The sequence below is a fragment of the Salvelinus namaycush genome, chromosome 3, assembly GCF_016432855.1.
Source record: "Salvelinus namaycush isolate Seneca chromosome 3, SaNama_1.0, whole genome shotgun sequence".
Classification (NCBI taxonomy): domain Eukaryota; kingdom Metazoa; phylum Chordata; class Actinopteri; order Salmoniformes; family Salmonidae; genus Salvelinus; species Salvelinus namaycush.
This window is the reverse complement of record NC_052309.1, coordinates 78,801,973-78,858,849: the sequence shown is the minus strand read 5'-3', so window position 1 is coordinate 78,858,849 and position 56,877 is coordinate 78,801,973. Positions and strand designations below refer to the sequence as shown.

Sequence of the window (56,877 nt, the reverse complement as noted above, 5' to 3'; positions counted from 1 at the left end):
AAGCCAATCATTTTCACTGGTGCCCACTTGGGGTAGTGTCATTTTCAACCATATTATGTAAAAAATGTATTCAAAACAATATATAGTATGCCAACAATGCTAGCACTGTAAATGATCTTAATCTGGATAGTTTGTGCTTCTCACGGCTAATCTGCCGGAAGCCGCTGGTAATCAGCGTTCCACTCATACCTACCTTTCCAATATGAACTTTCCCAGACTCTTGAGAACAATGTGACTGAGGCCTGGAAGCAGAGGCTACTTTATTACAGGTGTTCATTTCCTATGATAAAATACCATGATTTGTTCATGTGTTCGGACCAAACAGCTAGCACGACAGCTAAAATAACTTCGGAAAATACGATTTCAGCTAACAAGAGAAGTATCAAACAAAAGAACTGCATTATGGCATTTACTCATCAACTATTTACATAGAATTTTGTCCACAAATGTACCCAATTTTCTAACTTACTTTACCTTTAATTTAACACTGAAAGTGTGGACCCATATTATAGACAATGGAACAGTGTTATAAACCGGGTAGTTTGGGTCCTTGATGCTGATTTGTCTGAAAGCCATGCTATATCAGACAATATACCATGGATATGACACAAAGTTACTTGTTTACTGTTCTAATCGTGTTGGTACCTAGTTTATAATCGCAATTTAAAAATAAAAAATAACATTTTATTTCACCTTTATTTAACCAGGTAGGCTACTTGAGAACAAGTTCTCATTTACAACTGCGACCTGGCCAAGATAAAGCAAAGTAGTGTGACACAGACAACAACACAGAGTTACACAAGGAATAAACAATAAACAAGCCAATAACACAATAAACAAGTCAATGACATAGTAGAAAAAGAAGAAAGTCTATATACAGTGTGTGCATGAAGAGGTAGGCAATAAATAGGCCATAGGAGCGAATAATTACAATTTAGCAGATTAACACTGGAGTGATAAATGAGCAGATGATGATGTGCAAGTAGAGATACTGGTGTGCAAAAGAGCAGAAAAGTAAATAAAAACAGTATGAGGATGAGGTAGGTAGATTTGGGTGGGCTATTTACAGATGGACTATGTACAGCTGCAGCGGTCGGTTAGCTGCTCAGATAGCTGATGTTTAAAGTTGGTGAGGGAAATAAAAGTCTCCAACTTCAGCGATTTTTGCAATTCGTTCCAGTCACTGGCAGCAGAGAACTGGATGGTAAGGCGGCCAAATGAGGTGTTGGCTTTGGGGATGATCAGTGAGATATACCTGGTGGAACGTGTGCTACTGGTGGGTGTTGTTATCGTGACCAGGGAAATGAGAAAAGGCGGAGCTTTACCTAGCATAGACTTATAGATGACCTGGAGCCAGTGGGTCTGGCGACGAATATGTAGCGAGGGCCAGCCGACTAGAGCATACAGGTCGTAGTGGTGGGTGGTATAAGGTGATTTGGTAAGAAACGGATGGCACTGTGATAGACTGCATCCAGTTTGCTGAGTAGAGTATTGGAAGCTATTTTGTAGATGACATCGCCGAAGTCGAGGATCGGTAGGATAGTCAGTTTTACTAGGGTAAGTTTCGCGGCGTGAGTGAAGGAGGCTTTGTTGCGAAATAGAAAGCCGATTCTAGATTTGATTTTGGATTGGAGATGTTTAATATGAGTCTGGAAGGAGAGTTTACAGTCTAACCAGACACCTAGGTATTTATAGTTGTCCACATATTCTAGGTCGGAACCGTCCAGGGTGGTGATACTAGTCAGGCGGGTGGGTGCGGGCAGCGAACGGTTGAAGAGCATGCATTTGGTTTTACTAGCGTTTAAGAGCAGTTGGAGGCCACGGAAGGAGTGTTGTATGGCATTGAAGCTCGTTTGGAGGTTAGTTAGCACAGTGTCCAAAGAAGGGCCAGAAGTATACAGAATGGTGTCGTCTGCGTAGAGGTGGATCAGGGAATCGCCCGCAGCAAGAGCGACATCATTGATATATACAGAGAAAGAGTCGGCCCGAGAATTGAACCCTGTGGTACCCCCATAGAGACTGCCAGAGATCCGGACAACATGCCCTCCGATTTGACACACTGAACTCTATCAGAGAAGTAGTTGGTGAACCAGGCGAGGCAGTCATTTGAGAAACCAAGGCTGTTGAGTCTGCCGATAAGAATACGGTTGAGTTTGAGTTTATTTTTACAGGGCCAGTGCACATTAATCAACGTTTCAGTAAAAGTGCCGGTTTTAGCCAGCCGGCTAATTTTCAACCGCAGTCCCTGGGCAGGTTATTAAAAACAATTACAATATAGACAATAGCAACATAGAACAAGACATAGCATACAGACATAGCAACATAGGACAAGCAAGACGTAGCATACAGACAGAGCAACATAGAACAAAAAGCAGTAAGACAAAATTCATAAAAGCAACGAAGTGTTTCCACACCTCACAAGTTACAGACAACAGACACGGAAAGCGGCAACACACAGCTAGGGACCATGTTCACAAATCTGATTGACCTTTAGCCATGTCTTCAAGCATTTTGTGAAAGTGTGATATGTGATGCAGTTATGTGTGTCTGATGGCAGTGTATTCCAGACATGGGAAGCTCTCACAGAGAAAGCGGATTTACTAAAGGTGCTTTTCCTTAGGGGAACTATAGTCACCTCTCATGGCAGACCTTGTAGATCTGCTGCCATATGTTTGGGTTTTCTGTTTAACAAAAGTACTGAGTGGAGGGGGAGCCAAGCCATTTAGGATCTTGAATACAAGACATGCGTCGGTGTATTGCACAAGATTTTCCCAACTCAGGAGCTCATGCTTTCTGAGGATGTGACAGTGATGATGGCTATTGGGCTTCCTATCAAGCACTTTGAGAGCCTGTTTGTAGACAGACTGAATAGGTCTTACTGTTGTACAGCAAGCTTGGGCCCAACTAGTCAAGCAGTATGTTAAGTGGGGGAGTATCATAGATTTGAAGTACAGTTTTGCTACCTCTGTAGTCAAACAATTTCGTATAAATCGGAAATTAGCTAGGTTGAATTTGGTTATTTGAATTACCTTTTTCACATGCTTTTTAAAAGAGAGGTTGGAATCAAGTATGATGCCAAGGTACTTAAAATCAGATACCACCTGGAGCTTCTCCCCTGACACATAGACATCTGGCTCAGTAGCATCTGTTGCCCTCTTTGTGAAGAACATGCAAACAGTTTTTTTCACATTGAGATGCAAACACGAGTCACTGAGCCACTTTGTAACCTGGACCATTACAGTAGTGAGTTCTTGTGCAGCTTGTTGTTTGCTCTTTGCATGCACATATATCACTGTATCATCTGCATACATTTGAACTTCAGACCCAGTACAGACAGAAGGCAGATCATTAATGTACAGGCTGAACAGGAGGGGCCCCAGTATTGACCCTTGGGGCACACCCACATCATAGCTAAGAGTGGGCGACAGCTCATTGCTCACTCTGACACACTGAGTTCTGCCTTCAAGGTATGATTTCATCCATCTCAAGGCATCGGGGGAAAAGTTGAACTTGGACAATTTTGTGATGAGAATCTCATGGTTAACAGTATCAAAAGCCTTCCTTAGGTCCAGAAACACAGCCCCAACAACGCCCCCTTTGTCCATCTTGGACTTCACATTTTCCAGAAGAAAGCAGTTGGTGATTGACAGAGTCGAAAGCCTTGGCCAGGTCGATGAAGACGGCTGCACAGTACTGTCTTTTATCGATGGTGGTTATGATATCGTTTAGTACCTTGAGCGTGCCTGGGTTATACCCTTGACCGGCTCGGAAACCGGATTGCACAGCGGAGAAGGTATGGTGGGATTCGAAATGGTCAGTGATCTGTTTATTAACTTGGCTTTCGAAGACTTTAGATAGCCTAGACCCAAACTGTTACAGATCTATATCCATCCTGCCCTGCCTGTCACCCCCTTTGAAGAGGGGGATGACCGCGGCAGCTTTCCAATCTTTAGGGATCTCGGACGATACGAAAGAGAGGTTGAACAGGCTGGTAATAGGGGTTGCAACAATGGCGGCGGATAGTTTTAGAAAGAGAAGGTCCAGATTGTCTAGCCCAGCTGATTTGTACGGGTCCAGGTTTTGCAGCTCTTTCAGAACATCTGCTATCTGGATTTGGGTGAAGGAGAAGCTGGGGAGGCTTGGGCGAGTAGCTGCGGGGGGGGGGGGGGGGGGGGGGGGGGGGGGCTGTTGGCCGGGGTTGGAGTAGCCAGGAGGAAGGCATGGCCAGCCGTTGAGAAATGCTTATTGAAATTTTTGATTATCATGGATTTATCGGTGGTGACCGTGTTACCTAGCCTCAGTGCAGTGGGCAGCTGGGAGGAGGTGCTCTTGTTCTCCATGGACTTTACAGTGTCCCAAAACCTTTTGGAGTTAGAGCTACAGGATGCAAATTTCTGCTTGAAAAAGCTAGCCTTTGCTTTCCTGACTGACTGCGTGTATTGGTTCCTGACTTCCCTGAACAGTTGCATATCGCGGGGACTATTCGATGCTATTGCAGTCCGCCACAGGATGTTTTTGTGCTGGTCAAGGGCAGTCAGGTCTGGAGTGAACCAAGGGCTATAGCTGTTCTTAGTTCTGCATTTTTTTGAACGGGGCATGCTTATCTAAGATGGTGAGGAAGTTACTTTTAAAGAATGACCAGGCATCCTCAACTGACGGGATGAGGTCAACATCCTTCCAGGATACCCGGGCCAGGTCGATTAGAAAGGCCTGCTCGCAGAAGTGTTTTAGGGAGCGTTTGACAGTGATGAGGGGTGGTCGTTTGACCGCGGACCCATAGCGGATACAGGCAATGAGGCAGTGATGGCTGAGATCCTGATTGAAAACAGCGGAGGTGTATTTGGAGGGCAAGTTGGTCAGGATAATGTCTATGAGGGTGCCCATGTTTACGGATTTAGGGTTGTACCTGGTGGGTTCCTTGATGATTTGTGTGAGATTGAGGGCATCTAGCTTGTAGGACTGCCGGGGTGTTAAGCATATCCCAGTTTAGGTCACCTAACAGAACGAACTCTGAAGCTAGATGGGGGGCAATCAGGCGGCAACAGTGACAGACTTATTTCTGGAGAGATTCATTTTTAAAATTAGAAGTTCAAACTGTTTGGGTATAGACCTGGAAAGTATGACAGAACTTTGCAGGCTATCTCTGCAGTAGATTGCAACCCCTCCCCCTTTGGCAGTTCTATCTTGACGGAAAATGTTGTAATTGGGTATGGAAATCTCAGAATTTTTGGTGGCCTTCTTAAGCCAGGATTCAGATATGGCAAGGACATCAGGGTTGGCGGAGTGTGCTAAAGCATTGAGTAAACAAACTTAGGGAGGAGGCTTCTGATGTTAACATGCATGAAACCAAGGCTTTTTCGATCACAGAAGTCAACAAATGAGGGTGCCTGGGGTTGGGGCCTGGGTTTACCTGAACATCACCCGAGGAACAGAAGAGGAGTAGGAGAAGGATGAGGGTACGTGCAATAAGGCACCTTGGGGGTTTGTGATGAATTGCCAATATACCACGGCTAAGGGCTGTATCCAGGCACTCCTTGTTGCGTCGTGCTAAGAGCAGTCCTTAGTTGTCGTATATTGGACATATATACCACACCTCCTCGGGCATTATTGCTGAAATATAACACTGTTGATTCAGCACTGGAGAATATGCTGTGTACAATGATGAATCCACCTGTGCTATCTTAGTGACATTATTTAAATATTGTAATGCAGGGCCTTGTTATATTGGAGTCGTGGCTTAGTGGGGGCGTGGCTTTTAGTTATTTTTTTATCGAGTTGGGAATTTTTATTCACCCGCAACCTGCATTCTGAATGACAGTCCGTGTTAGGAACCTTGGAAAAAACATATCTATTTTTGTCCTTACTGATATTAGCCCATGCAAATGCATTGAATAACAGATTTACTACATGGAACAACAGATATTCCCCCCAAAAAATCTAAAGGAAGTTTGTTCTGAAGTGTCTGTCTTATCTGATAGATATACATTTATAAGAACGATCAGGATTTTTTTTTAACATGTATTTAACCCCTTATTTTTGGCACTAAACAGTCCCAATATATATACAGTACTTCCATTCATTTTTTTCAACTGCTACTGGGGGACATTCAGATGAGTCTCACCTTTCCACATATTAATGTGTATCCCAAACCGTTCAGACGCTACAGACAGAAGTTGGCCGATCGGCTGTACCGACTTCAGACGAGTCCCAAGACGCTTGTGGGTCGTAGAACAGAGCACATCGTGTTCATGAGAGTCTCATCTTTCCATAGAGGGGTTGCTACAGACGATTTTGTGAGAAGACAGATTTTCAGGAAGTCTCATGAGCAGACAAACACCGTAATAGCACTGTCACTTTTCACCGCAGATGCGGAGGTGAGACAGCTTAAACCGACAGATTTTTATGGGATTTTTGTATTATGCTAATTAGATTTCCACGGGGGCACGGACATCAACCTTAGGGGGTGAAAGGCCTCAGGCGGCCCCTAAAATCCTTAGCAGCCCTTGAACAGTAACATGTCCATGCAGTCCACACACAAACACACACACTTTCGTACAATGTGTATGATGACTTGGCTTTTTGCTAATTGCTACTATACATCCAGTTTCACCTAAAATTCAACATCTGTAGCTGAGATAGTTACTCTTAATCAACTCTTTCTCTCCCAGAGCTGGATCCCCAACATCATCAGGAAGAGAGTATGCACCACATTCGTAGAGGACTCTTTAAGGTACAGCCTCTCTCTTGGTCACTGAGTTGTCCCTTTATCTGACACAATATAGTTACAGTTACAATGCAAAATGTGTCTGGTCTATGCAAAGCAAATGTTGTGTGTGTGTGTGTCTCTCTCCCTGTCAGCAATGGGGCATTGTGTCAGTGTGGGGGCATGCGGGAGACTCACGGCTCCAACGCTACGGGAGACTATTTCGGAGCCGCCATCGTCAGCCAGTGGGACAGCTCCCAGCACTCTTCAGAGTACCCCACCGACGCCTTCGGAGAGCTGGAATTCGCAGGGGCTGGCAGGAGACACAGCCATGTGAGTAACACACACATGTAAGAGCATGCACATACCAACATATGCACACACGTGCGTGCATACACTTGCACATATGCAAGCACACACACACTCATGCAAGGGCAAACTAACACACACACCCACACAACACTGGTGTCTTGGGTTTGGCCTCTGGCCCTTGTTGATGACCTCATGGAGGACGGTGTGTTTATTCAGCCGTCTCACACACTCAATCAATCAGCCCAGGGTATTACTAAGGTATAAATAACATTAGGACACACACACACATATCTGTCAGTATTGTGACTGGCTGATTCATGAATTAGGTAGCTGGCTTAGTGCCTGTCAACTCATAACTATCAATTGACTCAGCTATGTTATCACATGATCCTACTGAGAGATTGAGTTCATGCTAATCTCATGATGCTAATGAATACGTCACATAGCCATTCATTGACACTAAATGACAAATATGTGAATGTAGTTAATTTCAGTCTTTTGCTCATCTACATCAAGTCTGGTTGGGCTGTATGTTGCAGAACGTCTGTCTGGCATTCTATGGAACCGTGGCATGCGGAATGTTCTCACCTGTACTGATATCTCTTCACTATCGATTAGCTACACCATATAGGCAAAACAAGCAACTAGCAAGCAGCACTTTATGTAGCCTCTTGAGCATCATAACTTTGTGTGGCGATACTCATTGACCCTTCCCCACCCTCTTCTCCTTTTCTCTTCCTATTGGTCAGTTCTTGCGTCTGTCATGTGACACCCCACCTCAGATCGTGTACAGTCTGATGACGGCCCATTGGGGGGTGCCCTCCCCCAACCTGGTGGTTTCTGTTGTGGGGGGTGGGGGGTGCGAGAAGGTCAAGACCTGGGTCAGGGAGGTGCTGAGACAGGGGCTGGTCAAGGCGGCACAGAGAACCGGTGAGACACACACACACACATACACACAAACAGACATACCATGGTGTGCTGTGATTGAGGCTGGTCAGAGCACAGCTGAGGACAACGCCCACTCTGTTTCATCTATTTGTTTAAAAGATAATTAATTCATACACTCTTAGAAGTAAAGGAGCCTGGAAGAACCTTTTGGGATTCCAGAAATTGCCACAGAGGGAACCTTTCCAGTTCAAAAAGGTTTCTTGAGGAACCCTGTGTAAAGGTTCAAACTGGAACCTTTTTGTAATGTGGCTTTCAGATAGTTATTTTTGGTCACCTGTTTGAATACATGTCATTATTGTTCATCATGTTAAGTTTGTACACTGAAAATTGACATTTTCCTTAAATGCTTCCTGATGACCCCCATTGGGAGGAGGACCTCCCGTCCTATGATGATGGGATAAGACCCCACTACGCAGGAGAGGAAGAGGAGATGGAAGATGGGGCGCAAGCCGACAGATCATCTTCCGTCCTTAGCGGGCATCGATAGCGGACGACAAATATTCGCTGCTCGATGTCTGCAAATGGGCAGCGGCTAGACTCAACATTGAGTGGCCCGAACCCGTGGGAGACTGAGACACAGAGGGGGACTTTTATGATGAGAGGCATCTCCCCTCTCGTGCTGTCCCAGGCAAGCAGCTCTGGTAGCACTTTATTTGGATAGTCCATCTGTAGAGGCTCTACAGGCTATCAATAACATTTCAACTAATTATCTACTAATCCTAGCTCTAATCCTAACTTTAGCCCTTATCCTAACCTTAAACTTAACCCTTACCCTAATCCGTATTCTATACCTAACCCTAACCTTAGCAAGCAGTTGCTTATCAACAGTTTGTTGATAGTATGACCATCTGTAGAAAATCCGGACTATGCAAATAAAGTGTGACCGCAGCTCCTCTCGGCTGTCCCAGCCTACTTGCCGGAACCAGCGCTACTGGGTCAATCCCCTTACCTCCAGGGTCCAAACCAGGCATTTTTCCAACATGGAGGTCAAGGACATGGAGGACCTGGGTATTTGAGCTTTCACTAGCCAGCCACCTCAACCCCAATGCCATCACAGATCTCAACCTCCGTGCCTCTAGAGGCGCCATCCAATGCTGTGGCCGCGTCATGAATCTTGCGGTGGTAGGAAAGAGAGCCTTGTGCCTCAACCGGTCCGTTCTATCCGACAAGGACAAAGAAGACTTCCTTGAAACTCTAGTAGTGCCTAAGGTACTGTTTGGGCCTTCTGTTGCCACCATGCAGCAGAAGTGCAAACTCTGCAAGAAGGAAAGTCAAGCCTTCAACTTCTGTCTGCCCTGTCGACCCGGGAACTGTGGCAATCCGGGCTAGCCCTCCACCAACCTAGGTGGGGAATGGGGAAGCCCCCAGAGACACAGCATGTGACACTGGGGCAAACGGCCATCCCCTGCAGCCACGTCCAAGTCTGGTTCTCCTACCAGGAAGAAGGGGTGTCAGACTTATGGGTACGCCCCCTGCGGAAGAGAGGGGCAGTCAACGAGGCATTCGGTTCCCTGCACTGTTCCTTCTTGGGTGGAGCACAGACTGTGCTCCACCCAAGGGAGATCACTCTACCCCCGGGTGCCCTCCGTGCCACAGCTCTCCCCTCCACTCGTTCGTTTTCAGCCGAGGCAGGAAGACAAATTGCCAGTTGCTTCAAAGCACCGTCACCAGTTCCCAGTGTCACTACACTCTCTTTCAATAAAACACCTGTCACAACCAGGCATCTTGCCAAGGAAACAGAGCAGAAATACAATGCACCACTGGTGAGCGAGAGTCAGCCTCCCCGTTGGCTACTCGCCGAGAGAGTAGACAACTGGCGCGCATGTGCAGTCAAGCCTTGAATCCTATCCACAGTTACCAAGGGCTACAGACTGCAGTTTGCAATGAGACCTCCTGCCTTCAACGGCATTCTGGAAAGGTATACCGAAACTTCTGTACTTTTTTTATACTAGAACATGGTACTAGAATTTTTCTAAACCTTTGGTACTTCTGTCAAATGTCTCATGTCATCTACTGATTGAGAGAGGATCAAGTCTCTCTAGCAGCGCTGCCAATGTCCCCTTATAGGGTGAGCGCATCGTGCCTGCTCCACCTAGTCATTGTTAGCTCAAGCCTGTCCCAAGGAACCACTGTACTCACTGGGAGTCTGGGCTGCGTCATGTTAGCTCCCCACTCATGCTGCACAGACGTTAACACACTTCAATAATGCTACACGGCATGTAGAAATGTTTCAACTGTTAATTACTGTTCACAAAACAATGTCCATTACAGGCTACAACACTTTACAATGCAAGAAGATACCAGTAGCTTCCAGCTTTGTAGGTTAACTTTCCTTGCTAACTTACAACTGAAGCTAACGTTAATTCACTACCCTAGAACTTTTTAAAGTTCACTACAAATCGTGATATTAATTAAATAGTGATCCGTTCTGACTACTACATTTGTCTTCACACAGGACCACGTGCTGACACAGACCAATCACAGGCCGGCAGGCTACGAGGAGGCTTATGCCCGGTTGGGTTGACTCTCTCAGGCAGGATGAAATCGACTACATCGACCATGATCCTTTGCTAGTTACGGCCACTTTCACCATGATCGTTAGCGATTTTGTTTTTGGTTGCCATTCAGCCCCATTCAGCAATATGGCGCGCATCGAATTCAAATACTTTCGGCTTCATGCGCCATCGGGAGTTATCTATAGGGATACGTGGATGACATCAACGCTATCACTATCTACTGGTTTTAATGTCTATGCCCTCACCTCCCGTCTCTCTCACTGTGTGTGTGAATGATGTCATTAGGTCTTAGAGACAGCGCACACTTTTATAAAAGAAGAGATTGCTTCTTCTATGCAAATGTTGTTGATCAGTACAATAACATAAGTCCCAAATGGAAAGGAAATAGATACTTTTTCGTCTGTAACCCCATGAAATCAGCCAAAACAAGCTGAATAACTCAATACATGAACACACTCCTATTGAAAATGCATTCACCTGTATTGGGCTCCCGAGTGGCACAGCGGTCTAAGGCACTGCATCTCAGTGCTTGAGGTGTCACTACAGTCACCCTGGTTTGATTCCAGGCCCGGCCGTGATTGGGAGTCCCGTAGGGCGGCGCACAATTGGCCCAGCGTTGTCTGGGTTTGGCCGGTGTAGGCTGTCATTGTAAATAAGCATTTGTTCTTAACTGACTTGCCTAGTTAAATAAAGGTTCAATCTGGATTAACCCAGTTTATCAATAGCAGTTTACAATTAAATTCAATTGCCATTATGTTATGTAGTTAGCTTGTAAACAAAGTCAAATTGATTATATGATGGTATAATTGATTAATTAATGCATACATGGCTATCTTTGAAAAATGTACGTAATGTAATATTGACCTCAAAAGATCTATCTGGATCAAGTGCCATTCTGTCACTTTGTCTACCTAATTTTCCTTTTTTGCCGTGCTATCGTTTTGGTGTACTAAACCTGATATCAAAGTCAAATTATGTCGAATTCTGGTTTTGTGACAACACTACTTGGCACGCAGTAGTGTCAATCGGCAGGTTTGCACTTGTTCACAGCCTAGCAAAGGAAATTATTCTGTGGAGCAAAACTCATCAACTTTCCTTATGCATGACTCATGTCCTTGGTGCACTAAATGTAGGAGTGGACTTATTGTCCAGAGGGAATCGAGAAGAAATGCAGACAAGTATCCATAGATCTCTTTGCATCGCATGAAAAGGCACATTACCCGTATTTCTTTGCGATATCAGGTTATGCACCTCTAGGACTGGACTCTCTCATTCTGCTCTACGCGTCTCCCCCTACAGGACTCATACTCCCCAATAGGACTGGACTCTCTCATTCTGCTCTATGCTTTTCCCCCTACAGGACTCATACTCCCCAATAGGGCTGTGGCGGTCAAGACATTTTGTCCGCCTGTGATTGTCAATCAAATAACTGTCGGTCTCACGGTAATTGATCATTAATTAACATAAACACATTTAGCATCTCCTGGCTTCCTACAAGCCACTGATGGAGATCTTTGGAACATCTACATTTTAAAAAGTCTAATAAATCCATGTAATATAGCCTACACCATCACAATAAATCCATGATTTATTTTAGACAGGTCTAAAGAAACATGATATGAAGAAAATGTAGTGTATTTCAGAACAGAATAGCATACTCTGAGTTTTTCTGATCTGGCTATGCCATATGGCTGTGGGCTACACTAGTTCATTTAGCAGACAAGATTAGCTTAGAATTCCATGGCATTATTTTATAGTATGAAGAATACAATTGAACAAAGCTGAATAAAATAGAAAGGATATTTTCTCCAAACAATTTGAGGGAGTGCACACATGCAGCTATTCTGTGTAGAGAGGTTAACAAAGAAATAGTCCTATATGATCCTATATACTCCTATATGATTAATTTAGAGCAGTGGTTCCCAACCAGGGGTACTAGGACCCCTGGGGGTACTTGGCCTATCCACGGGGGGTACTTGAGAAGACTCATGAGACCATAGACCTACTGTTAAAATGCACATGAGGGGGTACTTCAGGGGTACCCCGAGCAGAGCAAAATTCAGTTGGTGGTACATTATCCGAAAAAGGTTGGGAACCACTTATTTAGAGTTATTAATGTAACTTTAGTTGTTCTACAAATGTTGGGCTATATGTTTAGATTTTTAATACATTGCAAGGCTGCATGATGCGACTCTAATGATGATTTGAAGGCTTTACACACTTCATCATTCTCTCATTCACAATTTGAGAAGCACTTGATAATGCCTCGAATATCCCGGCGACAGCCCCTTTGTGTGGCCATAATGCACCCTAAAAAAATCAATGCCTTTTTCAGACCTTCTCCCTGAGGCTCTCCATCACGTGATCGGGTCTTTCTCACAGGCTACAAGTGAAGACAGACACATCAGGGACATAACTGGGCATGTCCTTATCCAATTCCGAGGTGCATATTGAAGATATTGGAAGAACTGTCCACATTTTAATTTTCGTCAGCCAACAAGATGAGTAGGCCTAACGAACAGCAAAAGCACGAGCTTATGTCAATCTACTATACCGCATATTACAAAAGTTGACCTATTCTGTGTGAGAAATAAATATTTCAAACATAGTCTGGGACAGTTGTGGGATGCGATAGATCCCAAATCAATACAACCATTAGCATCAATAAAAACTTTTTTATGCAATGAGGCTGACGCAACAGATCAGGACGTTTAGCGTAAAATGTTGATAAACTATTAGGCTATTTCTTCACATACCCCCACACAAAGGGGATCAAAATCAAAATTAACAGTCAGTATGGCCACCAGCTGCATTAAGTACTGCATCTCCTCCTCATGGATTGCACCAGATTTTCCAGTTCTTGCTGTGAGATGTTACCCCACTCTTCCACCAAGGCACCTGCAACTTCCCGGACATTTCTGGGGGGAATGGCCCTAGCCCTCACCCTCCGATCCAACAGGTCCCAGATGTGCTCAATGGGATTGAGATCTGGGCTCTTCGCTGGCCATGGCAGAACACTGACATTCCTGTCTTGCAGGAAATCACGCACAGGATGAGCAGTATGGCTGGTGGCATTGTCATGCTGGAGTGTCATGTCAGGATGAGCCTGCAGGAAGGGTACCACATGAGGGAGGAGGATGTCTTCCCTGTAACACATAGATTTGAGATCGCCTGCAATGACAACAAGCTCAGTCCGATGATGCTGTGACACACCGCCCCAGACCATGACGGACCCTCTACCTCCAAATCGATCCCGCTCCAGAGTACAGGCCTCAGTGTAACGCTCATTCTTTCGACGATAAACGCGAATCTGACCATCACCCCCGGTGAGACAAAACTGTGACTCGTCAGTGAAGAGCACTTTTTGCCATTCCTGTCTGGTCCAGCAACGGTGGGTTTGTGCCCATAGGCGACGTTGTTCCCAGTGATGTCTGGTGAGGACCTGCTTTACAAAAGGCCTACACGCCCTCAGTCCAGCCTCTCTCAGCCTATTGCGGCCAGTCTGAGCACTGATGGAGGGATTGTGCGTTCCTGGTGTAACTCGGGCAGTTGTTGTTGCCATCCTGTACCTGTCCCGCAGGTGTGATGTTCGGATGTACCGATCCTGTGCAGATGTTGTTACACGTGGTCTGCCACTGCGAGGACGATCAGCTATCCGTCCTGTCTCCCTGTAGCGCTGTCTTAGGCGTCTCACAGTACGAACATTGCAATTTATTGCCCTGACCACATCTGCAGTCCTCATGCCTCCTTGCAGCATACCTAAGGCACATTCACGCAGATGAGCAGGGACCCTGGACATCTTTATTTGGTGTTTTTCAGAGTCAGTAGAAAGGCCTTTTTAGTGTCCTAACTGTGACCTTAATCGCCTACCGTCTGTAACCGTTCCACAGGTGCATGTTCATTAATTGTTTATGGTTCATTGAACAAGCATGGGAAACAGTGTTTAAACCCTTTACAATGAAGATCTGTGAAGTTATTTGGATTTTTACACATTATCTTTGAAAGTCAGGGTCCTGAAAAAGGGACGTTTCTTTTTTTGCTGAGTTTATATGTGTGTAATTCGTTTTGATTTAGAATGGACCATTATCATGCACCTGTATTGAAGCAGGGGGAAAAATACATGTCATCTCTGCACTTAAATAGCGAATGGAGGACGCTTTTCCTGTGGTTCATTTTCATGCCAGCTAGGTAAGCTATACTCCTGTTGTAAAGATAAGCAGGAAAGTTGATAAATAAATATAGAAGGCCTAGCTTATAGAAAGCTGATGGGATTCTCCTCTTTTTAATGGAGGCCGTTTTGGGCTCATGGGCTCTCATGTAGTGTTTGATTAGAATTTCGATTACATTTGCATTGATGTCAGAGTGATTAGAGGGACAGAGGAGCATCACAGCTTGGAGAAGCCTAATTACCGTGACTGTGACGGCCGGTGTGGCGGTAATACAGTCACCGCAACAGCCCTACTCCCCACTCCAGCCAGAGTGAGGGAAGGAGGCTTCTCCCTTATCTCGGTAGCCCCTCCATGGCCAGGCAAGCTCTGGCTAGCAGAGATCATTCTTATGCTTTGCAACGAGCCCTGGAAACTCCCGTTATGCATGGATCTCCTGACCCAGGGAAACAGAGAAATGTATCAACCTTACCCATAGACCATGGCCCTCTGGGTCTGGCCCATGAGAGGTTAAATCTGGTCACGACAGGCCTGCCTCTCAGAGTAATTGAGACCAGAGCCCCTTCTACAGGCTCACTGTATGAACATTAGTGGTGCGTTTTTGAGAAGTAATGTGACCAAAAACAGATAATTCCTTACAAACCCACATGAAAAATGGCAGTACATCCAACCGGCCTCCCAACTACAGACCACGTGTAAACACGCCAGCCCAGGACCTCCACATCCAGATTCTGCAGGATTGTCTGAGACCAGCCACCAGGACAGCTGATGAAACTGTGGGTTTCTCCAACTGAAAACTTTCTGCACAAACTGTCAGAAACTGTCTCGGAGAAGCTCATCGGCATGCTCGTCTTCCTCACCAAGGTCTTGACCTGACTGAAGTTTGGCATCGTAACCGACTTCAGTTGGAAAATGCCCACCTTCGATGGCCACTGGCATGCTGGAGAAGTGTGCTCTTCACGGATGAATCCCGGTTTTAACTGTACTGGGCAGATGGCAGACAGCGTGTATAGCATCGTGTGGGCGAGCGGTTTGTTGCTGTCAACATTGTGAACAGAGTGCCCCATGGTGGCGGTGGGGTTATGGTATGGGCAGGCATAAGCTACAGACAATGAACATGATTGCATTTTATCAATGTCAATCGTAATGCACAGAGATACCGTGACAAGATCCTGAGGCCCATTGTCGTCTCATTCATCCGCCGGCATCACCTCATGTTTCAGCATGATTAATGTACAATACCATGTCGCAAGGATCTGTACACAATTCTTGGAAGCTGAAAATGTCCCAGTTCTTCCATGGACTGCATACTCACCAGACATGTCACCCATTGAGCACATTTGAAATGCTCTGGATCGACGTGTACGTCAGCGTGTTCCCTCCAATATCCAGCAACTTCTCACAGCCAATGAAGAGGAGTAGGACAACATTCCACAGGCCACAATCAACAGCCTGATCAACTGTATACGAAGGAGATGTGTCGTGCTGCATGAGGAAAATGGTGGTCACACCAGATACTGACTGGTTTTCTGATCCACGCCTGATCTGTGACCAAGACATGCATATCTGTATTCCAGGTCATGTGAAATCCATAGATTAAGGCCTAATGAATTTATTTCAATCAACTGTTTTCCAAATGAGCTGTAACTCAGTAAATTCTTTGAAATTGTTGTATGTTGCATTTATATTTTTGTTCAGAGTAGTATTTGTCCAGTAGGTTTCCTGAAGGAGAAAGGCCCCTACTTCTATGTCAAAGATAATAAAACAAAACATGTTAGTAAATACTACAGTTATGTCCCCAAAAACACTACAGTACATACTACAGTATATTACAGTCTGCAAAAACTCTACAGTAAAAACTATAGTATACCGTACTAGTCTGTAAAAACAGTACAGTAAATACTATAGTACAGAGGTTCCCAAACTTTTTTGGCCCAATGCCCCATTTTTATATCTGAATCTTGTCGTGACACCAACCATGTGAAAAAAAATATGTTATTAACAGCCAATGTTTACTTCTTTATTTGGGCCAATGGCAGTCAATTGAAAAACATTCTAACAGTATTTCTGATTCCTTTTAAAGATGCACTCCAGTTATTTTTTTTACTTTTAAAAACAACATCCCACTTATAAATACAGTAACCTAAAAATAAATATATGTTTTGAGCAAAATTGTTTTTTAGACAAAAGTACAAACTTTTGGAGGAGTTGGCCTGATGGTGCCCTCTGATGTCATTGGCATTCCTCCTTGCTTGAGGAACAATAGGGGAGCAATAGAGAACAAAAGAGGACCCCCCCACTTGTGCCATGTCAGATTACACCTGGACCACTTTTGGAGATGTGCCTTTTGTTAAGTAAATCAGGTAATAAATTAGCTGGAGACTAGAGTAGGAACTGGAGAGACTAGTTTCTGGAGGACAATGCCATGCTGACTCACATGCATGGTTGGGGCTAAGTGCGGTTTGAACAATGCAGGTGTGAACAACGCTGAAGGGACGTAAACAAAGAAGAGACTTTGAAAGGCTTTTTCTCCTACATGTCTCCTAAGTGGATTTACAGGTTTATTATCTTTCAAAGTAGCATAACCTTCCCATGCTTCCTCCAACTACAGTGTATGATATAGTGTAGCATTTTGAAGCTCTGCGTTTCCTCTTCTAGCTGTACTGGTTAGATATTCACAGGACACATGACCACCTAGGCCAGGTTCATTAAATCAAGGCAGGGAAATAAGCAAGTTCAGCCATGAAGCAGAATAAAGTTTGCAGACACAGCAATGGTAAGAGGCAAACCAGTAGGTCAGATGACAGCTGATCCAGAGAAGGAACAGGATATACTGAACAGTAGTTTCATATAGGGGCATAAGTGAGCATTCAAATTCAGTATTTGAAAGAGAACCCATTCTAGGCCTGATTCCAATACATAAACACTGATTTGACGTCGTCTTTCACTGCCGTTAAATGGACAAATTGACTTTTAAAGGATGGATGCATCTCACATATTTTCAGTGCCCTTCTTTAATTACTTGTCACTTTTATTTCTTATCCATATTTTTTTAAACTGCATTGTTGGTTAGGGGCTCGTAAGTAAGCATTTCACTGTAAGGACTACACCTGTTGTATTCGGCGCATGTGACTAATAAAATTTGATTTGATTTTAACCAACAGGTTCCTGCTCCTTATCTGTATATTGTTTATTGTCTGATTCTTTGTTGTTTAGTTGGTAAGCATGTGGTGCTTGCTATTCCAAGGTTGTGGGTTCAATTCCTGCAGGGATTACATACTCATTCTAAAAATGTACCTATTGTGTCATTAACATTTCTCTCACTTCCCTCTCTTCCCCTCCCCCTTCTCTCCCTGCATTTCTCCCTCTTCTCTTTCTCACTCCCTCTCTCTCCCAGGGGCGTGGATAGTGACGGGGGGGCTGAGGGAGGGGGTGGGTCGTTGTGTTGGGGAGGCAGTGCGAGATCATGCTGCTGCGGCTTCCTCCCTCTCCCAGAAGAAAGTCATTGCTGTGGGCGTGGCTCCCTGGGGGCTGGTGCATAACAGAGAGCAGCTAGTTAACACACAGGTACACGCTCAGAAACACAAATACACTTACACACACATGAATAGACGCACACATGTCATGACCACACACACACACACAATGTTCAATGTATACAGAATTAAACATGCACAGACGCACACACATAAGGCGGCACAGGAGCACACTACTGTACACTGACACTGTATACAAATAAATGAATGTCCTTCACTTTCCTTAATCTCTCCCCTTTTTTCTTCTCACCCTCTCTCACTCAGCCAAGCAACAGGAAATGTAATTAGTAACAACAAGGCCATTGTAATACACAATGGATGGTAATCACAATGACCTCTCTTTTTCTCTCCCCCCTCCTTTATTTTCTCTACCTTGATCTCTCTCCCCCCCCCCTCTCGCTTTACCTTCGCTGATCCCCTTCTCTACCCTTGCTCCCACCCCCCTCTCTTTCTCTCTATCTTCTCCCCCCTCCTCCTCCTCTCTCAGGGTAGTTTCCCAGCGCGGTATTATGTCCAGAACGCATCCCGTGACTCGTGCTGCCTGGATAATAACTACCAGGCCTTCCTGCTGGTGGATGATGGGAGTGTAGGCCGGCGGGGAGGGGATACGGCCTTCAGGTCCAAGATGGAAGACTACATCTCACACCAGTGCACTGGCATCTGGGGTGAGACACAGTACACACCACACACACCACACACACGGCAGGTAGCCTAGTGGTTAGAGTGTTGGACTTGTAACCGAATGCAAGATCAAATCCCTGAGTTCTGCCCCTGAACAAGGCCGTTAACCCACTGTTCCTATGCCGTCATTGAAAATAAGAATTTGTTCTTAACTGACTTGCCTAGTTAAATAAATACATACATACTGGTAAGACTAGCCCCCATCTCCTAAACGTTTATCAAATATATTACAGGTGTACAGGTGAAGTGCAGCATGTTCAAGCCGCCCATTGAAGGTGTACTAAGTTCAGATCACAGTGTGACTTTAAATCAAATCTGCAATCATGTTTCTAGTGCACAGATTTCAGCATGCAAGTGTGAGGTTACGGTTAAGGCAAGTGTGAGGTTACGGTTACGGCAAGTGTGAGGTTACGGTTACGGCAAGTGTGAGGTTACGGTTACGGCAAGTGTGAGGTTACGGTTACGGCAAGTGTGAGGTTACGGTTACGGCAAGTGTGAGGTTACGGTAAGCCAAAGTTATGCTGTCTATGGAGTGGTCATTATCTGCCATCTAAAGCCCCTATCCTATTCCCACCTATTTACAAGTATAAAACATGATTTAATTCTCGTAACGTTCAAGTACGAGTTTTCACCTACATTTTACACCCAACGTCCTTTGCGATATGATATAGCCTATAAAACTCAGTGATGCTCATGTAATGCTTTTGTGTTGATTATATTTGTTGGGTTATTTATATATTTCAGTAAGAAAGACTAACAATGTTTGACAGTTCATCCAAAGTTGAACTCATCTGGTGAACAACCAATGGGAGTTTCTGTTGTTGACATCATGGCTACACTGTAAAAAATAAACTATGCTGATTCAACATACAATTGTAAGGCAACCAGCTGCAATAGGATTGTGTTTGCTCAACATTTGGGCATATAGCTGAACCAACATACATTCTCAAGTTTTATTTGTATATTCACTCAACTTGGAATTTTAGGTTGAGTGAATATACAATTCAACTTGAGAATTTAGTCTACCTTATTTGCATATTTCCCATTGTAATCACAAGGTTTTTCTTTGAAGGCCCAGTTACACCCTAACGCAGTGGTCTGAAACTCCTGGTTTACATGCCACATCAAGCCTGCAAGTCACATTAAGCAAAGTGATGTGTAATTCCTTTTTTGGGGGACAGGGGATTGTTTTTATTGAGATCGGATAGTGAAGAGGAGACAGGAACGGTAGGAGAGATTAGTGATGGGTCGTTCGCGAATGAAAGGCTCTTTTTGGTGAACGTTGGGAATTGAATCTCATTGGTGAAAAAGACGTTCAATTGGCTCTCTGATTTGCATACTGCTACTACTGCTTTTTGATCTTCAAACAAAGATTATCTACAAATAAGTTACACAATCATTGTCTGAAGATGGTGAATCATCACTGCAGAAACAATAAATAGTGGGGAGAGCACATCATTCTGGTGCATGCGCAGGAAGACCATGCTAATCTTCTCTGTATCAATCCAATTTTAATATGTGCCCCGATGGATCGGTCACAAAAGAGAAGAGGAGATTTGCTTGCATTTATACACTGTAAAAAAGCCAACATAACCAACAGCGTTATTCTGTGAGTTGAGTGGACTTCAAATGGACAAGAATTTGAGCTAATAAAGTTTGTTTACTCAACAAACCCTGTTCAAAGTGAGCTGAATTTGAAAAAGTAAAATTACGTTCATATTTGCCTTTGGTAGGCAACACTGTATGTTGGTTCAGCTATACTGTATGCCCAAATGTTGAGCAAACTCCCAATCCTATTGCAGCTGTTTCACTACACTCGCAATAACATCTACTAAACACGTGTATGTGACCAATAACATCTCATTTGTTTGCCTTACAATTGTACATTCAATCAACAAATTCGAAGTGAGACGAATTTGAACAAGCTTGTTGAGTAAAATTACAAATGTATGTTCGCTCAAAACCATGCCTATCATTATCATACAGTGTCTCCCAGCATGCTCTATTGGAGGTTGATTTTCAGATGTTTTTTCTTTCAATACCTGTGTTTTTGCATGTACATTGATTGGTTGATTACACAAACATAAAAAAAATATCTAAACTAACCCAATCTGTTAGTAATTGGACTTTTTGCACCTGTTTCTGAGATGGCTGTTCCAGTTTTATGATTTAGGTAGTCTCGATACATTTTCCTAGCCCTGGCAGTCATTCTCAATGCGGGTGATTCAAAGTGCCAATTGTTGTATAGTCTCACTCTGGCCGGAATTACACATCACATGGCCTGTCTGGTCCAACGGTTAAAGCCGCGGACCCCGACACACATGCACAGCCTAGGCTAACAGAGTTGGCATGGGTTCAAGTCCACTGCTCTTCTGACTTGCAATCTCTCCTAGTCATGGGCATTCTGAGTATTTTATGTGGGCCACATTATATTGCTCCGTTTTTGTATAAGAGCCCCGTCATTTAGCTCCAAATGGCTCCTCATTCAAAATGCTTGAAATTCTGAAAATATGTTAGCACATCTCAAAAGTAAAGCCCAAAAATGAGGCTACCATTATGTCAGATCATGATATGCACGTTCAAATAGCTACATTTTCACCTGGCCAAATTATTAGATCCCCTGAAGAAAATAATGATGATAATAATAATACTCACTGCAAATTTTTGCTCTGCGCAAGCATAACATGCACTATCATGAAGCGCCACAATTTAAAACATATTTTTTAATAAGGAAATACGTTTAACTAACTGTTCTAAACCTACAATGCTTGTGGATATTCATATGAGTAGTAAATCATGAAACATTCACACATTGACATTAATATGATGGACATTCACAATGACATCTGATCAATCACTCATGACTAAAAACTTGATAATAATTTGATGGATTTCTCCCCACACCCCTTCCCTGTACCTGTTATCTTCCAGGTAGTGGCAGTATAGAGATTCCTGTGCTGTGTATGCTCATCTCAGGGGAAGCTGCCATGCTGAAGGTAAGTTAATACAACATCACTATCATCACTTAACTTTACTGTCCATGTCCAGAACATTCCCTTCTCCCCCCAACACTCTCTCCCTCCCCCCAGAGGGTGGATCTCTCTCTGAGGAAGGCTACTCCCTGGCTGGTGTTGAATGGTTCTGGTCCAGCGGCAGACCTTATCTGTGAGCTGCTGGATGCCTTGTCAGCTGTGCCCATGAGCCGCACCTCTCCCCCGCCAGAGGTTGAGGGGAGCGAGAGCCCCAGCGCAGAGCTGCGCGAATGGACCCGTGAGAGGGTCAAGAGGCACTTCCCTGCCGAGGCAGACCGGGAGAAGCTTGTGGACAGGGTGCGTGTGGGATGGGTGGGGTGTGTGTGAGTGAGCACTTCATCATGCTGCTTATTTCTCTCCTCTCTCCCCTCTCTGTCTCTCTCTCCCCCCTCTCTGTCTCCCTCTCCCTTCTCTGTCTCTCTCTCCCCTCTCTGTCTCTCTCCCCCCTCTCTGTCTCTCTCCCCTCTCTGTCTCTCTCCCCTCTTTCTCTCTCCTTTGTTTTCTTTCTTTCCCCAGGCTCTGAGTATCTATCAGAACAGAGATCTGATCACAGTGTTCCACGGGGAGCAGGACAGTCCTGATGATTTTGACACTGTGCTACTGAAGGCTCTGGTCAGAGGTAGGTGTGCATGAGTTGTGCGTTTGCTGTCTGTTGACAAATATGTTGAACGTGATCCTGGTCAAACTATTAATTTGTTCAATGTAATTTCTGTCAGCCAGTAAACGTGTGTCCAGCGCCGCCAGTGAGTACACAGAGGAGCTGAAGCTTGCAGTAGCCTGGAACAGGGTGGACATCGCTAACAGTGAACTCTTCAACGGAGACATCCAATGGAGAGTGAGCTGCTCCTCACTTCTGATGCCACTGTTTAACTCCATTTATTTTCTTTTATGTTATTTAGTTGACAGGGCATTTATTCTATTCAAAACGACAGACAGACTTTACCTTTCCAACTTCTCTGTATCTGATAACATGAGGAACATAAGGAACGGCTTCACAAATTGGAATTTGGAACAATACAGAGAAGGTAGGCTGGTGTTGAAGGGAATTTGGAACAATACAGAGAAGTAGGCTGGTGGTGAAGGGAAGTTAGAAATCAAAACAATTTCCATTTTGTGAAGCGTTCCTTTATTTTCTCACTCGGCAGGATGTTATTGCTTCACTTTTGACAGACAGACAGACAGAGATATGTTTATAAAAACGTCCTCCCATCCTCCCGCAGTACGAGGACCTGGAGGACTCCATGACGGACGCACTGATCAACAACAAGCCCCAGTTTGTACGTCTCTTCACCGAGAATGGTCTCAACATCCTGGACTACCTGACCTACCAGCGTCTGGAGGGCCTGTACCGCTCGCTGTCCAACAGCTCTCTGGCCTACACGCTTCTCCAGCGACACCTCACAGAGAGGCAGAGCCTGGCCAGATCCCTTCCCACTGTCCCCTGCTCTCTGGACGAGCCTATACCCCTCAAGAGGCCCCAGAGCCATATGAGCCCCATATCAGGACCCTCCTCTGCCAAAGAGCTCAGCTTGTATGAGGTTAGGAGGGGTTGCACTTTATTTTATGGTACAGAAATGACTAGGTATTTATTGAGAAATGACATGGTGAATTGGTCAAATAGGAGGGGTGAGAGGGGAGGTATGGGGTCATTTGCTCTGTGTGGAGTTGAGGCGCATTTCCTCTAATTTAGGTGTTTTGTTCTCAGTTATATGTGACTCGCCTCTCCCTCCAGGTGTCGCGGCTACTATGGGACATCCTGGGAGATGTATGTCAGCCCTTCTACTACAGTCCTCTGGGTTTGGACCAGAGCACCAGCACCTGGAGAACACTGAAGGTAGTGGCTGCCATAGCTGCATTCCAAATAGCACTCTATCCCCTATACACTCTCAGAAAAAAAGTTGCTAAGTAGAACCATATAGGGTTCTTCGGCTTGTCTCCATATGGAAACCCTTTTTGGTTATATCTAGAACCGTTAAATAAATGGTTGTACCAGGAACCCCTTTTATCGTCTAAACCCATTGGGCACAGACGTCAGTTCCATATCTATTTTTGATTTACATTTGGTTGAGTTGTCAACTAACTTGAATTCAACGTAAAATCAAGAACAAATGTCACCATGACATTGTATTTAGGTTAGAAGTAAGGTGAAAAAAATACTAAATTCCCTTACCTTGATGACTTTTTGCAAATCCAATCAGTTTTTCCCATTTGATTCAACTTCATCACATAGAATTGTTTTCTTGAAATGATGTGGAAACAACATTGATTCAACCACTTTTTACCCAGTGGGAAGGTTCTTCCTAGAACCCTCTATGAAAAGTTCTAACAAGAACCCTTTTATCTTTGAACGGTTCTACCAGCCTTATTAGCCTTTAAAATGAACCACCTCTTTTTGACAATACATTACATGCTGTATATCATAATGCCTTACTTTGAGGGCCTATATACCCTAACACAGTGGTCTGAAGCTCCTGGTTTACAGGCCACATTAGGCCTGCAAATCACATTATGCTGGCTTGTAAAGTGATGTGTAATTCCTATTGGAATTCATAGTGATCTCGCTCTCTGTTTGCCGATATGAGTACAACTTTTAAACCGCCGTCGGGCCTGATGGAATACCAGGACGGGTTCTCAGGGCATGCGCAGACTAGCTGGCAAGTGTCTCACTGACATTTTCAATCTCGCTTTGTCCCAGTCTGTAATCCCAACATGTTTCAAGCTGACCACCATTGTCCCTGTTCCCAAGAACTCTAAGGTAACCTGCCTAAATGCCTATTGTCCCGTAGCACTCACAACTGTAATTATGAAGTGCTTTGAAAGGCTGGTCATGACACACCTCAACACCATCATCCCAGAAACCCTGGACCCACTCTAATTTGCATACCTCCCCAACAGATCCACAGATAACGATATCTCAATTGCACTTCACACTGCTTTCTCCCACCTGGACAAGAGGGTAAATAACTATGTGAGAATGCTGTTCCTAGACAACAGTTCGGCGTTCAACACCATAGTCCCCTCCAAGCTCATCAGCTCATCACTGAACGCCTCCCTCTGCAACTGGACTTCCTGACAGGCTAGCCCCAGGTGGTGAGGGTAGGCAACAAAACCTCCGGCACACTGACCCTCAACATGGGGGCCCCTCAGGGGTGTGTGCTCAGCCCCTTCCTGTACTTCCTGTTACCCCATGACTGTGTGGCCACGCACAATTCCAACACCATCATCAGAGAATTGGCAGTGTGGTGCCAGGACAACAGCATCTCCCTCAACGTTCCAAGACCAAAGAGCTGATCGCAGACTACAGGAAAAAGACTGCTGGCAGGGCTGTAGTGGAGCGGGTTGAGAGTTTAAAGTTCCCTGGTGTCCACATCACTAAAGACTTAACATGGTCCACACACACCCGCACAGTCGTGAAGAGGACAGAGCCTCTTCCCCCTCAGGAGGCTGAAAAGATTTGGCATGGGCCAAAAAGTTTTTCAGCTGAAGCATCGAGAGCATCTTGACTGGCTGCAACATCGCTTGGTATGGCAAATGCTCGCACTCAACCGCGATAGAGGGTGGTGTGGACAGCCCAGTACATTACTGGGGCCGAGCTCCCTGCCATCAAGGACCTCTATATCAGAAGCTCTTTCCCTATCTTCTGAATCACAATTGTAATGTTTGTAGCCTAAACACGCGCTCACACACACTGACAAAGATTTTCAGCTTGCAAGCAGACACTGGAATAAGTTTCTGAGTGACTGAGGGTTTTGCATGGGTGCTTTATTGTGTTTTTTTGTGGGTCTAGAAAAAATGCCTGGAACATAAAATAATGATATTAACCGGTCCCATTCTTTAAAAAAAACGGTTCTGTTCTGGAACAGTATAGATCACTGTTGTTCCAGGCTCCGTTTCTGTTGCTTGAGAAATGTTGTTCTGCTCCCTTAACCGGTTCCAACCTCTGCTGTATACTGAGTAAAAACATTAATTGGAACACCTGATTTCCCATGACATAGACTGACCAGGTGAATCCAGGTGAAAGCTATGATCCCTTATTGATGTCACCTGTTAAATTCACTTTAATCCATGTAGATGAAGGGCAGGAGACAATTTAAAGAAGTATTTTTAAGCCTTAAGACAATTGAAACATGGGTTTTGTATGTATGCTATTCAGAGGGTGAATGGGCAAGACAAAATATTTAAGTGCCTTTGAACAGGGTATGGTAGTAGGTGCCAGGCGCAACAGTGAACAGTTTCCCGTGTGTATCAAGAATGGTCCACCACCCAATGGACATCCAGCCAACTTGACACAACTGTGGGAAGCATTGGAGTCAACATGGGCCAGCATCCCTGTGGAATGCTTTTGACACCTTGTAGTCCATGCACAAACAAATTGAGACTGTTCTGAGGGCAAAAGGGGGTGCAACTGAATATTAGGAAGGTGTTCAGTGGTCATAATGTTTTGTACACTGTGTATATACGCCATACTGTATATACACTCACACACTACACTTTCACACAAACGCACACACATGTGCGCATAGTGATGCCACACACACTTTCACACTCATTATATGCTGCTGCTACTCTGTTCTTTATTTTACTCTTATTATTATCTATCCTGATTCTTAGTCCCTTTATCCTGCCTTCATGTACATATCTACCTCACATACCTTATTATTATCTATCCTGATGCCTAGTCACTTTACCCTGCCTTCATGTACATATCTACCTCACATACCTTATTATTATCTATCCTGATTCCTAGTCCCTTTATCCTGCCTTAATGTACATATCTACCTCACATACCTTATTATTATCTATCCTGATTCCTAGTCCCTTTATCCTGCCTTCATGTACATATCTACCTCAAATACCTTGTTATTATCTATCCTGATGCCTAGTCACTTTACCCTGCCTTCATGTACATATCTACCTCAAATACCTTATTATTATCTATCCTGATGCCTAGTCACTTTACCCTGCCTTCATGTACATATCTACCTCAAATACCTTATTATTATCTATCCTGATGCCTAGTCACTTTACCCTGCCTTCATGTACATATCTACCTCAAATACCTTATTATTATCTATCCTGATGCCTAGTCACTTTACCCTGCCTTCATGTACATATCTACCTCAAATACCTTATTATTATCTATCCTGATGCCTAGTCACTTTACCCTGCCTTCATGTACATATCTACCTCACATACCTTATTGTTATCTATCCTGATTCCTAGTCCCTTTACCCTGCCTTCATGTACATATCTACCACATATACCTTATTGTTATCTATCCTGATTCCTAGTCCCTTTACCCTGCCTTCATGTACATATCTACCACATATACCTTATTGTTATCTATCCTGATTCCTAGTCCCTTTACCCTGCCTTCATGTACATATCTACCACATATACCTTATTGTTATCTATCCTGATTCCTAGTCACTTTACCCTGCCTTCATGTACATATCTACCACGCATACCTCATACCCCTGCACAGTGATATGATACTTGTACTCCCAGTATATAGCTTCATATTTGTGTATTTTATTCGTTGTCTTATTTTTTAAAATATTCTTCTTCTTATTTTTTTTAACTCTGCGTTGTCGGGAGGGCTCATGAGCAAGCATTTCACGGTCATGTTTATACCCCTTGTATTCTGTGCATGTGACAAAACATTTGATTAGATTTTTAGAACTTTTTTTTCTAAGAGCGTTTAGGGTACTACCAGACCATCTGTTGTCAGTGACAAGGTCCAGTGATGTGTACTAACTAGGCCTACTTACTAGGCCTGTAGACTCCACCAATATAGTTGAGTTATCAACGCTGCTACGGTGATACCACTTTATCACTGGCCATAGAATGTAACTGTGACTGCTGTGCTAACCAAGCTGTATTTACTCTCACCCTATCTCTTAATGTACTGTATCCCTCTCTCCCCTCTCTCAGCAAGTGAATAAGTTGTTACTGGGGGATTGTCCGTATAGGGAGCAGCACTGTGTCTATCCCTGGGCCTCTCTGTTTATCTGGGCTGTGCTGCAGAATCGCAGCGAGATGGCTGTCTACTTCTGGGAGATGGTAATTTTATTAATTAATGATTTTATTAAACTTTTATCTGACGAGGTAAGTCAGTTAAGAATGTATGGGTCCAGGCAGCCGTAATGACAACAATGAACAATTACTCTCAAATGGTTGGATGTTTGACGCTCAGAACTTTATCAATGCAGACACATTTTTGCATTGATCTCTATCCCCTTTTTCTTTATTTGTGACAGATTTTTTATTTAGTTTTGTCATCTTTTAGAGGGGGGGGGGTTGTTTTTGTTTACAGGACCAAAAACAATCAAAGAAATACATACAAAGATAACCCCAACCCATTCCCCACCTCAGTTCCCACCCCGCCTAGCCCCCTGCCCCCACCAGAAGGAAGCATGCCTCCCTCCCCTTCCAACCCCACCCAGCAACCGAGGTTGCTTATAAGTTCCCCTCCCACCCATCCATCCCCTGAGTCTCCCCTTACATTCCCCCCCAATCCCCCACGCCCTCCCCGCACAATGACCAGAGACCCCCCACCACGCCTTCCCCATGGGCCTGAAAGCAAAGAAAGTAACAAAAGTCTAAATAGATAGATGGATAGATGGGGGGCTTTAGCTGAGATTGTTCTTTACAGAGTCAAGGCTTTGTCCAGGCTATCATTAGTTAAGTAACATAATAGATGCAATGCACTGAATATTTAAATTCATGTACTTCAAAATACATTTTATAGCTTTGCCCCAGAAGCATTTAACTGCAGGGCACTCCCACATCATATTAAGGAATGTGCCTAACTGATTTAGGGGCTGGGGGTGCCATGGGAAGCATTGAACTACGGAAATTCAGCCATGGCAATATATTCACTTTGACTACAGATATTCTGCCAGTTAAAGAAACTGGGATATTATTTAATCTACTGAGGTTGGATTGAATTGATTTGAGCATTCTATTAAAGTTTCTGGCAGTGGTTTTATCTAAGGAATGAAATATATTTGATATGAATATGGAGCTGAATTTATCTATGATCTCCAATGCGATTGAGGTACATTGTCTAGATATAATAAAATATCGTCTGCATATAATGAGATGAAGTGATCAGTAAATTTTAGGAACATTTGTGTTATTTCCATCGATTGACGAATTGCCTGGGCCAAGAGTCCATGGATAATAAAATAATAGCAAAGATGAAATTGGATCACCTTGTCTGCTTCTTCTAGTGATTCTGAATGGAGAAGAGCAGATATTGCCTGTTATAACTAAGGCTGAAGGATTGCATATAGTATTTGAATCATATTAATGAAATTGGATCTAATTCCCATATGTTCTAAGACAGACCAGAGATATGACCATTCTATTCTAGACCATTCATCGAAAGCTCTTTCTGCATCGAGAAATAATATAGCCCAAAAAGCTGTGGTTTCTGATGAAGTATCTAAGATAATTAGCTAAACTAGTACTGTATTCTCCCAAATTAACCTTTGTGAATGGCTGTATTAATCATTTTGAACAATAGTGGACTTTATTGATTCAAAAATGTTAAATAGACCTCAGGAGGAACACTGTCCCATCCAGGCGATTTGCCTTTATTCATGCTATCCAATGCCCTTCATTCAGTTCATTCAGAGAGATTTGGGCTCCCGGTGAGGCGTTCTTAAGTAATTTAGAAAGGACTTAATCTTGCTTGGTTTGGATTTACAATCAAAGCTGTACAATTTCTGTATAGAAGCGGGAGAATCTTTGATTAATTTGGTTTCTGATTGTAATTCCCCTGTTTCAGATTTTAAAAGTTTCTATATCAGCTAACTGATCATTACGGCTTAGCTTGTTGGCCAGTAAATGACTGGGACGATTACCATGGAAGTAAGGGTCTTATTCGATTCAAATTCTGTTCTGGCTAATCAATAAATTAAGTTCTGTCTTGATTTTGTAAAGAGTAATAACTACCTGGTCTGAAAATAGTATTTGTTGAGAACGCTCTTACATGGTTAAGAACATTTACAAATCTGACATTCTTTATTTGTGATTTAGTCGACCAAGATGCAATTGCGTTATTTTTAATAAAACCTTTGGTGGCATCCCATAGAATCCCGGGGTCATCACCTGAATTTTATTGATCATTATGAATTCATTAGTTCAATTTTAAATTGATCACAGAATGTAGGATTTTGTAGTAATGAAATGTTGAAACGCCATCTTGTGGTTCTTTTAGGAGATTCTGACATTTGAAGTTGGCAGGAGTAAGCGTGGTGGTCAGACAAGCTCATATATCGAATTTCTATTTTATTGATTAAAGAAAATAGAGGTGTAGATAATAGTACGAAATTGATTCATGACAATGATTTATGCCTGTTTGAGTAGAAAGTGTACCCTTTTGCTTTAGGATTAGGTGCTTGCCAGGCATAAATGAGATTGTAGTCAGAGAGTATATGCTAGAGAGCCTTGGTTGCATGTGGATTGTAGTTGGTTTTATTAGATTTTTGCCGCCACATCCAAAATTACATTCATGTCTGTCCCAATAACCAGATGGAATTCAGTTCATTTTAACAGACAGCATACACATTAATAAAGGCAATTTTCTTTCCATTATGGATACATTTAAGGAAAGTGATTCACCTTTACCCAAGAAGGTCATTTTTGTTTCTTATGTATCATTATGATTACACCTTTAGTTTTGAGTGGGGCTGATGAAAAAGCAGCCAGTTTGTACAAATGGTTCTCTATTCTATGTGAGTCCATTTGGAAAAGGTGCGTTTCTTGGAGCGTTGCTATATCAACATGGTTTGTTGCTAGGATATCAAGACAGCTGGAACGTTTAATAGGACAGTTTGGGCCTTCTAGATTCCAAGAGAGAGGAGCTAGCGTTGCCGTCGTTAAAAAATGAAGTGTTAATAAGCCCATGGATGTGAAACAAAAAGCAGGACCCACAGGGAAACCCACCCCTTAGTGGTTCCCCACCCTGAAACCCCACTGTGAACAATTCTCCCCTCCGTATCCACCACCCCCCCCCCCTTCCCTCGAGAGCAGATGTTATTTCCTCATAATCAATCTCTCAGATAGTAGTGGCCAACTCTTTTTGTTGTCTGGTGTTGAAAGCCACCATGTTACCACAGGTGAATTGTGAACAGACAGGATATGCTGCTGGAGCGAAATAGACCTGCTATTGTTCCTTGTAATACAGTGAACGTCCCACACCTTAATGTGATGATACTGTATGTGTTGACAATTATTTGAAAATAAGTCAGTTAATTCATAGTTCTTTTGCAAACGAAAGCCACAAAAAAGCCAAGCGTTTCAATGCCTGCCACCGGAACCGGAACTCTGACATGTTACTGATGTTAAAACAATCCCCTTTTTCTTTCTCTCTCTCGCTCTTTCACTCGCTCTTGCTTTCTCTCTCTCTCTAGGCAGGGGAGTCTGTCCTCAGTGCTCTGGCAGGCTGTAAGATTCTGAGGGAGCTGTCTAAGCTTGAGAGTGAGACGGCGGCCAAGCTCTCTATGAAGGAGCTAGCACAGAAGTTTGAGAACTTGGCCAATGGTGGGCGAGCCTTATTCCAAATGTTTAGCTAGTTTGATACTTCATGTGATGGGCTGCTCCCTGACATCCTGATTCCCCAATTAAAGCCTAGACAGTCAATGTATCCAAGTAATGCCTAGGGGCATTTATCTGTTTTGCATACAAGTGAGCATCTTGTATTTTGTGATTGAAGTTATACCCCATAATGCCTAGTAGCGGCTCCGGATCAGAATGCAAGGGACCACCTGTTCGAAAAGTCTGCTGGAGGGCATCCCAGTCTGGGGCCATTTGCAATGTTTTCACACTCAAGGCCTGTAGGATGAGGATGGAAGCAAACTAATTTGCACCCCTTGTTCCTAATGGGAAACCTAATGTGAAAACCTGTGACCCGTTTCCTCTCTCTAGACTTGTTCAGTGTGTTGAGTATTAACCCTTTAATTGTCTCTCTAGATATGTTCAGTGAATGCTATCAGAGCAGTGAGAGTCGCTCTTTCAACCTCCTTATAAGGCAGTCTCTGGTGTGGGGCGAAGCTACCTGTCTGGAGATGGCCACCGCAGCCGATGCCCGCCTCTTCTTCAGTCACGATGGCTTGCAGGTCTGTATTAAACCAAGGGATCAAAGGTCAAGGTGTGTGTGTGCGCACGTGTGTGCGTATGTGTGTGAATCTCTGTGTGAATCTGTGCGTACGTGTGATCTGTGTGTACGTGTGATCTGTATGTACGTGTGATCTGTGTGTACGTGTGATCTGTATGTACGTGTGATCTGTGTGTATGTGTGATCTGTGTGTACGTGTGATCTGTATGTTCACATTCATCTTTATAAAACTAACCAGATTTCCAGAGTGTGTGTATTAGAATGTGGGGGGTGGTTAATTGAAGTTTCTCAGGACTAACTCTGCTCCTACCTCTTCCCCTGGCAGTCTCTGCTGTCTCAGATCTGGTGGGGAGACATGGAGAGGAGCACGGAGGTCTGGAAACTGATCCTCACCTTCTTCTTACCCCCCCTCATCTACACCAACCTCATCAGCTTCAGGTTAGTGGCTACCTGTCTGAGAATTTCCAATCCATTAAGCATTAAGATATAGAGAAGATTGGCTGCCCACTTTGAACAAATGCTACAGTTTACTATAGAATACTACAGTACTTACAATAGAATACTGTAGTAAACTTTACTATACTAGATTACTTTACTAACAGAGGATGTGAGCGGAGTTGAGCGGTCGGAAATCCCGCTCATCGCTTAACGTTCACATTCCCCTGCTTCGCTAAAAACACTCACCGCTCACAGGAAAAAAGAACTGCCACTCCAAATTCGCTCCATTCATTTTAGTTTAAAAACTTAATTTAACTAACCCCATCTACTGTACTTTTGTGACAATGTACCATTTAGTTTGGAAGTAGCTGTCAACCAAGGGCGTAGGAGCCAGGGAACAGGGGGGACATGTCCCCCCCTACATTTGCTTTGAGTAGTGCCTGACCCTAGTGTGGCAACACATACATTCTAAGGGATTTCATTGGGTCTCCATTCTGATTTGTTTTATACTGTTCATTTAAACTTCAACCAAAAATAATCTATTTTTGACCAAATGTTACAATTTCGATTTGACTTGCGATTTAGATCAAAACACTTGGGTGAGCTGTTGGAATCATGGAAAAACAAGGTTCTAACAATGAACTTAGCCTTAAGATGCTTTTGATGCAGCCTACAATAACCATTGTAGGGAAAAAGCCTAAATTAAATGAAAATTATTTTTTGTAGTAATTGTTATTTTGGTGGTTTCTAATACTTTAAACACTTTTATTTATGTATAATGTACATATATTTAACGATTACTGAAGTGAAACCGTTCATTTCCAAGTTTTTTTAAAAACATTTTATTATGCCCAATGCAATGTGAATATGCTAGCTCAAACTTCTCATTGTTGCAGCTGACTTGGGCCACTCAAATAAAATAAAATGCTTCATATAGAACAGGTGTAGACTAACAGTGAAATGCTTACTTGCGGTCCTTTCCAAACAATGCAGGGAGAAAAAAAGAACATTGAGAAAATATCTAAAATAATATAATAATATTTTTAACACAAGGAATAAATAGAAAAATAATAACACAATGAATAAATACACAATGAGTAATAATAACTTGGCTATATAGACAGGGTACCAGTTCCAAGTGGTTGTGCAGGGGTATGAGCTAATTGAAGCAGATATCAAGATAACATGCTACAGATCAATTAAATCAGGCTGGTTTGGACACAAAATAATTAGCAAGCTAGCTATCTAGTAATGCTGTACAATAAAGCTGTCATTTACAATCAATGATGTAGTTATGAACACAAGTTGTCCACTTTTCATATAGTCAAAAGGTTATGGCGCTAACATTTTGTCCATTCATAATGAGGTTCACACTATTCTATTGCCGGTGGAATTTGCTTGCTTTGATCTTTGGTTATTTGCTGTATAGAATAACATGAAAAGTGATCAAAAATATGTAAAAGCATTGGGTAGGTGTAGATGAAATGTATACCAATACAGTTACACCAATCCACTGCTTTTACATTTTTGAGGGGGTGTGAGCGAGCGCAGAGGCGAAGAATGGTTACGGAATTGGACTCCTGTCATGCTATAGTAGCCTAGCGCACCCAGTCACCGCTTTCTTGGTCATCAATCACCGTTGAAGCTGATGGAGGACTTCTCAGAATATTCTGTTCTCCCCGACTGTTTCGCTTTTATTTGATTGTTATATGCAGTATAGTTCAATAGACACAAACTGTTTTTCCATCCGTAAATTACCACTTTGACGGCCCGCCTAAGAATTTTCTATTCAGAACAAACCCTGTAATTAATTCCAATGACAGTAATTTTCTCCATATTACAAATATATGTATCTACTTCCCCAGTTGGGTGAACAGGACCAGCTAGCATGCTAACTGTTCCTGTAGACGTCCAGTCACACACTAGTTAGCATTTGCTTGTGAAACTATATCCATCTAACTTTCTTCATACTGGACACAGAGACATTCCATTTTATCCACGGTGGTATTCTGTTACAGCTAGTGATATTCATCAAAAAAACATTTTCAAGGCCTCCCGGGTGGCGCAGTGGTCTAGGGCACTGCATCGCAGCGTTAGCTGACTCTGGGTTCGCGCCCAGGCTCTGTCGCAGCCGGCCGCGACCGGGAGGTCCGTGGGGCGATGCACAATTGGCCTAGCGTCGTCCGGGTTAGGGAGGGTTTGGCCGGTAGGGATATCCTTGTCTCATTGCGCACCAGCGACTCCTGTGGCGGGCTGGGCGCAGTGCGCGCTAACCAAGGGAGCCAGGTGCACGGTGTTTCCTCCGACACATTGGTGCGGCTGGCTTCCGGGTTGGAGGCACAGCGCGGCTTGGTTGGGTTGTGTTTCGTCTCTCCCGAGCCCGTACGGGAGTTGTAGAGATGAGACAAGATAGTAATTACTAGCAATTGGATACCACGAAAATTGGGGAGAAAAGGGGGGTAAAATGTATTTTAAAAAAGAAGGAAAAAATATATTTAAAAAAATAAACATTTTCAAATGGGCATTTTTATTTTTGCGGACCCGTGCAGTACCTCCACGGACCCCAGTTTGAAAACCCCTGCAGAAATACAGTCTGGAATGACAATAACTATAGTAATATAGTAATACAAAAGTATTTACACTATAGTAAACTATAGTGTTTTTTCATGTGGTTGGTGGTGAAGAGTAAAAAAGTTTCCAATATGTGGCAAATGGCCAATATGTAAAACATTCCTTATTTTCCTCATAGGGTGTGAATTTGAGAAATTAGGCTGGTGGGGAAGGGAAGTTTCCTCTGCGCAATGTCTGTGTGTGTCGGTTTATCAGCTCGCTCTATCTCTACCTCTATCTCTCTTTCTCAGGGAACCTGAGGAAGAGGGGAAGACTGAGCAGGTGCCCCATGGTCAAGACACAGACAGTCTGGACGGAGGCGATGCCACCATGTTCTCCCTCACCGACATCATGTAAACACACACACGCATGCACGCTCGCACACATGCATGCACACACAAAAAGTAATTATTCTCATTCTTGTCCTCTCAGGGATGAGGATGCTGAGGAATATGCTGCTATAAGGGTCAATCTGAAAGGTGCCCCCTCCAATCCTAAGAGGTCCTTCATACTGCTACGCTGGAGGGAGTTCTGGTTTGCGCCCGTCACGGCGTTTCTAGGCAACGTGCTGATGTACTTCCTGTTCCTCAGCCTGTTTGCTTACGTCCTATTGTTGGACTTCAAGCCCCCGCCCCCTCATGGCCCGTCCACCTTAGAGTTTGTTCTCTACTTCTGGGTCTTCACCCTGGTCTGTGAGGAGTTTCGACAGGTAGGACGCATCGCATGTAAACACACACACACGCACACACATGCACACATGCACACACACACACACACACACACACACACACACACACACACACACACACACACACACACACACACACACACACACACACACACACACACACACACTAAAACATATAAATATATAGTCAGTTCAAAAATGATTGGCATCATTTGATAAAGATGAGCAAAATAAATAATGCAAATATCGAACTCTATTGTATGCGCAGAAATGTTACACTCGCCACATACGCTGCTGCTACTGCTTCACATACGCTACTGCTACAGCTCAGTCTAGTATCTGTCCTTTGCCTAGTCACTTCACCCCTACCTATATGTACATATCTACCCCTGTACTGTATCATGTTATTTTTGTTGTTGTTATTTTTACTCGTTATTGTTATTTGTTATTCACTGTGGATTGATTCCTTGTGTCAGTATATAAAAAACAAACATCTTTAACTCCGCATTGTTGGAAAAGGACCCATAAGTAAGCGTTTCACTGTTAGTCTACACCGGTTGTTTATGGAGCACGTGACCAATAACATTTGATTTGAAAGAAGGATGCATATGCAGAACCTACTGTAAAATATGGCGGTGGATCTTTTATGTTACGAGGATGTTTTGCTTCTACTGGTCCTGGTTCCCTTGTTAAGTTCAATGGCATCAAAAAAAGTCTGCCAAGTACCAGGATACTGTAGCTAAAAACCTGGCTGCCTCTGCCAGGAGGCTGAAACTTGACCCTACGGGGATCTTTCATCAAGACAATGTATATATCAAAATTCCATAAAGAAATGGTTAATTGACCACAAAATCAACGTTTTGCAGCTGCAATCTGTCGCTGGACTTCAACCCCATTTGAAAACCTGTGGTTTGAATTGAAGAGGGCAGTCCTTATGCAAAGACCGAAGGATATCAAAGTTCTGGAAAGATTCTGTATGGAAGATGGATCCCTCTCAAAGTGTTCTCCAATCTCATAAAACATTATAGAAAAAGGCTAGGTGCCGATATCCTCGCAACGGGGGGTGCACAAAGTGTTGAAAACAGGGACCCTTGCCAATCATTTTGACAGGTTCTTTTTGAGATTTTGTTGTATTACTTGTTAAAGGTGCTATACAGGATTTTTGTTGTTGAATTTTTGCATTGTAATTTCAGAAAATGTCCATAATATACTGTATCTGCTGCTAATAGCGGAATGATAGTGTTTCATAGTATTACTTATCCACCAGTGTTGTTATTGGCTGTGATATTTGCCTATTCATTTCTCCCACCAGAGTGGCATCTGTTGTCAAACTGGGAAAGCTGTTCCGACTCTGTGTCTGTGTTATTTAGTGGAAACCATTGTACTATCTAAATCGCTGTGAAATATATTTTCAATAACACAAAATATAGTTTTTACAGCTGTTTGAAGCTGGTGGACCAAAAAGGGTACAATTAGTCATGGCTGAGTGTGCGTGGTGGTGAGTGTTCGTCCGCACCACCCTCTGTAGGGCCTTCTGGTCGAGGTTGGTGCAGTTGCCATGCAAGTGATACAACCAGTCAGGATGCTCTCGATGGTGCAGCTATAAAAGGATCTGAGGGGCCGTGCCAAATCGTTTCAGCCTCCTGCTGGGTTGAGAAGACCATGTTAAGTCCTCAGTGATGTGGACACCGAGGAACTTGAATCGCTCTCCCTCTTGCTCTCGCTCGCTCTACAGTGCCGTGAAAAAGTATTTGCCCCCTTTCAGATTTTCTGTATTTTTCATAATGAATGTTATCAGATCTTCAACCAAAACCTAAAATTAGATAATGTGAACCTGAGTTTACAAATAACAAAAATGTATGCTTATTTTATTTATTTAATTTACAAAGTTATGCAACACCCAATTCCCTACGTGAAAAAGTAATTGCCCCCTTACTCTCAATAACTGGTTGTGCCACCTTTAATGACTGCAACCAAATGCTTCCTGTGGTTGTTGATCATCGCTGTAGAGGGATTCTGGCCCACTCTTGCATGTAGAATTGCTTTAACGCAGCGACATTGGCGTTTTTTCAAGCAAGAACTGCTTGTTTCTAGTCCTGCCAAACATCTCAATTGGGATTAGGTCTGGACTTTGACTAAGACATTCCAAAACTTCAAATTCAACATTTTCATGTAGACTTGATAGTGTGTTTTGGATCATTGTCTTGCTGCATGACCTAGCTGCACTTCAGCTCACAGACGGATGGCCTGACATTCTCCTGTAGAATTCTCTGATAGTGTAATTCATGGTTCCTTCTATTAAGGCAAGTTGTCCAGGTACTGGGGCAGCAAAGCATCCCCAAACCATCACACTACCACCACCATGCTTGACCGTTGGTATGAGGTTATTACTGTGGAATGGCCAGACCTAATCCCATAGTGTCAGGACTTGAAGAGAGCAGTTCAGGCTTGACCGTTGGTATGAGGTTATTACTGTGGAATGGCCAGACCTAATCCCAATAGTGTCCGGACTTGAAGAGAGCAGTTCAGGCTTGACCGTTGGTATGAGGTTATTACTGTGGAATGGCCAGACCTAATCCCAATAGTGTCCGGACTTGAAGAGAGCAGTTCAGGCTTGACCGTTGGTATGAGGTTATTACTGTGGAATGGCCAGACCTAATCCCAATAGTGTCAGGACTTGAAGAGAGCAGTTCAGCCTTGAAAACCCACAAATGTCCCTGAGTTGAAGCAGTTCTGCATGGAAGAGTGGGCTAAAATTCCTCCATTGCGACATGAGCGACTGATCAACAACCACAGGAAGCGTTTGGTTGCAGTCATTGCAGCTAAAGGTGGCACAACCAGTTATTGAGTGTAAGGAGACAATTACTTTTTCACACAGGGGCATTGGGTGTTGCATAACTTTGTTCATGAAATACATTTTATAAGTATGTAATTCTTGTGTTATTTGTTCACTCAGGTTCCTTTTATCTCATATTATCTTTTGGTTGAACGTTCAACATCCAAAATATGCAAAAGTAAAGAAAATTTGAAAGGAGGCAAATACTTTTTCTTAGCACTTTGTGTATATATAGCTCAATATGTATTTTTTGGTAATCTTTATCAAGGCTGCCATTCATTTTGGAGGTGACAATAAAAAAAAAATGTATTGCTCTCTCCCTCCCTTTCTGTCCTTCTCTCTATCTGTCAGACGTTCTTCAGGGGCAGCACTACTTTATATCAGAGGATGAAGCTCTACATCCAGGACATGTGGAATAAGTGTGACATCACAGCCATCTCACTCTTTGCACTGGGCATGTGCTGCAGGTGTGTGTTTTTACATGTATATGTGCACGTGTTTATGTCTGTGTGTCAATGTAAACACAGCTTTTTTTATTTCTAATATTCGGGTTTTTTCAATCACTTTGGCACGTTTTCCAGATGTAAGTGGTATATTTTTCAAAACTCTGGTAAGTACAAAACTCACATACTACCTCCCTCCATCTCTCTCAATCACATACTACCTCCCTCCATCTCTCTCTCAATCACATACTACCTTCCTCCATCTCTCTCTCAATCACATACTACCTTCCTCCATCTCTCTCTCAATCACATACTACCTCCCTCCATCTCTCTCTCAATCACATACTACCTCCCTCCATCTCTCTCTCAATCACATACTACCTCCCTCCATCTCTCTCTCAATCACATACTACCTCCCTCCATCTCTCTCAATCACATACTACCTCCCTCCATCTCTCTCTCAATCACATACTACCTCCCTCCATCTCTCTCTCAATCACATACTACCTTCCTCCATCTCTCTCTCAATCACATACTACCTCCCTCCATCTCTCTCTCAATCACATACTACCTTCCTCCATCTCTCTCTCAATCACATACTACCTCCCTCCATCTCTCTCTCAATCACATACTACCTCCCTCCATCTCTCTCTCAATCACATACTACCTTCCTCCATCTCTCTCTCAATCACATACTACCTCCCTCCATCTCTCTCTCAATCACATACTACCTCCCTCCATCTCTCTCTCAATCACATACTACCTCCCTCCATCTCTCTCTCAATCACATACTACCTCCCTCCATCTCTCTCTCAATCACATACTACCTTCCTCCATCTCTCTCTCAATCACATACTACCTTCCTCCATCTCTCTCTCAATCACATACTACCTTCCTCCATCTCTCTCTCAATCACATACTGTTATGTTCAGAACCTTTGATTGAGCATTCATTGGGGTTTCACACATCTTTCACACCTGAGTCATTCATGTAAAATCAAAGTTTGTCCGTGAAATTTTTTTTGTCACCAGCTTATCAGGTAATGATAGGCTGACCATTTAGTCATTTTAACTACCATTTAATCCAATAGAAAAAAATACAAGATAAACATTTCAAAACTGTTATTTTTGAAGTACTGAAGGAAAAAAATTTTTACATGGTAAATATAATTTTCCATACAATATATGACTAACCTGACATTGCACTGTTTTTTCTTTACAATCATTTGTATCCAATGGCAGGTTTTGAGCATGTTGAGAAATATGTCAGTCTTAGTTTCATTATTCTTATACAGTACATACGTAGGACAAATCATCAGAAATAGGGGTATTGTAACGCAGTTGGCTACTGTAAAAACGTAGAATGATGTTGTATGCCTTTTCTGCTCCATGAAACATTGTACAAGATCACCTTTTCTACGTGACTTGTCAACTGATTCAGTATTGCCTGTCTCTCTGCTTGAAATTCACCAGCTCATCAGATAATGAGTGGAATATATTGTTATATACAACCCAGTTATTTCAGCAGTGCATTCTACTCTACACTATAATTCCAAAGGGTAGTACATATAGTGACTCTTTCCATTGTGTCCTATTGGAAAACAATGGCTGTTGGAGAATGCGTATTTACAGCCACATCCATATACGATTTGGTTTGACCTTCCAACTTAAAGGGTAGGTAGCTAAACGTAACCACATGTAACATATGGATTTGCATTAGTATACGCATCAAAAGTCCCAATATGAAGTTACACGTTGCTTTTCTATTTTTCAAGTTATTACATAAAACCGATCAGTGCCAAAGTCAATATTGGAAAATGTTTTTGTGGAGTGTGACATTATATGAAGGACCCGGCAAGCCATGCTATTCCCAATAATGTAAATTCCAACAAATATCAAATGTATAACTTCAAATTAAACCAAATAGTTTGCATACTTGACTACTAGTTTCAATTAAATTTTCAGACAACTTACAAGCAAATACTTTATGAATGTATTGTTACAAATCAGCTTGCAAGGTTGCTAGCCAACTAGCCTGCTAACATTAGCCCTACTAGCCTGCTAACGTTAGCCCTACCAGCCTGCTGTCTACATACCACCACAGACAGATGCTGGCACTAAAACCTTGCTCAATGAGCTGTATACCGCCATAAGAAAACAGGAAACCGCTCATCCAGAGGCGGTGCTCCTAGTGGCCTGGGACTTTAATCAGTTTGACCTAATTTCTATCAGCATGTTAAATGTGCAACCAGAGGGAAACAAATTCTAGACTACCTTTACTCCACACACAGAGACGCGTACAAAGCTCTCCCTCACCCTCCATTTGGCAAATCGGACCATAATTCTATCCTCCTGATTCCTGCTTACAATCAGAAATGAAAGCAGGAAGCACCAGTCTATAAAAAAGTGGTCAGATGAAGCAGATACTAAACTACAGGACTGCTTTGCTAGCACAGAACAGAATATGTTCCAGGATTCTTCCGATGGCATTGAGGAGTACACCACATCAGTCACTGGCTTTATAAATAGGTGCATCGAGGACATCGTCCCCACAGTGACTGTACATACATACCCCAACCAGAAGCCATGGATTACAGGCAACGTTTGCACTGAGCTAAAGGGTACAGCTGCCGCTTTCAAGGAGCAGGACTCTAACCCGGAAGCTTATAAGAAATCCCGCTATGCCCTCCGACGAACCACAAGACAGGCAAAGCATCAATACAGGGCTAAGATCGAATCGTACTACACCGGCTCCAACGCTTGTCGGATGTGGCAGGGCTTGCAAACTATTACAGACTACAAAGGGAAGCACAGCCGAGTGCTGCCCAGTGACACGAGCCTACCAAACAAAATAAATAACATCTATGCTTGCTTCCAAGCAATTAACACTGAAACATGCATGAGAGCATCAGCTGTTCCGGATGACTGTGTGATCAAGCTATCTGCAGCCGATGTGAGTAAGACCTTCAAACAGGTCAACATTCACAAGGCCGCAGGGCCAGACGGATTACAAGGACGTGTACTCTGAGCATGCGCTGACCAACTGGCAAGTGTCTTCACTGACATTTTCAACCTCTCCCTGTTTGAGTCTGTAATACCAACATGTTTCAAGCAGACCACCATAGACCCTCTGCCCAAGAACACTAAGGTAACCTGCCTAAATGACTACCGACACGTAGCACTAACATCTGTAGCCATGAAATGCTTTGAGAGGCTGGTCATGGCTCACATCAACACCATTATCCCAGAAACCCTAGACCCACGCCAATTTGCATACCGCACCAACTGCTCCACAGATGATGCAATCTCTATTGCACTCCACACTGCCCTTTCACACCTGGACAAAAAAAACACCTATGTGAGAATGCTATTCATTGACTACAGCTCAGGGTTCAACACCATAGTGCCCTCAAAGATCATCAACAAGCTAAGGACCCTGGGACTAAACACCTCCCTCTGCATCTGGATCCTGGACTTCTTGATGGGCCGCCCCAGGTGGTAAGGGTAGGTAACAACACATCCACCACGCTGATCCTCAACACGGGGGCCCCTCAGGGGTGCGTTCTCAGCCCCCTCCTGTACTCCCTATTCACTCATGACTGCACGGTCAGGCACTACTCCAACACCATCAAGTTTACTGATGACACAACAGTGGTGGGCCTGATCACCGACAACGATGAGACAGCCTATAGGGAGGAGGTCAGAGACCTGACCATGTGGTGCAAGGACAACAACCTCTCCCTCAATGTGATCAAGACAAAGGAGATAACCACATCACCAACAAACTAACATGGTCCAAGCACACCAAGACAGTCGTGAAGAGGGCACGAGAAAACCTACTACCCCTCAGGAGACTGAAAAGATTTGGCATGGATCCTCAAAAGGTTTTACAGCTACACCATCGAGAGCATCCTGACTGGTTGCATCACTGCCTGATATGGCAACTGCTCGGCCTCCGACCGCAAGGCACTACAGAGGGTAGTGCGTACGGCCCAAGCTTCCTGCCATCCAGGACCTCTATACCAGGCGGTGTCAGAGGAAGGCTTTAAAAATTGTCAAAGACTCCAGACACCTTAGTCATAGACTGTTCTCTCTGCTACCGCACGACAAGCGGTACCGGAGCACCAAGTCTAGGTCCAAGATGCTCCTAAATAGCTTCTACCCCCAAGCCATAAGACTCTTGAACAAATGGCTACCCAGACTATTTACACCCCCCCCCCCCTTTACTTTATTAATTCTACCTACATGTACATATTACCTCAATTACCTCGACATCGGTGCCCCCCGCACATTGACATTGACTCTGTTCCGGTACCCCCTGTACTGTAAATAGCCCCACTATTGTTATTTACTGCTGCTCTTAAATTATTTGTTATTCTTATCTCTTACTTGTTTGTTTTTTTGTTGGTATTGTCTTAACTGCATTGTTGGTTAGAATTCCACTCTAAGGTCTACCTACACCTGTTGTATTTGGCGCATGTGATAACATTTAATTTGAATTCTGCCCCAAAACAAATACAATTTCTCTCAACCAGTGGCATATGGGCTTTTTAGGTGAGCGCTGATGACATACTGTGATAAACAGTGCCCATTTTGTCAAAGGCAGGGGTGTTTGTCCATTCCCAGCGCGCCTCTTCAGGGTGCTGTGGGAGAGACGCATCGCTGCGGTGCTCCACCAACATTCCGTCAAAAAAAGTATCTAACATAAATCATGTAGAAGATATAGGATATGGTAGAAAGAGTATGTATCCTTTTCTGTAGCCCACAGGCTGGAGATAAACATTTATGACTATGTAATGAGACGGACACTTTTTACATCATGCCGTTTTCTCCGATCAAGTAGCCTAACCTAAATGGCGCCCAATCAAATAACTAATGTTAACAAACAACGTATGTTAAAAACAGGACAGTTCAAAGTTAAATTGATAATATGGAATGGACAATTACAGCTGTTGTTCAGGAGTTTCACCCCATTGTCATGATTAGTGGTTTCAAATTTGTATTTTCGACAAGCTGATCATAGCGAAAAAGAAAATACTTCTATATTTCCCGCTGTGTAAACACATTGCAAACAGGCTCACGATAAATCCTGATAAAGTTGGGTAGCTGATATTCAGAGCTTATTGGCCAAATTGATTAGTCACAGGAATCAGGACTAATAAATCCAATGCAATGGCCTGTTTTACAAATGATGGGCATTCATAAAATTCCATTGCTGTCGACATGGTAGGCTACACCCCGGTAAGCACGAGCCAACATGTTTTGGATGTATTTTTTGGTGTTCTACAAATGGTAGGCTTAGCACATAGATGGGCATTCATAAAATTCAATGTCAGGGGACACTGTAGGCTACACCTCAGTAAGCATGGGCCAATGCCTTATCCGTTTTCTTTTTTTGGTGCGGTCCAGACCAGCCTTGATTTCAACGTCCACCATCCGGACCAAATCTGAACCAATCATAGACGTCTATAAATTTAAGTTTCATTCAGAACCAAAAATGTGCCTGATTTCAACATTGGGAAAATACGTATTTTCAACACCCGAAAATAACTATTTTCAACTTTCTTTCAGAGCCGACTATAACCAGGTGTTTGTTGTGTGTTCTAGAATGTTCCAATGGTCCTATGAGTTTGGCCGGGCTGTGATGGCTGTGGACTACATGGTGTTTACCCTCCGTCTCATCCACATATTCGCCATCCACAAACAGCTGGGACCCAAGATCATCATCGTTGAAAAAATGGTGAGGGCAATCTAAAAAGAGGGATGAAACCCTTTTTACTACAGTGCGTCTACATCAGGGATTGACAACTTTCATGGTTGCGAGGGCCACAAAAAATTGGTAATGAGGGGCTCTGCGTACCCACATACATGCAGTCAAAGTCCTAGCCTTAAAGCTTTTTGGGAGCCCTAGTAAAATTTAGTTTTAGAGTTCATTTCCTGCAATTCTACACATTTTGCCATGGGCGTAGAGAAAATGTTACAATTTTAAAGCAAGTTTGCTACAATTTGAGAGAAATATAATGAGATGGGGCGGAGAAGAATAATCTCATATAAAATATATTTTGATTTGTGTAACACTTTTTTGGTTACTACATGATTCCATATGTGTTATTTCATAGTTTTGATGTCTTCACTATTATTCTACAATGTAAAAATTATGAAAACCCTGGAATGAGTAGGTTTGTCCAAACTTTTGACTGGTATTGTATATATGTATGTGTATACAGTGCCTTCGAAAAGTATTCAGCCACTTTACTTTTTCCACATTTCGTTAAGTTAAGCCTTAATTAATTTCCCCCTCATCAATCTACACACAATACCCCATAATGACAAAGCAAAAACAGGTTTTTAGACATTTTTGCAAATGTATAAAAATAAACTGATATTACATTTACATAAGTATTCAGACCCTTTACTCAGTACTTTGTTGAAGCACCTTTGGCAGCAGTTACAGCCTCGAGTATTCTTGGGTATGACGCTACAAGCTTGGCACAACTGTATTTGGGGAATTTCTCCCATTCTTCTCTACAGAACCTCTCAAGCTCATTTCTTCACAGCTATTTCCAGGTCTATCTGGAGATGTTTGATCAGGTCTAAGTCCAGGCTCTGGCTGGGCCACTCAAGCACATTCAGAGATTTGTCCCGAAGCCACTCCTGCTTTGTCTTGGCTGTGTGCTTAGTCTGAGGTCCTGAGAGCTCTGGAGCAGGTTTTCATCAAGGATCTGTGTACTTTGCTCCGTTCATCTTTGCCTCGATCCTGACTCGTCTCCCAGTCCCCATCGCTGAAAAACATCTCCACAGCATGATTCTGCCACCACCATGCTTCACCGTAGGGATGGTGCTAGGTTTCCTCCAGATGTGATGCTTGGCATTCAGGCCAAATAGTTCAATCTGGGTTTCATCAGACCAGAGGATCTTGTTTCTCATGGTCTGAGAGTCTTTAAGTGGCTTTTGGCAAACTCCACTTTTACTGAGGAGTGGCTTCCGTCTGGTCACTCTACTATCAAATCAAATTTTATTTGTCACATACACATGGTTAGCTGATGTTAATGCGAGTGTAGCGAAATGCTTGTGCTTCTAGTTCCAACAGTGCAGTAATATCTAACAATTCCCAACAACGACCTAATACACACAAATCTAAAGGGCGAATGAGAATATGTACATATAAATATATGGATGAGCGATGGCCGAGTGGCATAGGCAAGGTGCATTAGATGGTATAAAATACAGTATATACATGTGATATGCGTAATTTAAGATATGTAAACATTATTAAAGTGGCATTGCTTAAAGTGACTAGGGATCCATTTATTAAAGTGTACAGTGATTGCGTCTCAATACAGTATATACATGTGATATGTAAGAGTAATGTAAGATATGTAGACATTATTAAAGTGGCATTATTGGGCCTCCCGGGTGGCGCAGTGGTCTAGGGCACTGCATCGCAGTGCTAGCTGCGCCACCAGAGTCTCTGGGTTCGCGCCCAGGCTCTGTCGCAGCCGGCCGCGACCGGGAGGTCCGTGGGGCGACGCACAATTGGCATAGCGTTGTCCGGGTTAGGGAGGGTTTGACCGGTAGGGATATCCTTGTCTCATCGCGCTCCAGCGACTCCTGTGGCGGGCCGGGCGCAGTGCGCGCTAACCAAGGGGGCCAGGTACACGGTGTTTCCTCCGACACATTGGTGCGGCTGGCTTCCGGGTTGGAGGCGCGCTGTGTTAAGAAGCAGTGCGGCTTGGTTGGGTTGTGCTTCGGAGGACGCATGGCTTTCGACCTTCGTCTCTCCCGAGCCCGTACGGGAGTTGTAGCGATGAGACAAGATAGTAATTACTAGCGATTGGATACCACGAAAATTGGGGAGAAAAGGGGGTAAAAAAAAAAAAAAAAAAAAAAAAGTGGCATTATTTAGAGTGGCATTGTTTAAAGTGACTAGTGATCCATTTATTAAAGTGTCCAGTGATTGGGTCTCAATGTGGGCAGCAGCCTCTCTGAGTTAGTGATTGCTGTTCAGCAGTCTGATGGCCTTGAAATAGAAGCTGTTTCTCAATCTCAAGGTCCCAGCTTTGTTGCACCTGTACTGACCTCGCCTTCTGGATGATAGCGGTGTGAACAGGCAGTGGCTCAGGTGGTTGTTGTTCTTGACAATCTTTTTGACCTTCCTGTGACATTGGGTGCTGTAGGTGTCATGGAGGGCAGGTAGTTTTCCCCCGGTGATGTGTTGTGCAGATCGCACCACCCTCTGGAGAGCCTTGCGGTTGAGGGCGGTGCAGTTGCAGTACCAGGCTGTGATACAGCCCGACAGGATGCTCTCGATTGCATCTGTAAAAGTTTGTCAGGGTTTTGGTGACAAGCCAAATTTCTTCAGCCTCCAAAGGTTGAAGAGGTGCTGTTTCACCTTCTTCACCACATTGTCTGTGTGGTTGGACCATTTCAGTTTGTCTGTGATGTGTATGCCCAGGAACTTTAAAGTTTTCCACCTTCTCCACTGCTGACCCTTTGATGTGGATAGGGGGGTGCTCCCTCTGCTGTTTCCTGAAGTCCACGATCATCTCCTTTGTTTTGTTGACGTTGAGTGAGAGGTTGTTTTCCTGACACCACACTCCGAGTGCCCTCACTTCCTCCCTGTAGGCCGTCTCGTCGTTGTTGGTGATCAAGCCCACTACTGTTGTGTCGTCTGCAAACTTGATGATTGAGTTGGAGGCGTGCATGGCCACGCAGTCGTGGGTGAACAGGGAGTACAGGATAGGGCTGAGCACACACCCTTGTGGTGCCCCAGTGTTGAGGGTCAGTGAAGTGGAGATGTTGTTTCCTACCTTCACCACCTGGGGCGGCCCGTCAACGTCCAGGACACAGTTGCACAGGGAGGGGTTGAGACCCAGGGCCTCCAGCTTGATGATGAGCTTGGAGGGTACTATGATGTTGAATGCTGAGCTGTAGTCAATGAACAGCATTCTACATAGGTATTATTTTTGTCCAGATGGGATAGGGCAGTGTGCAGTGCGATGGCGATTGCGTCATCTGTGGACCTGTTGGGGCGGTATGCAAACTGAAGTGGGTCTAGGGTGGCCGGTGAGGTAGCGGTGATATGATCCTTGACTAGCCTCTCAAAGCACTTCATGATGACAGAAGTGAGTGCTACGGGGCGGTAGTCATTTAGTTCAGTTATATTTGCCTTCTTGGGTAAAGGCCTGATTAGTGGAGTTCTGCAGAGATGGTTGTCCTTCTGGAAGTTTCTCCCATCGCCACAGAGGAACTCTGGAGTTCTGTCAGATTGACCATCGGGTTCTTGGTCACCTCCCTGACCAAGGCCCTTCTCCCCCGATTTGCTCAGTTTGGCCGAGCGGCCAGCTCTAGGAAGAGTCTTGATGGTTCCAAACTTCTTCCATTTAAGAATGATGGAGGCCACTGTTCTTGAGGACCTTTAATGCTGCAGAAATGATTTGGTACCCTTCCCCAGATCTGTGCCTTGACACAATCCTGTCTCGGAGCTCTATGTACAATTCCTTCGACCTCATGGCTTGGTTTTTGCTCTGACATTCACTGTCAACTGTGGGACCTTATATATAGACAGGTGTGTGCCTTTCCATATCATGTCCAATCAATTGAATTTACCCCAGGTGGGCTCCAATCAAGTTGTAGAAACATCTCCAGGATGATCAATGAAAACAGGATGCACCTGAGCTCAATTTCGAGTCTCATAGCAAAGGGTCTGAATACCTATGTAACGAAGGTATTTTTGTTTTTAATTGCTAAGAACCTGTTTTCACTTTGCCATTATGGGGTATTGTGTGTAGATTTTTAAAAATGTAATCAATTTTAGAATAAGGCTGTAATGTGACAAAATTCGAAAAAGTTTGTGTTTATTTTTTTATTTATTTCACCTTTTATTTAACCAGGTAGGCTAGTTGAGAACAAGTTCTCATTTACAACTGCGACCTGGCCAAGATGAAACAAAGCAGTTCGACACATACAACAACACAGAGTTACACATGGAATAAACAAACATACAATCAATAATACAGTAGAAAAATCTATATACAGCATGTGCAAATGAGGTTGGATAAGAGAGCTAGGGCAATAAATAGGCCATGGTGGCGAAGTAATTGCAATATAGCAATTAAACACTGGAATGGTAGGGTGTGCAGAAGATGAATGTGCAAGTAGAGATACTGGGGTGCAAAGGAGCAAAATAAATAAATAAATACAGTATGGGGATGAGGTAGATTGGATGGGCTATTTACAGAATGAGCTATGTACAGGTGCAGTGATCTGTGAGCTGCTCTGACAGCTGGTGCTTAAAGCTAGTGAGGGAGGTAAGATTCTCCAGCTTCAGAGATGTTTGCAGTTCGTTCCAGTCATTGGCAGCAGAGAACTGGGAGGAGAGGCGGCCAAAGGAAGAATTGGCTTTGGGGGTGACCAGTGAGATATACCTGCTGGAGCGTGTGCTACGGGTGGGTGCTGCTATGGTGACCAGTGAGCTGAGATACGGCGGGGCTTTACCTAGCAGAGAATTGTCGATGACCTGGAGCCAGTGGGTTTGGCGAGCCAACGAGAGCATACAGGTCGCAGTGGTGGGTAGTATATGGGGCTTTGGTGACAAAACGGATGTCACTGTGATAGACAATCCAATTTGTTGAGTAGAGTGTTGGAGGCTATTTTGTAAATGACATCGCCGAAGTCGAGGATCGGTAGGATGGTCAGTTTTACGAGGGTATGTTTGGCAGCATGAGTGAAGGATGCTTTGTTGCGAAATAGGAAGCCGATTCTAGATTTAATTTTGGATTGGAGATGCTTAATATGAGTCTGGAAGTAGAGTTTACAGTCTAACCAGACACCTAGGTATTTGTAGTTGTCCACATATTCTAAGTCAGAACCGTCCAGAGTAGTGATGCTAGGCGGGCGGGCAGTTGCGGGCAGCGTTCGGTTGAAGAGCATGCATTTAGTTTTACTTGCATTTAAGAGCAGTTGGAGGCCACGGAAGGAGAATTGTATTGCATTGAAGCTTGTCTGGAGGTTAGTTAACACAGTGTCCAAAGAAGGGCCAGAAGTATACAGAATGATGTCGTCTGCGTAGAGGTGGATCAAAGAATCACCAGCAGCGAAAGCGACATCATTGATGTATACAGAGAAGAGAGTCGGCCCGAGAATTGAACCCTGTGGCACCCCCATAGAGACTTCCAGAGGTCCGGACAAGAGGCCCTCCGATTTGACACACTGAACTTTGTTAGAGAAGTAGTTGGTGAACCAGGCGAGGCAGTCATTTGAGAAACCAAGACTGTTGAGTCTGCCAATAAGAATGTTGTGATTGACAGAGTCGAAAGCCTTAGCCAGGTTGATGAATACGGCTGCACAGTAATGTCTCTTATCGATGGCGGTTATGATATCATTTAGGACCTTGAGCGTGGCTGAGGTGAACCCATGACCAGCTCTGAAACCAGATTGCATAGCGGAGAAGGTACGGTGAGATTCGAAATGGTTGGTAATCTGTTTGTTAACTTGGCTTTCAAAGACCTTAGAAAGGCAGGGTAGAATAGATATAGGTCTGTGGCAGTTTGGGTCTAGAGAGTCTCCCCCTTTGAAAAGGGGGATAACCGCGGCAGCTTTCCAATCTATGGGAATCTCAGACGATACGAAAGAGAGGTTGAACAGGCTACTAATAGGGGTTGCAACAATTGCAACAGTGTGTGTGTGTCATTATTGAGTCTGATAGTATAGGCAGTGCCATTGAGGCCATCTCCATTTTGAAGTAGTTAATTTCCTTTTACAACTTCTATGAATTAGCAAACAAACTGAAAGGGTGCAAACAAACCACCCTGAGTTTGTTGTTTGAACAGGTATAAAGCCAAGGTTTGCGATTTACTGCCACCTGCAGTTATGGAATGTTTGCTCACAAGTATAATTCATTGTCTGATCCCTCCTAATATCCGGATGTAATCCTTTCTTAACCCATAGACAGTCCCACCCATTTGACTACTTAAAAATGGTGAAAGTCCATATTGGCGCTGCTAAAACTGGCTTTTGGGAAGTAGAGTCCCCAACCTGTCTAGCAAAAATATTCAGGCCCCTTGGATTTCATCACATTTTATTAACATTGATTTAATTGTAATTTCTTTGTCAACAATCTACTCAAAATACTCTGTCAAAGTGGAATATATATATATATCATTATAAATATATATATATATATCATTTCTATTCATCTTTTAAAAAATAAAAAATAAATCTCCCAATTTAACATTTAGAGTATTTTGTGTAGATTGTTGAAAAGAAATTACAAATAAATCTATTTTAATCCCACTTTGTAAATCCAAGTGGTCTGAATACTTGCAAAGCACTGTCTATGGTCTAGATCCAGGTGCTTGTTTTGGCAGCAACAACTAATATCCAAAAACAAGTTTAAAGAAAAAACAGGCAATGTCATTTTCTCCCCTTAATATCCTGTTCCCCTCCTGATTGGCAGATGAAGGACGTCTTCTTCTTCCTTTTCTTCCTGGCGGTGTGGCTCATGGCCTACGGCGTAGCCAATCAGGCGCTGCTCTACTCCTACGATCCTCGTCCCGGTTGGATCTTCCGCCGAGTGTTCTACAGGCCATACCTGCAAATATTTGGACATATCCCCATTCATGAAATGGATGGTGTGTTAATGTTTGTGTACGAATGTGGTTTGCATGTAACATAGTCCAGGTAACTGCCAAAATAAAGGAAACACGTGAGTAAATGAGGGATACAAAGTACTGTATATTGAAAGCAGGTGGTTCCTAAGTTAATTAAACAATTAACATTCCATCATACTTAGGGTCATGTATAAACATGCCCAGTTGGTCATTATTTTGGCTACCATGGCTAGAAGAGATCTGTGACTTTGATAGAGGGGTCTAAAAGGATGATAGGAGATTTTGTGTGTGTGTGTGTGTCCACAAAACACCAAATGATGGAATTTCTCATGGATTAAAAGGTGTTGCATCCCTCCAGTAGAGTTCTAGACACTTGTAGAATCTATGTCAAGGCACATTGAAGCTGTTCTGGCTCGTGGGGCCCAACACCCTATTAAGACACTTTATGTTGGTGTTTCCTTTCTTTTGGCAGTTACCTGTGTATATACCTGTATGCACACTGAGCTTACTAAACATTAAGGACACCTTCCTAATATTGAGTTGCACCCCCCCTTTTGCCCTCAGAACAGCCTGAATTCGTCAGGGCATGGACTTTACAAGGTGTCGAAAGTGTTCCACAGGGATGCTGGCCCATGTTGACTCCAATGCTTCCCACAGTTGTGTCAAATTGGCTGGATGTCCTTTGGGTGGTGGACCATTCTTGACACACCGGAAACTGTTGAGCGTGAAAAACACAGCAGCGTTGCAGTTCTTGACACAAACTGGTGCACCTGGCACCTACTACCATAACCTGTTCAAGGGCACTTAAATATTTTGTCTTGCCCATTCACCCTCTGAATGGCACACATACACAATCCATGTCTCAAGGCTTGAAAATCATTATTTAACCTGAGGCCCCTTCATCTACACTGATTGAAGTGGATTTAGCAGGTGACATCAATAAGGGATCATAGCTTTCACCTGAATTCACGAGTCAGTCTATGTCATGGAAAGAGCAGGTGTTCCTAATGTTTATATACTCAGTGTATTTGTGTATGTGTATACCTGCCTCTCTCTCTCTCTTTCTCGGTTCCTCTATCTCTGTATCCCATCTCAATTCCCTACTCCAACCCCTGCCCAATCTACCCTCTTTGTCGTACCATTTTAAATATGTATTCTGCACACCCCTCCCCCTGCTTCTTCCCATCTCTTTTGAACTCTCACCGTCTCCCTCCCTCCTCTCCCTCTGTCTGTCCGTAGCTGATAAACTGGAGGAGGGGATAGAGTGCACCAATAACGTCACCCTGATCGAGGCAGGTGCAGAGCCCTGCACGAGTACCTATGCTAACTGGCTGGTGGTCATCTTATTGGTCATCTTCCTGCTGGTCACCAACATCCTGCTGGTCAACTTGCTCATTGCCATGTTCAGGTAACGGACCCTCTCGGTCTGTCCCTCTTTCATATTCTGTCCCTCTTTCATATTCTGTCCCTCTTTCCCATCTTGCACCCCCCCAATATGCCTGTTTTCACTCTATTTGTGTTCCCCTTGAGAGATCATCACTCATTCAATAGGCCTCTTTAATCCGTGGGCTGAAGTCCTGAATTCATCTTATCTTATCTAGTTCCTTACTGTTGTTATATTTAAATGAATCAACTTGATATAATTTTGAAGTGTCTTATTTGATACTAGCCCTGCATGTTTGAATGTTGTCAAAATGCCATATCTTTTTCTGGCTCTTCTTTCATGTGTGCCATTGGGGCCCAAAACGTAAAAGTATAATAAACCAAAAAGTATAATAAAATCAATCATTTGTTATATGAGCGGGAGTCACCTATTCCCTGATATTCTGCCTGTTAACCATTTCTCGCTCTCCTTCCTTCCTTCCTTCCTGCAGTTACACATTCTCCAAAGTGCAGGAGCACAGCGACACCCACTGGAAGTTCCAGCGCTACAACTTGATCGCAGAGTACCACTCTAGACCCTGTCTGGCTCCACCCTTCATCATCCTCTCCCACCTCCACCTCTTCATCAAGAGACACATCCGCAGGATCCCCTCTGTCAAGATCAAACACTTTGGTGAGAGACTGGGGGAGGGAAACAGAGGAAGGGAGACCAATGATCAGATAATTCACTTCAAGTATTGAACTTCCAGTATTTTAGAAGTCTACTTCCATTGTCCTTCAAGAGTATTTTTCTAATTTTCTCTTCTTCCCATTTTCTTTGTTCTTCCCTCTTTTCCCCTCCTCTATCCCTCCTTCAGTTCTGGATATCCGTGGCAGGCAGGCCAGTAGACTGAACACATGGGAGGCCATCCAGAAGGAGAACATACTGTCTGCCCAGAACAAACGAGAGCGAGAGAAAGACTCTGAGAGACTCAAACGCACCTCTGTCAAGTCAGACATCGCTCCATCTCTCACCCTCATCCACTTATTTATGTCATCGACTAAATGCCAGATTCATTTAACAGCTTCAGTTAACAGCTCGACTTGATCTGGCCTATGAATAGAATGGTGTAGATTGATTGTCTTCCTGTGTTAGGGATCGGGTCAATTACATTTTAAATTCATGAATCAAACTAATTAATACACTTCCTAAATTGACTGAGAAGTGATACGTGAATTGACCGCTAATCTGTGTTGCGGTTGTGTCTGAAGGGTGGACAGTGTCCTAAAGCAGATGGCAGAGATCCGGGACCACGGCCGCAGGCTCAGAATGCTGGAGACAGAGGTCAGTGTCAACCAAGGCTGCTGCCCGCAGCTCTCTCTCTCTCTCAAACACACACACACACACACACACACACACACACACACACACACCCTGCTTTATCTGCGCAGTGGCAACGAGACACGTGCCTGAAGTTTTGGTGGTTCTTAATGGGGGGGGGGGGGGGGGGGGGGGGGGGGGGGGCTCAGTGTGTGTATCTGTGCACGCACGTGTGTGTGTGTGTGTGTGTGTACATGACGGGGCCTCAATGTGCCTCCCCTGGTTTCTCCCTCAACATTTGGACTGCAGCTGTTGAATCTGCCTGCTCAGCACTGTATAAAGTCCATCCATCATGGTCACCCCTCTCACCCTCTCTCTCTGTCTCTCTCTCTCGTTGTCTCTCTCGTTGTCTCTCTCGCTGTCTCTCTCGCTGTCTCTCTCGCTGTCTCTCTCGCTGTCTCTCTCGCTGTCTCTCTCTCTCTCTCTCTCTCTCGCTGTCTCTCTCGCTGTCTCTCTCTCGCTGTCTCTCTCTCGCTGTCTCTCTCTCTCTCTCGTTGTCTCTCTCTCTCTCTCGCTGTCTCTCTCTCTCTCTCTCTCTCTCGTTGTCTCTCTCTCTCTCTCTCTCGCTGTCTCTCTCTCGCTGTCTCTCTCTCTCTCGCTCTCTCTCTCTCTCGCTCTCTCTCTCTCTCTCTCTCTCTCTCTCTCTGTCTCTCTCTCTCTCTCGCTGTCTCTCTCTCGCTGTCTCTCGCTGTCTCTCTCGCTGTCTCTCTCGCTGTCTCTCTCTCATTGTCTCTCTCTCTCTCTCTCTCTCTCTCTCTCTCTCTCGCTGTCTCTCTCTCTCTCTCTCGCTGTCTCTCTCTCTCTCTCGCTGTCTCTCTCTCTCTCTCGCTGTCTCTCTCTCTCTCTCTCGCTGTCTCTCTCTCTCTCTCTCGCTGTCTCTCTCTCTCTCGCTGTCTCTCTCTCTCTCGCTGTCTCTCTTTCTCTCTCTCTCTCTCTCTCTCTCGCTGTCTCTCTCTCGCTGTCTCTCTCTCTCTCTCTCTCTCTCTCGCTGTCTCTCTCGCTGTCTCTCTCTCTCTCTCGCTCTCTCTCTCTCTCTCGTTGTCTCTCTCTCTCTCTCTCTCTCTCTCTCTCTCTCTCTCTCTCTCTCTCTCTCGCTGTCTCTCTCTCTCGCTGTCTCTCTCTCTCGCTGTCTCTCTCTCTCTCGCTGTCTCTCTCTCTCTCGTTGTCTCTCTCTCTCTCGCTGTCTCTCTCTCTCTCTCGCTGTCTCTCTCTCTCTCGCTGTCTCTCTCTCTCTCTCTCTCGCTGTCTCTCTCTCTCTCTCTCTCGCTGTCTCTCTCTCTCTCTCTCTCGCTGTCTCTCTCTCTCTCTCGCTGTCTCTCTCTCTCTCTCGCTGTCTCTCTCTCTCTCTCTCTCGCTGTCTCTCTCTCTCTCTCTCTCTCTCTCTCTCTCTCTCTCTCTCTCTCTCTCTCTCTCTCTCTCTCTCTCTCTCTCTCTCTCGCTGTCTCTCTCTCTCTCGCTGTCTCTCTCTCTCTCGCTGTCTCTCTCTCTCTCGCTGTCTCTCTCTCTCTCTCTCTCGTTGTCTCTCTCTCTCTCGTTGTCTCTCTCTCTCTCTCTCTCTCTCTCTCTCTCTCTCTCTCTCTCTCTCTCTCTCGCTGTCTCTCTCTCTCGCTGTCTCTCTCTCTCTCTCTCGCTGTCTCTCTCTCTCTCTCTCTCTCTCTCTCGCTGTCTCTCTCTCTCTCTCGCTGTCTCTCTCTCTCTCGCTGTCTCTCTCTCTCTCTCGCTGTCTCTCTCTCTCTCTCTTGCTGTCTCTCTCTCTCTCTCTTGCTGTCTCTCTCCCAGTTGGAGTACTGTTCTAGTTCCCTCTCCTGGATGGTGCAAGCTTTCTCTCAGAGTAACTTGCTAAAGCCCACACGTCCTCCTCCCGCTCTCCGAGGTAAGGTTGCATACAGATATGTAATACATATGATATAGGTTACACATATGTTGCCTCCTACCTCCGAGAGACCTTTCCAGTCATGGGATATAACATTTAAATGAACTTTATTGATCCCCAGTCAATTTTATTACTTGGTTTCATGTATTAATTCCAGTTTCTGTTGTTTTCTCTTTCAGATCTAACTCTCCAACTAGCTGACCCAAGTCTGATGGAGAATAATGAAATCTAGACACACGTATACACACACACACAATCAATCAAATCAAATCAAGTTTATTTTATTTAGCCCTTCGTACATCAGCTGATATCTCAAAGTGCTGTACAGAAACCCAGCCTAAAACCCCAAACAGCAAGCAATGCAGGTGTAGAAGCATGGTGGCTAGGAAAAACTCCCTAGAAAGGCCAAAACCTAGGAAGAAACCTAGAGAGGAGTCACTGTCACTCAGGGCAAAAGAATGTCTGACTTGATGCTCATTCGTCCATCGCCATGTCTAGAAGTAATGATGGACTGTCGTTTCTCTTTGCTTATTTGAGTTGCTCTTGCCATAGTATGGACTTGGTCTTTTACCAAATAGGGCTGTCTTCTGCATATCACCCCTACCTTGTCACAACA

At 43.9% G+C, this 56,877-nt stretch overlaps 1 protein-coding gene across 1 annotated transcript; it reads left to right on the top strand.

Annotated features, from left to right (window-relative positions):
- The first annotated feature begins 5,450 nt into the window (after positions 1–5,450).
- On the top strand, positions 5,451–56,493 carry LOC120044050 (transient receptor potential cation channel subfamily M member 4-like). Its single transcript, XM_038988641.1, has 26 exons — positions 5,451–5,456; positions 6,669–6,730; positions 6,859–7,036; positions 7,765–7,945; positions 18,043–18,212; positions 18,669–18,846; positions 21,794–21,858; positions 21,952–22,191; positions 22,411–22,513; positions 22,611–22,729; positions 23,115–23,432; positions 23,627–23,728; positions 27,829–27,957; positions 31,317–31,446; positions 31,876–32,021; positions 32,346–32,458; positions 35,534–35,777; positions 38,944–39,059; positions 44,642–44,774; positions 51,492–51,666; positions 52,885–53,053; positions 53,520–53,701; positions 53,886–54,018; positions 54,280–54,352; positions 56,168–56,261; positions 56,441–56,493. The coding sequence occupies exons 1-26, from the start codon at positions 5,451–5,453 to the stop codon at positions 56,491–56,493; spliced, it is 3,612 nt and encodes a 1,203-aa protein (XP_038844569.1).
- Positions 56,494–56,877: the final 384 nt, after the last annotated feature.

Bases quoted from the DNA above. Each gene is read 5' to 3' on its own strand.
- LOC120044050 (XM_038988641.1), top strand. The intron at 6,731-6,858 runs GTACAGCCTCTC...TCTCCCTGTCAG, and splicing joins TTCGTAGAGGACTCTTTAAG to CAATGGGGCATTGTGTCAGT. The intron at 54,019-54,279 runs GTCAGACATCGC...TTGTGTCTGAAG, and splicing joins CTCAAACGCACCTCTGTCAA to GGTGGACAGTGTCCTAAAGC.